This window comes from Salmo salar, chromosome 08, assembly GCF_965601325.2.
Source record: "Salmo salar chromosome 08, fSalSal1, whole genome shotgun sequence".
Classification (NCBI taxonomy): Eukaryota; Metazoa; Chordata; class Actinopteri; order Salmoniformes; family Salmonidae; genus Salmo; species Salmo salar.
In genome coordinates this window covers 11,030,264-11,102,352 of record NC_138298.1, presented here as the reverse complement: position 1 = coordinate 11,102,352, position 72,089 = coordinate 11,030,264, and the positions used below count along the sequence as shown (strand labels likewise).

The 72,089-nt window shown below is 42.7% G+C and overlaps 2 protein-coding genes across 2 annotated transcripts in view; one reads left to right on the top strand and one right to left on the bottom strand.

The window, feature by feature from the left end:
* The first annotated feature begins 28,033 nt into the window (after window positions 1–28,033).
* On the top strand, window positions 28,034–58,572 carry LOC106609980 (alpha-1A adrenergic receptor). Its single transcript, XM_014209065.3, has 2 exons — window positions 28,034–29,159; window positions 57,823–58,572. Exons 1-2 carry the CDS (start codon window positions 28,208–28,210, stop codon window positions 58,431–58,433), a joined length of 1,563 nt encoding a protein of 520 aa, XP_014064540.1. The 5' UTR covers window positions 28,034–28,207; the 3' UTR covers window positions 58,434–58,572.
* Window positions 58,573–70,978: 12,406 nt separating this feature from the next.
* LOC106609933 (5-hydroxytryptamine receptor 4-like) overlaps window positions 70,979–72,089 on the bottom strand; it is a 1,319-nt gene continuing 208 nt past the window's right edge. Inside the window, exon 1 of the mRNA XM_045722607.2 lies at window positions 70,979–72,089. This exon is cut by the window's right edge and continues 208 nt beyond it. Within this exon, the coding sequence (XP_045578563.1) occupies window positions 71,203–72,089 (887 nt within the window). The 3' untranslated portion in view covers window positions 70,979–71,202.

The following is a 72,089-nucleotide window of genomic DNA, read 5'->3' as shown; positions in this document are numbered from 1 at the left end:
GTGTTCTAATAAACAGTGTGTTCTAATAAACAGTGTGTTCTAATAAAGAGCGTGTTCTATTAAACACTGTGTTAAAAAACTGTGTTCTTTTAAACACTGTGTTCTAATAAACAGTGTGTTCTAGTAAAGAGTGTGTTCCAACATACACTGCGTTCTAATAAACAGTGTGTTCTAATAAAGAGTGTGTTCTAATAAAAACTGTGTTCTCAAATAAATTCAAATCAAATTATTTATAAAGCCCTTCTTACATCAGCTGATATATCAAAGTGCTGTACAGAAACCCAGCCTAAAACCCCAAACAGCAAGCAATGCAGGTGCTGAGGCGCAGTGGCTAGGAAAAACTCCCTAGAAAGGCCAGAACCTAGGAAGAAACCTAGAGAGGAACCACACTATGAGGGGTGGACAGTCCTCTTCTGGCTGTGCTGGGTGGAGATTATAACAAACACGGCCAAGATGTTCAAATATTCATAAATAACCAGCATGGTCAAATAATAGTAATCACAGTGAACAGGTCAGGGTTCCATAGCCGCAGGGAAAACAGTTGAAATTAGAGAAGCAGCACGACCAGGTGGACTGGGGACAACAAGGAGTCATCATGCCAGGTAGTCCTGAGGCATGGTGTTCTAATAAACAATGTGTTCTAATAAACATTGTTTTCTGATAAACACTGTGTTCTAATAAACAGTGTGTTCTAATAAACCGTGTGTTCTAATAAACACTGTGTTCTAATAAACAGTGTGTTGTAATAAACAGTGTGTTCTAATAAACTGTGTGTTCTAATAAACACTGTGTTCTAATAAAGAGTGTGTTCTAATAAAGAGTGTGTTCTAATAAACAGTGTGTTCTAATAAAGAGTGTGTTCTATTGAAGAGTGTGTTGTAATAAACACTGTGTTCCAATTAATAGTGTGTTCTAATAAACAGTGTGTTCTAATAAACACTGTGTTCTAATAAACAGTGTGCTCTAATAAAGAGTGTGTTTTAATAAACGGTGTGTTCTAATAAACACTGTGTTCTAATAAACAGTGTGTTCTAAGAAACACTGTTTTCTAATAAACAGTGTGTTCTAATAATGAGTGTGTTCTAATAAACACTGTGTTCTAATAAACAATGTGTTCTAATAAACGCTGTTTTCTAATAAACACTGTGTTCTAATAAACAGTGTGTTCTAATAAACAGTGTGTTCTAATAAACAATGTGTTCTAATAAACAATGTGTTCTAATAAACACTGTCTTCTAATAAACAGTGTGTTCTAATAAACAGTGTGTTCTACTAAACACTGTGTTCTAATAAACACTGTGTTCTATAAACATTGTGTTCTAATAAACATTGTTTTCTAATAATGAGTGTGTTCTAATAATGAGTGTGTTCTAATAAACACTGTGTTCTAATAAACAATGTGTTCTAATAAACGCTGTTTTCTAATAAACACTGTGTTCTAATAAACAGTGTGTTCTAATAAACCGTGTGTTCTAATAAACTGTGTGTTCTAATAAACACTGTGGTCTAATAAAGAGTGTGTTCTAATAAACAGTGTGTTCTAATAAAGAGTGTGTTCTAATAAAGAGTGTGTTGTAATAAACAGTGTGTTCTAATAAACACGGTGTTCTAATAAAGAGTGTGTTCTAATAAACAGTGTGTTCGAATAAACACTGTGTTCTAAAAAACACTGTGTTGTAATAAACGCTGTGTTCTAATAAACTGTATATTCTAATAAACAGTGTGTTCGAATAAACACTGTGTTCTAAAAAAACACTGTGTTCTAGTAAACACTGTGTTCTAATAACACTGTTTTGTAATAAACGCTGTGTTCTAATAAACACTCTGTTCTAATAAACAGTGTGTTGTAATAAACAGTGTGTTGTAATAAACAGTGTGTTATAATAAACACTGTGTGTTCTAATAAACACTGCGTTCTAATAAAAAGTGTGTTCTAATAAAGAGTGTGTTCTAATAAATAGTGTGTTCTAATAAACACTGTGTTCTAATAAACAGTGTGTTCTAATGAAGAGTGTGTTCTAATAAACACTGTGTTCTCAAATAAATTCAAATCAAATGTATTTATAAAGACCTTCTTACATCAGCTGAAATATCAAAGTGCTGTACAGAAACCCAGCCTAAAACCCCAAATAGCAAGCAATGCAGGTGTCTAGGTGCGGTGGCTAGGAAAAACTCCCTAGGAAAAACTCCCTAGAAAGGCCAGAACCTAGGAAGAAACCTAGAGAGGAACCAGGCTATGAGGGGTGGCCAGTCCTCTTCTGGCTGTGCCGGGTGGAGATTATAACAGAACATGGACAAGATGTTCAAATATTCATAAATGACCAGCATGGTCAAATAATAGTAATCACAGTGAACAGGTCAGGGTTTTAAAAGCTGCAGGGAAAACAGTTGAAATTAGAGCAGCAGCACGGCCAGGTGGACTGGGGACAACAAGGAGTCATCATGCCAGGTAGTCCTGAGGCATGGTGTTCTAATAAACAGTGTGTTCTAATAAATGCTGTGTTCTAATAAACACTGTGTTCTAATAAACACTGTGTTCTAATAAACTGTGTGTTCGAATAAACGGTGTGTTCTAATAAACTGTGTGTTCTAATAAACTGTGTTCTAATAAACAGTGTGTTCTAATAAACAGTGAATTCTAATAAACTTTGTGTTCTAATAAAGATTGTGTTACAACATACACTGCGTTCTAATAAACACTGTGTTCTAGTAAACCGTGTGTTCTAAAAAAAATGGTGTTCTAATAAACAGTGTGTTCTAATAAACAGTGAATTCTAATAAACTTTGTGTTCTAATAAAGATTGTGTTACAACATACACTGCGTTCTAATAAACAGTGTGTTCTAATAAACTGTGTGTTCGAATAAACTGGGTGTTCTAATAAACAGTGTGTTCTAATAAACAGTGTGTTCTAATAAACAGTGTGTTCTAATAAACTGTGTGTTCTAATAAACAGTGTGTTCTAATAAACAGTATGTTCTAATAAACAGTGTGTTCTAATAAACAGTGTGTTCTAATAAACATTGTGTTATAATAAACACTGTGTTCTAATAAACAGTGTGTTCTAATAAACAGTGTGATCTAATAAACAGTGCGTTCTAATAAACAGTGTGTTCTAATAAACGCTGTGTTCTAATAAACAGTGTGCTCTAATAAACACTGTTTTCTAATAAACAGTGTGTTCTAATAAACACTGTGTTCTAATAAAGAGTGTGTTCTATTAAAAACTGTGTTCTAATAAACACTATGTTCTAATAAACGCTGTGTTCTAATAAACAATGTGTTCTAATAAACTGTGGGTTCTAATGAAGAGTGTGTTCTAATAAACATTGTGTTCTAATAAACTGTGCGTTCTAATAAACACTGTGTTCTAATAAACTGTGTGTTCTAATAAACGCTGTGCTCTAATGAACACTGTGTTCTAATAAACACTGTGTTCTAATAAACTGTGTGTTCTAATAAACTGTGTGTTCTAATAAACTGTGTGTTCTAATAAACAGTGTGTTGTAATAAACAGTGTGTTATAATAAAAAGTGTGTTCTAATAAAGAGTGTGTGGTAATAAACAGTGTGTTCTAATAAACACTGTGTTCTAATAAAGAGTGTGTTCTATTAAACACTGTGATCTACTGAACACTGTGTTCTAATAAACTCTGTGTTCTAATAAACAATGTGTTCTAATAAACAGTGGGTTCTAATAAAGAGTGTGTTCTAATAAACACTGTGTTCTGTAATAAATTCAAATCAAATGTACTTATAAAACCCTTCTAACATCAGCTGATATATCAAAGTGCTGTACAGAAACCCAGCCTAAAGCCCCAAACCGCAAGCAATGCAGGTGTTGAGGCGCGGTGGCTAGGAAAAACTCCCTAGAAAGGCCAGAACGTAGGAAGAAACCTAGAGAGGAACCAGGCTATGAGGGGTGGCCAGTCCTCTTCTGGCTGTGCCGGGTGGAGATTATAACAGAACACGGCCAAGATGTTCAAATATTCATAAATAACCAGCATGGTCAAATAGTAGTAATCACAGTGAACAGGTCAGGGTTCCATAGCCGCAGGGAAAACATTTGAAATTAGAGCAGCAGCACGGCCAGGTGGACTGGGGACAACAAGGAGTCATCATGCCAGGTAGTCCTGAGGCATGGTGTTCTAATAAACAATGTGTTCTAATAAACGCTGTTTTCTAATAAACACTGTGTTCTAATAAACACTGTGTTCTAATAAACTGTGTGTTCTAATAAACAGTGTGTTCTAATAAACAGTGTGTTGTAATAAACAGTGTGTTCTAATAAATTGTGTGTTCTAATAAACACTGTGGTCTAATAAAGAGTGTGTTCTAATAAACAGTGTGTTCTAATAAAGAGTGTGTTCTAATAAAGAGTGTGTTGTAATAAACAGTGTGTTCTAATAAACACGGTGTTCTAATAAAGAGTGTGTTCTAATAAACAGTTTGTTCGAATAAACACTGTGTTCTAAAAAACACTGTGTTGTAATAAACGCTGTGTTCTAATAAACAATCTGTTCTAATAAACAGTGTGTTCTAATAAACAGTGTGTTCTAATAAACACTGTGTTATAATAAACAGTTTGTTCTAATAAACACAATGTTCTAATAATGAGTGTGTTCTAATAAACACTGTTTTCTAATAAAAGTGTGTTCTAATAAACACTGTGTTCTAGTAAACAGTGTGTTCTAAAAAAATGGTGTTCTAATAAACAGTGTGTTCTAATAAACATTGTGTTCTAATAAACTTTGTGTTCTAATAAACAGTGTGTTCTAATAAACAGTGTGTTCTAATAAACAGTGTGTTCTAATTAACAGTGGGTTCTAATAAACAGTGTGTTGTATTAAACAGTGTGTTATAATAAACACTGTGTTCTAATAAACAGTGTGTTCTAATAAACAGTGTGTTCTAATAAACAGTGTGTTCTAATAATCACTGTGTTCTAATAAACAGTGTGTTCTAATAAACACTGTGTTCTAATAAAGAGTGTGTTCTAATAAACAGTGTGTTCTAATAAACACTGTTTTCTAATAAACAGTGTGTTCTAATAAACTCTGTGTTCTAATAAACAGTGTGTTCTAAGAAACACTGTTTTCTAATAAAAGTGTGCTCTAATAAACACTGTGTTCTAATAAACAGTGTGTTCTAACAAACAGTGTATTCTAATAAACTTTGTGTTCTAATAAAGATTGTGTTACAACATACATTGCGTTCTAATAAACACTGTGTTCTAGTAAACAGTGTGTTCTAAAAAAAATGGTGTTCTAATAAACAGTGTGTTCTAATAAACAGTGTATTCTAATAAACTTTGTGTTCTAATAAAGATTGTGTTACAACATACACTGCGTTCTAATAAACAGTGTGTTCTAATAAAGAGTGTGTTCTAATAAATAGTGTGTTCTAATAAACACTGTGTTCTAATAAACAGTGTGTTCTAATGAAGAGTGTGTTCTAATAAACACTGTGTTCTGTAATAAATTCAAATCAAATGTATTTATAAAGCCCTTCTTACATCAGCTGAAATATCAAAGTGCTGTACAGAAACCCAGCCTAAAGCCCCAAAATGCAAGCAATGCAGGTGTTGAGGCGCGGTGGCTAGTAAAAACTCCCTAGAAAGGCCAGAACGTAGGAAGAAACCTAGAGAGGAACCAGGCTATGAGCGGTGGCCAGTCCTCTTCTGGCTGTGCCGGGTGGAGATTATAACAGAACATGGCCAAGATGTTCAAATATTCATAAATGACCAGCATGGTCAAATAATAGTAATCACAGTGAACAGGTCAGGGTTTCATAGCCACAGGGAAAACAGTTGAAATTAGAGCAGCAGCACGGCCAGGTGGACTGGGGACAACAAGGAGTCATCATGCCAGGTAGTCCTGAGGCATGGTGTTCTAATAAACAGTTTGTTCTAATAAACGCTGTGTTCTAATAAACACTGTGTTCTAATAAACTGTGTATTCTAATAAACTGTGTGTTCTAATAAACAGTGTGTTCGAATAAACGCTGTGTTCTAATAAACACTCTGTTCTAATAAACAGTGTGTTCTAATAAACAGTGTGTTCTAATAAACAGTGTGTTGTAATAAACAGTGTGTTATAATAAACACTGTGTGTTCTAATAAACACTGTGTTCTAATAAAGAGTGTGTTCTAATAAACAGTATGTTCTAATAAAGAGTGTGATCTAATAGTGTGTTGTATTAAACAGTGTGTTCTAATAAACACTGTGTTCTAATAAACAGTGTGTTCTATAAAACACTGTGTTCTAATTAACAATGTGTTCTAATAAACAGTGGGTTCTAATAAAGAGTGTGTTCTAATAAACAGTGTGTTCTAATAAACAGTGTGTTCTAATAAAAGTGTGTTCTAATAAACACTGTGTTCTAGTAAACAGTGTGTTCTAAAAAAATGGTGTTCTAATAAACAGTGTGTTCTAATAAACAGTGTGTTCTAATAAACTTTGTGTTCTAAGAAACCGTGTGTTCTAATAAACAATGTGTTCTAATAAACACTGTGTTCTAATTAACAGTGGGTCCTGAGGCATGGTGTTCTAATAAACAGTGTGTTCTAATAAACAGTGTGTTCTAATAAACAGTGTGTTCTAATAAACAATGTGTTCTAATAAACACTGTGTTCTAATAAACAGTGTGTTGTAATAAACAGTGTGTTCTAATAAACACTGTGTTCTAATAAAGAGTGTGTTCTAGTAAACAGTGTGCTCTAATAAACACTGTTTTCTAATAAACAGTGTGTTCTAATAAACACTGTGTTCTAATAAACTGTGTGTTCTAATAAACAGTGTGTTCTAACAAAGTGTATTCTAATAAATGCTGTGTTCTAATAAACAGTGTGTTCTAATGAACACTGTGTTCTAATAAACGCTGTGTTCTAATAAACAGTGTGTTCTAATAAACAGTGTTTTCTAATAAACGCTGTGTTCTAATAAACAGTGTGTTCTAATAAACAGTGTGTTCTAATAAATGCTGTGTTCTAATAAACAGTGCATTCTAATAAACACTGTGTTCTAATAAACGCTGTGTTCTAATAAACAGTGTGTTCTAATAAACAGTGTTTTCTAATAAACGCTGTGTTCTAATAAACATTGTGTTCTAATAAACAGTGTATTCTAATAAATAGTGTGTCTAATAAACACTGTGTTCTAATAAACAGTGTGTTCAAATAAACACTGTGTTCTAATAAACAGTGTGTTCTAATAAACACTGTGCTGTAATTAACAGTGTGTTCTAATAAACAGTGTGTTCTAATAAATGCTGTGTTCTAATAAACACTGTGTTCTAATAAACACTGTGTTCCAATAAACGCTGTGTTCTAATAAACAGTGTGTTCTAATAAACAGTGTGTTCTAATAAACACTGTGTTCTAATAAACAGTGTGTTCTAATAAACATTGTGTTCTAATAAAGAGTGTGTTCTAATAAACGCTGTGTTCTAATAAACAGTGTGTTCTTATAAAAAGTGTGTTCTGATAAAACACTGTGTTCTAATAAACAGTGTGTTCTAATAAACAGTATTTTCAAATAAACATTGTTTTGTCCTAAACACTGTGTTCTAATAAACAGTGTGTTCTAATAAACAGTGTGTTCTAATTAACAGTTTGTTAAAATAAACAGTGTGTTCTAATAAAGATTGTGTTCTAATAAACAGTGTGTTCTAATAATCACTGTGTTCTAGTTAACAGTGTGTTGTAATAAAGATTGTTTTCTAATAAACATTTTGTTCTAATAAACAGTGTGTTCTAATAAAGAGTGTGTTCTAATAAACAGTGTGTTCTAATAAAGAGTGTGTTCTAATAAACAGTGTGTTCTAATAAACAGTCTGTTCTAATAAACAGTGTGTTCTAATAAACACTGTGTTCTAATACACAGTGTGTTCTAATAAACAGTGTGTTCTAATAAACAGTGTGTTCTAATAAACAATGTGTTCTAATAAACACTGTGTTCTAATAAACAGTGTGTTGTAATAAACACTGTGTTCTAATAAACACTGTGTTCTAATAAAGAGTGTGTTCTAATAAACAGTGTGCTCTAATAAACACTGTTTTCTAATAAACAGTGTGTTCTAAGAAACGCTGTGTTCTAATAAACATTGTGTTCTAATAAACAGTATGTTCTAATTAACAGTGTGTTCTAATAAACACTGTGTTGTAATACACAGTGTGTTCTAATAAACAGTGTGTTCTCATAAACACTGTGTTCTAATAAACCCTAATAAACGCATGCTGATTTCCTGGCCACCTGTCTCCATCAGATATCATCTACATCTCAATCGCTCCAAAACAATCAACATCGTCTCAGCTCTGTGTAGTCTCTGTGTGAAAAGGACATTTGCACCCACATCCCCTTACTCTCTATCTCCCTGTTCTCTCCTCTCTCTCCCCAAACCTTCTCTCTCATATCTCCTCCTCACCCCCTCTCCTTCCTCTCTTCATTTTCCCCATTCCTTCCTCTCTACCCCCAAACCTTCTCTCTCCCAACTTCTCATCACCCTCCCAGCCCCTTATCTCTCAGCTCCCACCTGACGGTTACTGTTTGGTCCCTGGGGGGAAAGGTAAGTGTCTGTTCCCACCAGCCTCTGTAGCCATTTTGGCTCAAACATGACTTGTGGCAGGGGCTGCCATCCTATACATACCTCTTCCAATTCTCCACAGTGTCTTATCTATGCAGGTCACCCAGACAGACCAGCAATAAACTAACTCTGGCATGAGTCAAGCCAGCCCTAAACTCCGCAAGCTCCTTACACCAACACAATAATCTAGGAGCGTGCCAATCCAGCCCAAACAACGTCAAAATGGTTTACATTCTTCAGGCTCCATTTTGGGCAAATGCTTATTTTTTGGTTGGTGAGTTTCAAGCCTGCCATAACAAGGCACAAGATACCATAATGAAAAAAACATCTGAATTCCATGAATAGAAGGTTTACAAGAATGTTTACAAGAATGTTTACAAGAATGGGCTATGTGATCGTACTAGTTACTCATGCCAATTCATTATGCATGAAGATGTTATATGCATTTATTAAATGCAGGCACTCCAGGTTTGGAAAAATACTTGAGTGCCAACATTAGGTTTACATTACAATGAGCCTGCATTATAATAGTACTGTACAAACAGTAATGATGTACTGTACTGTACACACACACACCTTTGTTGTCCACTCCACCACTAACTCATTAGCATTAATGGCGCACCAGTGAAACTAGTGATATATGCATTCATTTACACATGTATAAAGCATGGCCAGGGCCGTGAATACAAACAGGTTTTCTCCCTTGATAAGATGGTACTTAGAGTAACGAATGCTCTTGGAGGGAGAAGACGGCCAATCCATAAATCAATGTGTGCATCCCAAATGAAACCTTATTCCCTATATAGTATAGAATTTTGGCTTAAAAGTAGTCTACTATATACAGTGAGGGAAAAAAGTATTTGATCCTCTGCTGATTTTGTACGTTTGCCCACTGACAAAGAAATGATCAGTCTATAATTTTAATGTTAGGTTTATTTGAACAGTGAGAGATAGAATAACAACAAAAAAATCCAGAAAAACCCATGTCAAAAATGTTATAAAATGATTTCCATTTTAATGAGGGAAATAAGTATTTGACCCCTCTGCAAAACATGACTTTGTACTTGGTGGCAAAACCCTTGCTGGCAATCACAGAGGTCAGACGTTTCTTGTAATTGGCCACCAGGTTTGCACATATCTCAGGAGGGATTTTGTCCCACTCCTCTTTGCAGATCTTCTCCAAGTCATTAAGGTTTCGAGGCTGACGTTTGGCAACTCGAACCTTCAGCTCCCTCCACAGATTTTCTATGGCATTAAGGTCTGGAGACTGGCTAGGCCACTCCAGGACCTTAATGTGCTTCTTCTTGAGCCACTCGTTTGTTGCCTTGACCGTGTGTTTTGGGTCATTGTCATGCTGGAATACCCATCCACGACCCATTTTCAATGCCCTGGTTGAGGGAAGGAGGTTCTCACCCAAGATTTGACGGTACATGGCCCCGTCCATCGTCCCTTTGATGCGGTGAAGTTGTCCTGTCCCCTTAGCAGAAAAACACCCCCAAAGCATAATGTTTCCATCTCCATGTTTAACGGTGGGGATGGTGTTCTTGGGGTCATAGGCAGCATTCCTCTTCCTCCAAACACGGCAAGTTGAGTTGATGCCAAAGAGCTCCATTTTGGTCTCATCTGACCACAACACTTTCACCCAGTTGTCCTCTGAATCATTCAGATGTTCATTGGCAAACTTCAGACGGGCATGTATATGTGCTTTCTTGAGCAGGGGGACCTTGCGGGCGCTGCAGGATTTCAGTCATTCACGGCGTAGTGTGTTACCAATTGTTTTCTTGGTGACTATGGTCCCAGCTGCCTTGAGATCATTGACAAGATCCTCCCATGTAGTTCTGGGCTGATTCCTCACCGTTCTCATGATCATTGAAACTCCACGAGGTGAGATCTTGCATGGAGCCCCAGGCCGAGGGAGATTGACAGTTCTTTTGTGTTTCTTCCATTTGCAAATAATCGCACCAACTGTTGTCACCTTCTCACCAAGCTGCTTGGTGATGGTCTTGTAGCCCATTCCAGCCTTGTGTAGGTCTACAATCTTGTCCCTGACATCCTTGGAGAGCTCTTTGGTCTTGGCCATGGTGGAGAGTTTGGAATCTGATTGATTGAAATGCTTCTGTGGACAGGTGTCTTTTATACAGGCAACAAACTGAGATTAGGAGCACTCCCTTTAAGAGTGTGCTCCTAATCTCAGCTCGTTACCTGTATAAAAGACACCTGGGAGCCAGAAATCTTTCTGATTGAGAGGGGGTCAAATACTTATACATTCCCTCATTAAAATGCAAATCAATTTATTACATTTTTGACATGCGTTTTTCTGGATTTTTGTTGTTGTTATTCTTTCTCTCACTGTTCAAATAAACCTACCATTAAAATTATAGACTGATCATTTCTTTGTCAGTGGGCAAACGTACAAAATCAGCAGGGGATCAAATACTTTTTTCCCTCACTGTATGCATTAGTTGCCATTTGGATTAAAAACATGCTTTCACAATGTTGATGATGCTGCCTCTAACACCTTCCCTTAAGACTGAAGGTCAAATAAAAATGTGCATTAAATAATCAACAAGCGTACTTTACTTTCCCCAGTTTTCTGCTTCCAAGCGAGCTAACCTTTCCTTACAGGGGATATGCTCTTCTTGCAGAAGTGTCTGGAATATATGTAAATGATAACAAGAATGACACAGCATGTATGAATAGGCTTTGGAGTCTGCGTACATGTCATCAGGTGTGTCTGTCTGTCTGTCTGTCTGTCTGTCTGTCTGTCTGTCTGTCTGTCTGTCTGTCTGTCTGTGTGTGTGTGTGTGTGTGTGTGTGTGTGTGTGTGTGTGTGTGTGTGTGTGTGTGTGTGTGTGTGTGTGTGTGTGTGTGTGTGTGTGTGTGTGTGTGTGTGTGTGTGTGTGTGTGTGTGTGTGTGTGTTTGTAACCAGTGTAAAACGGCTAGCTATTTAGCGCTGCGCACTGGTAGCGTTTCAATCAGTGACCTCAGTTGCTCACTGATAGTCGCTGGTTTGAGTGCAGGTTGGGGCGAAGAGAGGAAGGGACGGAAGCAACAGTGGTGTGTGTGTGTGTGTGTGTGTGTGTGTGTGTGTGTGTGTGTGTGTGTGTGTGTGTGTGTGTGTGTGTGTGTGTGTGTGTGCGCGTGTGTGATTTGAAGTGTGAAGCCCAACTTCGCCCCTAACCCGTGCAAACAAACATGCTGCAGACCAGCGGATGTGATAGGCCAGAGGCTGATCTGTGAAAAGCCTGACTCTGTGGACCACAACATCCTATGGAGAGCTTCCCCACCAACCCCCTGAGAGACAGGACACAGCCAGCTGCATATCTGAAGAGAAGACCACAACCCTGCCGGTTGATGTCATTGCAATGCAATGCAATGCAATGCAATGCAAGCACACACACACACACACACACACACACACACACACACACACACACACACACACACACACACACACACACACACACACACACACACACACACACACACACACACACACACACACGTGATGGGTGTCCAGCGGAAGCCCTAACCTGCATCCTGCAGAGAAGCTGATAAGACTGCAGACACTCAAACTGGACAGGAGCAGAGAAAGGAGACTGGAGGCTGGAGCAGAGAAAGCCATGATGAGAGACAGTCTGAGAGTGTGTGCATGCTGTAAAGTACTAATTAAGTCGTTTTGGGGTATCTGTACTTTACTATTTATATTTTTGACATATCTTTTACTTTTACTTTTACTTCACAATATTCCTAAAGAAAATCATGTACTTTTTACTCCATACATTTTCCCTGACATCCAAAAGTACTTCTTACATTTCAAATGCTTAACAGGACAGGAAAAGAGTGCAATTCACACACTTATCAAGAGAACACCCTTACTGCCTCTGATCTGGCCGACTCACAAAACACACATGCTTCGTTTGTAAATGATCTCTGAGTGTTGCCCCGAGTGTGCCCCTGGCTATCCATGAATTAAAAAAAAACAAAAATCGTGCTGTCTGGCTTACTAAATATACTGGATGTGAAATGATTTTTAATAGGCTAATTGCTTTGTCTTATTACGAATCACATGTGAGGTATTTATCATACATTATAAATATTATGCACACTACAATACTGTCGCTGTAAGATCACAACATACGACTCTATGTAAAACTGTCATATGCTGTAGCATAAGATATCAAAGAGACTTGACGGGTGATCCACACTAGTGACAATATTTACTTGAAGAGTTATGTCTGTGCCTCATTACAATCCCTCTCAGATGCCTCTGTTGCCATAATGAACACATGACATTGTGTAAAAAGAAACATTGTATGGTGTGTAAATGTTGTGTTACGCCACAGTCATTCATATCGAGTGGCATTGGTTTAGTATTAACTCATTATCTGTGAGAATCAGACCTGGGTTCCAAAGGTAATAGGAATGTAAGCGTTAGATTGAGCCTGCCTGGAGTGCGAGATGTGCTCGATTTGAAAATGTGGAACTATTCCCTTGGTTCCAAGGCGCCAGGCAAGTTCAATCAACCCCAGCTAAATGTGAACCCAGTTCTGATATGGAGTGTGGTGCTTGTTTAACCAGACTATTGTTTCAGATGAACTGTGGCACAGACAGGTGCACTGTGCTGATATTGATATCTTCATGGCAGGCTGACAAAATTAGTGTTTTCACACGAAGAGGACAGGGTTGCGGTTAACGGACCACTTCGTCCCAAGTGTCACCCTCTTCCCTATATAGTGCACTACTTTTGACAAGGGCCCAAAGGGGGGAATAGGGTTCCATTTGGGACGCAAGCCCATGAGTGGGTCCTTTCCTCTTAACACCAGAGTTATGGTAACAGCATCAAATCCAGTTGCCAGTAAGAGTGTGCCGTTTCAATTGTCTTTGTAATAGCTGTGAGAAATAGGAAACATCAATCGTGGCGCGAGGTGCTTTGAAAAGTAAACAGCGCTTCCGATCTTCTTTATCTGCCTGCGCTAGTCCGGCCTGCAACACGTCCTTACCCCTAGAATAGATCAATACAAAAATAAAACAGCCGACATTTTTCAAATGACTATCAAAGCATAACAACAAAAATATCTGTCAAGTTTTTCCGTTGTCTGACCGACATATATCAGACCACTAGGACACATTGTCTGTAATCGAATACAACGGCCAGAGCTCCACAGGGCAGGCAGGTAGAGGGCTCTTCATACACAGCAATGAAATCCAAATTGCTGAGATTCTTCTTTCCGTGGGTGTATGTCAAAGCAGATTATCAAAGGAAATACCAGACATTTCTTACAGAGCACAAAGAGGACAGACCAGAGTTCACCTTATAAAGGGCTGGCGAAACACAGCCAGCCAACACAGGAAATGTCACGTGATGTTACTCATTTACATGTCAGTCAATAGCAAGGACACTTCATAACTTAATTCTGCATGCCTGTCCTATTATCTGGATATTATGAGTCCGAAAAGGACCAAACCAGATGCATCAAAGTCATGCCTATAGCAATGGTTCCCTGGTCTCTACAATACTATGTATGGCAGTATGTTGTCATTGTAATGTGAACATGACTGAGAACCAGAGGTGGAAAAAGTACCCAATTGTCATACTTGAGATGGCACCAGAGAAGAAGGCAAATGTGTGGGTTTTTTTTGTTCGTTTATTTGCATTGTTTGTAACTTATTTTTTTACTTATTTTGTACATAATGTTGCCGCTACCGTCTCTTATGACCGAAAATAACTTCTAGACATCAGGACTGTGATTACTCACCACGGACTAGCAGAATCCTTTTTCTTCTTTCACGACTCTAACAAGCCAGACAAAAAATAATATACTGCTTCCTCGGGAACAGGCCCTGATCAACATGATCTGCATGAAGAGGAGGCGGAGAAAGAGGGATCGAAGGGCGGGCTGCCTTCTGACAATTCGTAGGCGATCGAATAAACCCCCACTTCCCTCCATTCTGCTAGCAAACGTGCAATCCTTGCAGAATAAAATTGCAGAGTTACGCGGAATATTAAACTACCAACGGGACATTCAAAACTGTAGTATCTTATGCTTCACGGAATCAATCAATCAATCAAATGTATTTATAAAGCCCTTTTTACATCAGCAGATGTCACAAAGTGCTATACAGAAACCCAGCCTAAAACCCCAAACAGCAAGCAATGCAGATGTAGAAGCACGGTGGCTAGGAAAAACTCCCTAGAAGGGAAGGAACCTAGGAAGAAACCTAGAGAGGACCCAGGCGCTGAGGAATGTCCAGTCCTCCTCTGATTGTGCCGGGTGGAGATTATAACAGTACATGGCCAAGATGTTCAAATGTTCATAGATGATCAGCAGGGTCAAATAATAATAATCACAGTGGTTGTAGAGGGTGCAACAGGTCAGCACCTCAGGAGTAAATGACAGTTGGCTTTTCATAACCGATCATTCAGAGTTAGAGACTGCAGGTGCGGTAGAGAGAGAGAGTCCGGGACAAGGTAGCACATCCAGTGAACAACAATTTTGGACCCCCTTGTGGCACCCCTAAATGTGGAGTATGAATTAATTTTAACATAAATAATTTTGCTATCGTTCTTTTTTTACATCCATTGTTAGACAGTGGCAACGATGATGATTATGAACATGGTCTTTTGCCTGCTAAAGCCTGCAATGTAGTGAAGAAAACGATATGACAACAATAACGTCTAATGTAACTGGCCCCTCTAACGGTACAACTGGCCCCAGCTTGGTACCCCCAGTTGAAATGGTCGAGCTGCTGAGGCATGGTCCTAGGGCTCAGGTCCTCCGGGAATGGAGACAGAGAAAGAGAAAGAGAAAGAGAGAAAGAAAGAGAATTAGAGGGAGCATACTTAAATTCACACAGGACACTGGATAAGACAGGAGAAATACTCCAGATATAACAGACTGACCCTAGCCCCCCCGACACATAAACTATTGCAGCTTAATTACTGGAGGCTAAGACAGGAGGGGTCGGGAGACACTGTGGCCCCGTCCGACTATACCCCCGGACAGGGCCAACCAGGCAGGATATAACCCCACCCACTTTGCCAAAGCACAGCCCCCACACAACTAGAGGGATAATTCAACCACCAACTTACTACTATGAGACAAGGCCGAGTATAGCCCACAAAGATCTCCCCCAAGGCACGAACCTGAGGGGGGCACCAACCCGGACAGGAAGATCACATCAGAGACTCAACCCACTCAAGTGACGCACCCCTACTAGGGACGGCATGGAAGAGCACTAGTATGCCAGTGACTCAGCCCCCATAATAGGGTTAGAGGCAGAGAATCCCAATGGAGAGAGGGGAACCGGCCAGGCAGAGACAGTAAGGGTGGTTCATTGCTCCAGTGCCTTTCTGTTCACCTTCACACCCCTGGGCCAGACTACACTCGATCACAGGACCTACTGAAGAGATGAGTCTTCAATAAAGACTTAAAGGTCGAGACTGAGTCTGCACCTCTCACATGGATAGACAGACCATTCCATAAAAATGGAGCTCTATAGGAGAAAGCCCTGCCTCCAGCTGTTTGCTTAGAAATTCTAGGGACAATAAGGAGGCCTGCGTCTTGTGACTGTAGCGTACGTGTAGATATGTACGGCAGGACCAAATCGGAGAGATAGGTAGGAGCAAGTCTACGTAATGCTTTGTAGGTTAGCAGTAAAACCTTGAAATCAGCCCTAGCCTTAAAACTTCTTACATGGGATAGCAGCCAATGGGATAGCAGGGCATGAAATACAAAACATAAAAAATCTAATAATTCAAATTTCTCAAACATATGACTATTTTACACCATTTGAAAGATACACTTCTCCTGAATCCAACCACGTTGTCCGATTTCAAAAAGGCTTTACGGTGAAAGCAAAACATTAGATTATGTTAGGATACCACCCCAGCAAAAAACAACAACACAGCCATTTTCCAAACACGGATATCCGTCCAAAAGCAGAAAACCAGCTAAAATGATGCACTAACCTTTGACGATCTTCATCAGATGACACTCCTAGGACATTATGTTAGACAATACATGCATTTTTTGTTCTATCAAGTTCATATTTATATTAAAAAAAAAACATTTTACATTGGCGTGTGACGTTCAGAAAATGTATTCACCCCAAAATTTCCGGTGAATGGGCACATCAATTTACAGAAATACTCATCATAAACGTTGACAAAATATATAACAATTAATTAAAGAATTATAGATAAACTACTCCTTTATGCAACTGCTTTGTCAGATTTCAAAATAACTTTACAGAGAAAGCACATTGTTCAATATTCTGAGTACTGAGCCCCACCATCAATGCAAGCTATACAGTTAGCCGTCCAGCCACGACGTCCACAAAAGTCTGAAATATGTTAAAAATATTTTCTTACCTTTGCTGATCTTCGGCAGAATGCACTCGGAAGGACTCCCACTTCCACAAGAAATGTTCATTTGTTCGATAAAGTCCATCATTTATGTTGAAATAAATCAGTTTTGTTGGCGCGTCCAGATCACCATTCCAAAATGCATGAAGCGCGTCTATCCACCGTCGACGAAAAGTTATAAAGTTCCCTCAGCATTTGTAGAAACATGTCAAACCATGTTCACAATCAATCTATAGGGTGTTTTTAACGTAAAATGTCGATAATATTCCAGCCGGACAATAGCAGATTCATTACAGAAGAAAAAGAAAAATGGCTAACCCTTCGTGACTGCGTGCGAGGTAAGTCAGTGACCCCAGCCAGACCACTTACTGTTCCGGGTGTTATTCAATCAAATTGCATAGTAGAAGCCTCAAACAAGGTTCTAATGGCTGTTGACATCTAGTGGAAGCCTTAGGAAGAGCAATATGACATCACAGACACTGTAGTTTGGATAGAACATAATTTGAAATGACTACAACCCTCAGAGTTCCCACTTCCTGGTTGGATACCTCTCAGGTTTTTGCCTGCCATATGAGTTCTGTTATACTCACAGACATCATTCAAACAGTTTTAGAAACTTCAGAGTGTTTTCTATCCAAATATACTAATAATATGCAAATGTTTGACTCTGGGCCCGAGTAGTAGGCCGTTTAATTTGGGTATGTTTTTTATCCAGCTGTGAAAATACTGCCCACTATAGCGAAGAGGTTAACGGGAAGCCAGTGTAGAGAGGCTAGCACGGAGTAATATGATCCAATTTTTTGGTTCTAGTCAAGATTCTAGCAGCCGTGTTTAGCACTAACTGAAGTTTATTTAGTGCTTTATCCGGGCAACCGGAAAGTCTAGTCTAATCTAGAAGTGACAAAAGCATGGATACATTTTTCTGCATCCTTTTTGGACAGAAAGTTTTCTGATTTTTGCAATGTTACATAGATGGAAAAAAGCTGTCCTTGAAACAGTCTTGATATGTTCGTCAAAAGAGAGATCAGGGTCCAGAGTAATGCCGAGGTAATTCTCAGTTTTATTTGAGACAACTGTACAACCATCAAGATTAATTGTCAGATCCGACAGAAGATCTCTTTGTTTCTTGGGACCTAGAACTAGCATTTATGTTTTGTCAAAGTTTAAAAGTCCAAAATTTGCCGCCATCCACGTCCTTATGTCTGAAACACAGGCTTCCAGGGAGGGCAATTTTGGGCCTTCCCCATGTTTCATCGAAATGTACAGTTGTGTATCGTCTGCATAGCAGTGAAAGTAAACATTATGTTTTCTAATGACATCACCAAGAAGTAAAATATAGAATGAAAACAATAGAGGTCCTAAAACAGAACCTTGAGGAACACCAAAATGTACAGTTGATTTGTCAGAGTACAAACCATCCAGAGACAAACTGAAATCTTTCCGACAGATAAGATCTAAACCAGGCCAGAACTTGTCCGTGTAGAACAATTTGGGTTTCCAATCTCTCCAAAAGGATGTGGTGATCGATGGTATCAAAAGCAGCACTAAGGTCTTGGAGCACGAGGACAGATGCAGCGCCTTGGTCTGACACCATTAAAAGGTAATTTACCACCTTCACAAGTGCAATATCAGTGCTATGATGGGGTTTAAAACCAGACCGAAGCATTTAGTGTATTTTGTTAGTCTTCAGGTAGGCAGTGAGTTGCTGAGCAGCAGCTTTTTCAAAAACTTTTGAGAGGAATGGGAGATTTGATATAGGCCGATTGTTTTTTATATTTTCTGGGTCAACGTTTGGCTTTTTCAAGAGAGGCTTTATTACTGCCACTTTTAGTGAGTTTGGTACATCCTGTGGATAGGGAGCCGTTTATTATGTTCAACATAGGAGGGCCAAGCACAGGAAGCAGCTCTTTCAGTAGTTTACCGTAAATTCCGGACTATAAGCCGCAACTTTTTTCCCAGGCTTTGAACCTCGCGGCTGTCATAAATGTTGAAGCCGTGTTGAAGAGACCAAACTGCATGCGGAATGTGGATACTCATCTTTTAATATAATTAAGTAAAGTATACACAGAAAACAATAAACACTCACGACAGGCTAACAGGCTACTTACGAACAAAACGAAACGAATAGCAGTGTTAACTCAACCACCCACAACCCCAAGTGACAAACATACTCCTAATTATATGACTCCCAATCAGGAACAACGATAACCAGCTGTCCCTGATCGGGAGCCACACAGACCCACATAGAAATACAACACCCAGAACACACATACACAGACATACTCTGCCACGTCCTGACCAAAACTACACAACAACACCCTCTGCTGGTCAGGACGTGACAGCGGCTTAAACAATGACACGGCTAATATATGGATTTTTCCCGCTTCCATTTTTTTTTTTCCAAAAAAACACATTCTGTGACATGCTCAGTTTTTTGGCAGCATGAAGCTTTCATTAGACCAATGAAATTGCCGAACGGGTTAAGGTCAAACAACTTTTTTTTTTTACTTTTTAGATTAAATCAAGCGCTCTCAAACTTCCCATCATTCTGATTACGGTAGTCATTGTGTCACCCTCATCATGGCAAAGACACGGAGAAATGCATGATGCAGCTTTCAAGTTGAAGGCGATTGATCTGGCTGTTGGAAAAGGAAATAGAGCTGCTGCACGGGAGCTTGGTCTTAATGAGTTGATGATAAGACGTTGGAAACAGCAGCGTAAGGAATTGACTCAGTGCAAAAAGAAAACCAAAGCTTACTGCTAATTTTAGATTTTTTGTTACAAGCCGTGTTTCGTTAAAGCCTATTTATTTTTGTTACAAGCCGTGTTTCGTTAAAGCCTATTTATTTTTGTTACAAGCCGTGTTTCATTAAAGCCTGTGTAAAGTTAATTTGTTTCAATGTACCGGTAGGCACCTGCGGCTTATAGACATGTGCGGTTCAAAATAATATATATTTTTTAAATTCAGTGGGTGCAGCTTATATTCAGGTGCGCTTAATAGTCGGGAAATTACGGTAGTTGGAATAGGGTCTAGTATGCAGCTTGAAGGTTTGGATGCCATGACTATTTTCATCAATGTGTCAAGAGATTAAAAACTTGAGTGTCTCCCTTGATCCTAGGTCCTGGCAGTGTTTTGCAGACTCAGAACAACTGAGCTTTGGAGAAATATGCAGATTTTAAAGAGGAGTCCGTAATTTGCTTTCTAATGATCATGATCTTTCCGTCAAAGAAGTTCATGAATTTATCACTGCTGAAGTGAAAGTCATGCTCTCTTGGGGAATGCTGCTTTTTAGTTAGCTTTGCGACAGTGTCAAAAAGAAATTTAGGATTATTCTTATTCTCCTCAATTAAGTTGAAAAAATAGGATGTTCGAGCAGCAGTAATGGCTCTTCGATACTGCACGGTACTGTCTTTCTAAGCTAATCAGAAGACTTCCAGTTTGGTGTAGCGCCATTTCCAGTCCAATTTTCTGGAAGCTCTCTTCAGGGCTCGTGTATTTTCTGTATACCAGGGAGCTAGTTCTTATGACAAATGTTTCTTGTTTTTAGGGGTGTAACTGCGTCTCGGGTATTAAGCAAGGTTAAATTAAGTTCCTCTGTTAGGTCGTTAATCGATTTTTGTACTTCGACTTCCTTGGGTAGGTGGAGAGAGTCTGGAACGGCATCTAGGAATCTTTGGGCTGTCTGAGAATTTATAGCACGGCTTTTGATGATCCTTGGTTGGGGTCTGAGCATATTATTTGTTGCGATTGAAAACGTAATAAAATGGTGGTCCGATAGTCCAGGATTATGAGAAAATCATTAACATCCACAATATTTATTCCATGGGACAAAACTAGGTCCAGAGTATGACTGTGGCAGTGAATAGGTCTTGAGACATGTTGGACAAAACCCACTGAGTCGATGATGACTCCGAAAGCCTTTTGGAGTGGGTCTGTGGACTTTTCCGTGTGAATATTAAAGTCACCAAAAATGTGAATATTAACTGCCATGACTACAAGGTCCGATAGGAATTTAGGGAACTCAGTGAGGAATGCTTTATACGGCCCAGGAGGCCTGTAAACAGTTGCTATAAAAAGTGATTGAGTAGGCTGCATAGATTTCATGACTAGAAGCTCAAAAGACGAAAACACAGTAATTTATTTTTTGTAAATTGAAATTTGCTTTCGTAAATGTTAGCAACACCTCCGCCTTTGCGGGATGCGCGGGGGATATGGTCACTAGTGTAACCAGGAGGAGAGGCCTCATTTAACACAGTAAATTCATCAGTCTTAAGCCATGTTTCAGTCAGGCCAATCACATCAAGATTATGATCAGTGATTAGTTCATTGACTATACCTGCCTTGGAAGTGAGGGATCTAACATTAAGTAGCACTATTTTGAGATGTGAGATATCACAATCTCTTTCAATAATGACAAGAATAGAGGAGGTCTTTATTCCAGTGAGATTGTTAAGGCGAACACCGCAATGTTAGTTTTGCCCAACCTAGAGCGAGGCGCAGACACAGTCTCAATGAGGATAGCTGAGCTGACTACACTGTCTGTGCTAGTGGCAAACTCCACTAAGCTGGCAGGCTGGCCTGCACCCTATCTCATTGTCGTCGTGGCTGAACGACGACAATATCAACATACAGCTGGCTAGTAATACAATGTACCAGCAGGATAGAACAGCGGCGTCTGGTAAGACAACGGGCGGCGGACAATGTATTTTTGTAAATAACAGCTGGTGCACGATATCTAAGAAAGTCTCGAGCTATTGCTCGCCTGAGGAAACGTATCTCTTGATAAGCTGTGGACCACACTACCTACCGAGAGAGTTTTCATCTTTATTCTTCGAAGCAGTTTACATACCACCACAGTCAGAGGTTGGCACAGCATTGAATGAGCTGTATCTCGCCATAAGCAAACAAGAAAATGCTCACCCAGAGGTGGCACCCCTAGTAGCCAGGGACTTTAATGCAGGGAAACTTAAATCCGTTTTAACTCATTTCTATCAGCATGTTAAATGTGCAACTAGAGGAAAAATAACTGGACCGCCTTTACTCCACAAACAGAGATGCATACAAAGCTCTCCCTCACCTTCCATTTGGCAAAGCTGACCATAATTATATCCTCCTGATTCCTGCTTACAAGCAACAATTAAAGCAGGAAGCACCAATGACTAGATAAATAAATAAAAAAGTGGTCAGATGAAGCAGATGCTAAGCTACGGGACTGTTTTGCTAGCACAGACTGGAATATGTTCCGGGATTCCTCTGATGGCATTGAGGATTACACCACATCAGTCATTGGCTTCATCAATAAGTGCATCGATGACGTCGTCCCCACAGTGATCGTACGTACATACCCCAACCAGAAGCCATGGATTACAGGAAACATCCGCACTAAGCTAAAGGCTAGAGCTGCTGCTTTCAAGGAGCGGGACTCTAACCCAGAAGCTTATAAGAAATCCCGCTATGCCCTCCGACGAACCATGAAACAGGCAAAGCGTCAAATCAGGCCTAAGATTGAATCGTAACACACTGGCTCTGATGCTCGGCTTGCAAACCATTACAGACTACAAAGGGAAGCACGGCCGAGAGCTGCCCAGTGACACTAGCCTACCAGATGAGCTAAACTATTTCTATGCTCGCTTCGAGGAAAATAACATAGAAACATGCATGAGAGCACCAGCTGTTCCAGAAGACTGTGTGATCACGCTCTCCGCAGCCGATGTGAGTAAGACCTTTAAACAGGTTAACATTCACAAGGCCGCAGGGCCACAGGGATTACCAGGACGTGTACTGCGAACATGCTCTGACCAACTGGCAAGTGTCTTCACTGACATTTTCAACCTCTCCCTGTCCGAGTCTGTAATATCAACATGTTTCAAGCAGACCACAGGCCTGCACCAAGAACACTAAGGTAACATACCTAAATGACTACCGACCCGTAGCACTCACGTCTGTAGCCATGAAGTGCTTTGAAAGGCTGGTCATGGCTCACATCAACACCATCATCCCAGAAACCCTAGACCCACTCCAATTTGCATACCGCTATAACAGATCCACAGATGATGCAATCTCTATTGCACTCCACACTGCCTTTTCCCACCTGGATAAAAGGAACACCTATGTGAGAATGCTTTTCATTGACTACAGCTCAGCGTTCAACACCATAGTGCCCTCAAAGCTCATCACTAAGCTAAGGACCCTGGGACTAAATACCTCCCTCTGCAACTGGATCCTGGACTTCTTGACGGGTCGCCCCCAGGTGGTCGCACACATCCGCCACGCTGATCCTCATCACAGGGGCCCATCAGGGGTGTGTGTTCAGTCCCCTCTTGTACTCCTTGTTCACTCATGACTGCATGGCCAGGCACGACTCCGATACTATCATTCAATTTGCCGATGACACAACATTGGTAGCCTGATCACCGACAACGGTGAGACACCCTATAGGGAGGAGGTCAGAGACCTGGCCATGTGGTGCCAGGACAACAACCTCTCCCTCAATGTGATCAAGACAAAGGAGATGATTGTGGACTAGAGGAAAAAGAGGACAGAGCATGCCCCCATTCTCATTGAATGGGGCTGCAGTGGAGCAGGTTGAGAGCTTCAAGTTCCTTGGTGTCCACATCACCAACAAACTAACATGGTCCAAGCACACCAAGACAGTCGTGAAGAGGGCATGACAAAACCTATTCCCCCTCAGGAGACTGAAAAGATTTGGCATAGGTCCTCAGATCCTCAAAAGGTTCTACAGCTGCACCATCAAGAGCATCCTGACTGGTTGCATCACTGCCTGATATGGCAACTGCTCGGCCTCTGGCCGCAAGGCACTACAGAGGGTCGTCTAAATGGCCCAGTACATCACTGGGGCCAAGCTTCCTGCCATCCAGGACCTCTATACCAGGCGGTGTCAGAGAAAGGCCTAAAAATTGTCAAAGACTCCAGCCACCCTAGTCATAGACTGTTCTCTCTGCTACCGCATGGCAAGCAGTACCGGAGCGCCAAGTCTAAGTCCAAGAGGCTTCTAAACAGCTTCTACCCCCGAGCCATAAGACTCCTGAACATCTAGTCAAATGGCTACCCAGACTATTTGTATTGCCCCCCTCTCTCTTTCTTCACACCACTGCTACTCTCTGTTGTCATCTATGCATAGTCACTTTAACAACTCTACCTACATGTACATACTACATCAACTAACCGGTGCCCCCGCACATTGACTCTGTACCGGTACCCCCTGTATATAGTCTCGCTATTGTTTTTTTTTACTGCTGCTCTTTAATTACTTGTTACTTTTATCTCTTATTCTTATCCATATTTTTTGGAAACTGCATTGTTGGTTAGGGGCTCGTAAGTAAGCATTTCACTGTAAGGTCTACACCTGTTGTATTCGGCGCATGTGACAAATACAATTTGATTTGATTTGATGTGATTTGACTAAAAGTAAAGATACCTTAATAGAAAATGCTCAGACATCATTTACAAACGAAGCATGTGTGTTTAGTGAATCGGTCAGATCAGATGCATTAAGGATGACCAGGATTGTTCTCTTGATAAATGCATGAATAGGAGGGGGGATATCCACTATCCAGCGTGTATTTAAAATCTAAAAAGTAATAACAGTTGATTTAGCAACAGGAGGAAAACAGATGCAGGGGAAAATATACCTCAACTGTTTTCCATTCCTCTTTTCCATGTTTTAGACGTAGTGCAGCGTTCAGAAATACCGAAGTGAGTCGGCTGGATAATTGGATTTGGATATGAACTGTACTACTGTGCGCTTGAGGCAAGAAGTTCTCCTAAATAGCATTAGTCTATTTCCTCCTTAATGGATAACATGTCAAATATCAACTTTGTAAGTCACCTTGTATGGTCAAGGGTGTCTGCTACAAGAAGCAGAACAACGATAGAGGTTGGTTTCACCTAGACATATCAATTGCACAACAGCCACATCACAGACCATGTTTATTTAATTTCCTCATTTTAAAGTCGCTTGTTACCGGAGGACACTAGATTCATTATTCCTTAAAGAACTTCACAGAAAAGTTACACGTTTGTCCGTAGAAGTTAATACATTCAAAGGACAACAAGAAAATAAAATGTCTGCTTCCGTCTGGTGTCCAAAAGTGGAATAATAAACTTGAGAAAAAAGTATGTTGGATTGGATAACACTAGTGTTCTGCTGACACAACACACTAAGTAAATACATTCCCTCACATGTTCTGTAGTCATGTCCAGAGCCTACAAATGGACAGATTTAGAAACCATTATGATTATTTTTTTTAAATGATGTGCACTTGGTGCTTTAAGGACATGATGAAAAATGTAGATGATTGACAGGTGGCCATCTTGGAAGGACATTTCTGTAAGAGTTATTTTGCAGCCCCTCCAGGCTCCAGTTATCCGTAATCATGGTCCATGGGAGGTGTGCTGCATTGCATTGTTCCGAGGAGCTGCCTCTAGCCTGCAGACTGGCTGTTGAGGTTCAGGGTGACTGACATTGTGTTGTTAGTTATTGCATTATTCTGCATGAGCAGAAAAGCATCCAGCATCAAGACCCCTGACAGACATCATTAAGTCATTTCATACCCCCTTCTCACCCATATGCCACATTGAATCAGAAAAAAAAGAAAATATTTTTGACTTGTTTTGAGGACTAACCCTTGATGTGTAGCCTAAGGAGTGATCGTTTTGAATCAGATATTAGCAAACTATTACCAGTGATATAAAACTTAGATGTAGGCCTATACTCATTCAGCCCCTGCCTAAATAGCCATACTTCTCATACTTCCCATGCAATATGCATAGAAATATATCATTCAGTCCTCTTTCTAAGGCAATATCACGGCTAGCCTATACTCCTCAGCCAAGCATCTTGCTCTATGCTTTTGTGTGTTTTTCTCCACTTAGGTATCTTTTGAAATGCAACTGCAAAAAAAAAGGAGTGCAGATTGAAGCACAGCATGTGTGTTGTCCCTTGTGAGTCCGGCAGCGACTCTGCATTCTGCCTCGCACTATTTTCCCAGAGCTTGTGTCCCCTCCGCTGCTCTCCCCCGGAGCTCCCTGGTGGCTCATAACGACCCCCCCCCCCCCCCTTGGGGGACAGCAGCAGCTGCACAGAGTCACTGGGGACTTACAACTTTACAGCTAGGACCCAGAAGGCCATTTTCACTCAAACCTACATCTCTGGGTTGGGGCCATGACTGACAGTGTTTTTGTTGCAGTGGTCATTTCAACTCACTTGTGGTTTTGGATTTGTTATGTTTCAAATATCTCTGCCAAAAAAATGTCATAATACTAACACATCTAACATTATATACCAGAGCTACAAAATCCACAATTAAGTATCTATTCCATTCTATTCTATTATATTCTAGCTATTATACACTACATGGCCAAAAGAATGTTGAACCCCCTTCAAATTAGTGGATTTGACCATTTCAGCCACACCCGTTGCTGACAGGTGTGAATGAAAACAAGCACACAGCCATGAAATCTCCATAGACAAACATTAGCAGTAGAATGGCCCGTACTGAAGAGCTCAATGACTTTCAATGTGGCACCGTCATAGGATGCCACCTTTCCAACAAGTCAGTTCGTCAAATTTCTGCCCTGCTAAAGCTGCCCCAGTCATCTGTAAGTGCTGTTATTTTGAAGTGGAAATGTCTAGCATAAAAACCGTCTGTCCTCAGTTGCAACACTCACTACCGAGTTCCAAACTGCCTCTGGAAGCAACGTCAGCACAAGAACTGTTCGTCAGGAGCTTCATGAAATGGGTTTCCATGGCTGAGCAGCCGCACACAAGCCTAAGATCACGATGCGCAATACCAAGCGTCGGCTGGAGTGGTGTAAAGCTTGCAGCCATTGGACTCCAGAGAAGTGGAAACGCGTTCTCTGGAGTGATGAATCGCGCTTCACCACCTGGCAGTCCGGAGGACAAAACTGGGTTTGGCGGATGCCAAGCGAACGCTACCTGCCCAAATGCATAGTACCAACTGTAAAGTTTGGTGGAGGAGGAATAATGGACTGGGGATGTTTTTTGTGGTTCGGGCTAAGTCCCTTAGTTCCAGTGAAGGGAAATCTTAACACTACAGCATGCAATGACTTTCTAGATGATTCTGTGCTTCTAACTTTGTGGCAACAGTTTGGGGAAGGCCCTTTCCTGTTTCAGAATGACAAAGACCCCATGCACAAAGCGAGGTCCATACAGAAATGGTTTGTTGAGATCGGTGTGGAATAACTTGACTGGCAAGCACAGAGCCCTGACTTCAACCCCATCGAAGACCTTTGGGATAAATTGGAACGCCAACTGCAAGCCAGGCCTAATCTCCCAACATCATTGCCCGACATCACTAATGCTGTTGTGGTTGAATGGAAGCAAGTCCCCGCAGCAATGTTCAAAAATCTAGTGGAAAGCATTCCAGAAGAGTGAAGGCTGTTATAGCAGCAAAGGCCGCACCAACTCCATATTAATGCCCATGATTTTTGAATGAGATGTTCGACGAGCAGGTGTCCACATACTTTTGGCCATGTAGTGTATTATATTCTACTGAAGGGTTTAGTTTGCATGTAGACTGGCTTCAGGTTGCATATGTCAGCGATGTAATACTGAAGTAGTCTAAACATCAACTGAATATTAGGCTATGGGTAAAATATATACACTCGCGGCGACACTGGCATGCGTGTTGAGTGTGTGGAAACGAGCGCGACTCCCTCTCGTGGCATCGCAGTTATTAGGCGACGCGTCACTTAATCCACTTGCTAGGGAAGAGCGCAGAGCTCAGATGCTGGGGTCCTAGGCAGGCTGAGACTCTGTCGTTCGGGTTGGACTTCTTACTAAAAGAATACCACCAGTGGACTAGAATCGGACCATCCGGGGCTATGGAGCTACAAAAATATACTTACTGATACTTCATTTGAGATTTTCTGACATTTCTACTACCTCAAAGAACTCAAAGAAAATCCCTGGCTGGAGCAGACTTCAGTTTTTTAAATAAGGAATAGTTGATCCTGCATTTTCAGACAGAGGGATGGTGCTGTTATTGCGCATCGGTTTTATTTTTGTTGTGAGGGGGGAAATACGCATTTAACAGATGAAACAATCTAGATAACACTGGAGATGTTTATAAATTCAAGACAATTCACATATGTGAGAAGAATGTCCCATTTCATCTCGTTTTCTTTTCATATTGGAAACACACAAAACATTATGAAAACCACTTTGTTCTCCCTTGGAATCAAACTATAACGTTTTCTTTATGGAGTTTCAAAATGACATATTCTAATTTGATGAACGAAAGCAATGATGGAATATATTTTGAAAAAGCTCTCAACGAATCTTTCCTGGACCAAATCTTATTCACAGACAACAGCACCAACTCCACCAGCTGCACGAACATCACCCTGGACCCCCAGGTCATTGCGGTCGGGGTCTTTCTCTCCGTGTTCATCTTGGTGGCTATCGTTGGGAACATTTTGGTTATCCTCTCGGTGCTATGCAATAGACACTTACAGACCGTCACCAACTTCTTTATAGTCAACCTGGCCATAGCGGACTTGCTACTGAGCATTATTGTGCTGCCTTTCTCCGCGTCTTTGGAAGTGCTGGGATGCTGGGTGTTCGGCCGGGTCTTCTGCAACATCTGGGCAGCGGTGGATGTTCTCTGCTGCACCGCGTCCATCCTCAGCCTCTGTATCATCTCCATAGACAGGTACATCGGGGTCAAACACTGCCTCAAATACCCCACCATCATGACGGAGAAGAAAGCCGCTGTCATTCTGGTGGTGGTCTGGGTATCCTCCATGGTCATCTCCATAGGACCGCTGCTGGGATGGAAGGAACCGCCGCCGACCGACGAGAGCGTCTGCAGCATCACCGAAGAACCGGGATATGCCCTCTTCTCCTCGCTCTTTTCCTTCTACCTCCCGCTTATGGTCATCCTAGTGATGTACTTCAGGGTCTACGTGGTGGCCCGGAAGACTACCAAGAGTTTAGAAGCGGGGGTGAAACGGGAGAGAAATAAGTCTATAGAAGTGGTGCTTAGGATACACTGTCGGAGTATGCTGGAGGATACTTCCAAGAGTAAAAACCATCCCTTCCGGAGTTCGCTGTCCGTGCGCTTGATGAAGTTCTCCCGTGAGAAGAAGGCTGCCAAAACCCTGGCTATAGTCGTCGGGATGTTCATCCTGTGTTGGCTACCGTTTTTCTTTGTTTTACCACTGGGTAAGTGTTGGTTTGCATTATTAACATTTAATTAGCAATTGATTGGGGGATAAAGAGGTCCACAATAGAGGCTACAGTCTAATTGCTTCTCTGTTTTAACCATATGTAAAATATGTGTCTCAGAATCTGTACATTTGTGTGTGCGCTCCCTCGTGTGATCAGTAGGATTCGCTGTATTGGTTGACGATTGTGCATTTCACTGCGAGGATGTAGCCTATACCTTGTGTCCATATCACTCAAATACGATTAAATTACGTTTAAGTTATATCTTGTTCACTGTGCTTATGTTTACATATTGAAGTGCACTATTTAGAACGTGAAACATTAATTAAGCAAGGATGTTTGAAATTCATCCAAGTGCATAATTATTATGAAAAGGTTGCGCGCAGCGTGCAAACTCCCAATACAATACACTCTTTTAATATCTGAAATTGTGAGGTATTGGTTTTTCATTTTTTTCTTCTCTAGAAGATAAACGTAGCATACTGAGAAAATCCACAATTACGCACAATTACGCACGACATATACTCGGTAACAATGTACTAAAACCTATCATGAAGAGTTGTACTTGTGGCATCCGGCATCATTACACATAACTATAAGTCCGATTTTTCATATGCCTATACACATGTGCAATTCATCGATGTATTGTTTGCAGTCCATAGACATAAAATATCCTTCAAAGGCGTCATCAATTGTGCTTAAAGCCTTACTGTTTTGTAGCACTATGTTGAAGAGCAAAAACAAGCCATTCCTATTCCTTTCCTGACATAAAAGTACACTCAAGAAAAACCATTTTATTTGTCATAGTGATTAAGGAGTCACATTAAAATATATAATATTCCCCTCCAACATTAGACAACTATACAGAACATTTGAATTGCTAAAATAAGTACATGAAATCAATGACGAGAGAATAGTCAGATGAATTGATAACTGACACAGACATGGTGGTGTAGCAGGAAGATTGGCATGCCATGAACCAAGAGGTTGTGAGTTCAAATCCAGGTGAGGACATGTTGAATCATAATTACTGTATAAATGAACATGCACAATGTAATCATGTGTCAACTATGTAAGTAAAAAAAAAATGGTATGTTAAAAGCTTTGTGTAATCAGTTGCACAGCTGTTTTTAGTTTTAAGATTCCCAAATAATAGTTTCTACTTCAATGAACGTATGAGTTTAGAAAACATCGTTTTAAATGGACAGAATTTTTTTTGACACAGTTTTCTCAAGTTGGAGCTTAGTTTGGGCCAACTAAATGTTTTTAGTTCAGGTTAACATTTACATTTACATTTAAGTCATTTAGCGGACGCTCTTATCCAGAGTGACTTACAAATTGGTGCATTCACCTTATGATATCCAGTGGAACAACCACTTTACAATAGAGCATCTAAATCCTTTAAGGGGGGGGGGGGGGGGGGGGGGGTAGAAGGATTACTTTATCCTATCCTAGGTATTCCTTAAAGAGGTGGGGTTTCAGGTGTCTCCAGAAGGTGGTGATTGACTCCGCTGTCCTGGCGTCGTGAGGGAGCTTGTTCCACCATTGGGGTGCCAGAGCAGCAAACAGTTTTGACTGGGCTGAGCGGGAACTGTGCTTCCTCAGAGGTAGGGAGGCGAGCAGGCCAGAGGTGGATGAACGCAGTGCCCTTGTTTGGGTGTAGGGCCTGATCAGAGCCTGAAGGTTCGGAGGTGCCGTTCCCCTCACAGCTCCGTAGGCAAGCACCATGGTCTTGTAGCGGATGCGAGCTTCAACTGGAAGCCATTGGAGAGAGCGGAGGATCGGCGTGACGTGAGAGAACTTGGGAAGGTTGAACACCAGACGGGCTGCGGCGTTCTGGATGAGTTGTAGGGGTTTAATGGCACAGGCAGGGAGCCCAGCCAACAGCGAGTTGCAGTAATCCAGACGGGAGATGACAAGTGCCTGGATTATGACCTGCGCCGCTTCCTGTGTGAGGCAGGGTCGTACTCTGCAAATGTTGTAGAGCATGAACCTACAGGATCGGGTCACCGCCTTGATGTTTGTGGAGAACGACAGGGTGTTGTCCAGGGTCACGCCAAGGTTCTTAGCACTCTGGGAGGAGGACACAATGGAGTTGTCAACCGTGATGGCGAGATCATGGAACGGGCAGTCCTTCCCCGGGAGGAAGAGCAGCTCCGTCTTGCCGAGGTTCAGCTTGAAGTGGTGATCCGTCATCCACACTGATATGTCTGCCAGACATGCAGAGATGCGATTCGCCACCTGGTTATCAGAAGGGGGAAAGGAGAAGATTAATTGTGTGTCGTCTGCATAGCAATGATAGGAGAGACCATGTGAGGATATGACAGAGCCAAGTGACTTGGTGTATAGCGAGAATAGCAGAGGGCCTAGAACAGAGCCCTGGGGGACACCAGTGGTGAGAGCACGTGGTGCGGAGACAGATTCTCGCCACGCCACCTGGTAGGAGCGACCTGTCAGGTAGGACGCAATCCAAGCGTGGGCCGCGCCGGAGATGCCCAACTCGGAGAGGGTGGAGAGGAGGATCTGATGGTTCACAGTATCAAAGGCAGCCGATAGGTCTAGAAGGATGAGAGCAGAGAAGAGAGAGTTAGCTTTAGCAGTGCGGAGCGCCTCTGTGACAGAGAGAAGAGCAGTCTCAGTTGAATGACCAGTCTTGAAACCTGACTGATTTGGATCAAGAAGGTAATGCTGAGAGAGATAGCAGGAGAGCTGGCCAAGGACAGCACGTTCAAGAGTTTTGGAGAGAAAAGAAAGAAGGGATACTGGTCTGTAGTTGTTGACATCGGAGGGATCGAGTGTAGGTTTTTTCAGAAGGGGTGCAACTCTCGCTCTCTTGAAGACGGAAGGGACGTAGCCAGCGGTCAAGGATGAGTTGATGAGCGAGGTGAGGTAAGGGAAAAGGTCTCCGGAAATGGTCTGGAGAAGAGAGGAGGGGATAGGGTCAAGCGGGCAGGTTGTTGGGCGGCCGGCCGTCACAAGACGCGAGATTTCATCTGGAGAGAGAGGGGAGAAAGAGGTCAAAGCACAGGGTAGGGCAGTGTGAGCAGGACCTGCGGTGTCGTTTGACTTAGCAAACGAGGATCGGATGTCGTCGACCTTCTTTTCAAAATGGTTGACGAAGTCATCCGCAGAGAGGGAGGAGGGGGGGAGGGGGAGGAGGATTCAGGAGGGAGGAGAAGGTGGCAAAGAGCTTCCTAGGGTTAGAGGCAGATGCTTGGAATTTAGAGTGGTAGAAAGTGGCTTTAGCAGCAGAGACAGAAGAGGAAAATGTAGAGAGGAGGGAGTGAAAGGATGCCAGGTCCGCAGGGAGGCGAGTTTTCCTCCATTTCCGCTCGGCTGCCCGGAGCCCTGTTCTGTGAGCTCGCAATGAGTCGTCGAGCCACGGAGCAGGAGGGGAGGACCGAGCCGGCCTGGAGGATAGGGGACATAGAGAGTCAAAGGATGCAGAAAGGGAGGAGAGGAGGGTTGAGGAGGCAGAATCAGGAGATAGGTTGGAGAAGGTTTGAGCAGAGGGAAGAGATGATAGGATGGAAGAGGAGAGAGTAGCGGGGGAGAGAGAGCGAAAGTCGGGACGGCGCAATACCAGGTACAAGGTAGTGGTCGGAGACTTGGAGGGGAGTTGCAATGAGATTAGTGGAGGAACAGCATCTAGTAAAGATGAGGTCAAGCGTAATGCCTGCCTTGTGAGTAGGGGGGAAGGTGAGAGGGTGAGGTCAAGAGAGGAGAGGAGTGGAAAGAAGGAGGCAGAGTGGAATGAGTCAAAGGTAGACGTGGGGAGGTTAAAGTCACCCAGAACTATGAGAGGTGAGCCATCCTCAGGAAAGGAACTTATCAAGGCGTCAAGCTCATTGATGAACTCTCCAAGGGAACCTGGAGGGCGATAAATGATAAGGATGTTAAGCTTGAAAGGGCTGGTAACTGTGACAGCATGGAATTCAAAGTAGGCGATAGACAGATGGGTCAGGGGAGAAAGAGAGAATGTCCACTTGGGAGAGATGAGGATCCCAGTGCTACCACCCCGCTGGCTTGATGCTCTAGGGGTATGCGAGAACACGTGGGCAGACGAAGAGAGAGCAGTAGGAGTAGCAGTGTTATCTGTGGTAATCCATGTTTCCGTCAGCGCCAAGAAGTCGAGGGACTGGAGGGTAGCATAGGCTGAGATGAACTCTGCCTTGTTGGCCGCAGACCGGCAGTTCCAGAGGCTGCCGGAGACCTGGAACTCCACGTGGGTCGTGCGCGCTGGGACCACCAGGTTAGAGTGGCAGCGGCCACGCGGTGTGAAGCGTTTGTATGGCCTGTGCAGAGGGGAGAGAACAGGGATAGACAGACACATAGTTGACAGGCTACAGAAGAGGCTACGCTAATGCAAAGGAGATTGGAATGACAAGTGGACGACACGTCTCGAATGTTCAGAAAGTTAACCTGTTATGGATAGGGGGCAGTATTTTCACGGCCGGATAAAAAATTTACCCGATTTTATCTGATTATTACTCCTGCCCAGAAACTAGAATATGCATATAATTATTCGCTTTGGATAGAAAACACTCCAAAGTTTCTAAAACTGTTTGAATGGTGTCTGTGAGTATAACAGAACTCATTTGGCAGGCCAAAACCTGAGAAGATTCCTTACAGGAAGTGCCCTCTCTGACCATTCCTTGGCCTTCTACACTCTCTTTATTGAAAACTGAGGATCTCTGCTGTAACGTGACACTTCCTACGGCTCCCATAGGCTCTCAGAAGGCGGCAAAACGTTGAATGATGCCTTTGTAGGCCATGGCTGAAAAAACAGTAGCACATTTGGATAGTGGTCGATCTGAGAACAATGAGACTGAGGCGCGTGCACGAGCCGACACTATGTTTTTATTTTCAGTCTTTGAACGAAAACAACGACTCCCGGTCGGAATATTATCGATTTTTTACGAGAAAAATCGCATAAAAATTGATTTTAAACAGCGTTTGACATGCTTCGAAGTACGGTAATGGAATATTTTCAATTTTTTTGTCACGAAACGCGTCGGGCGCGTCACCCTTCTTTACCCTTTGGATAGTGTCTTGAACGCACAACAAAACGCCGCTATTTTGATATAACTATGGATTATTTGGAACCAAACCAACATTTGTTATTGAAGTAGAAGTCCCGGGAGTGCATTCTGACGAAGAACAGCAAAGGTAATCAAATTTTTCTTATAGTAAATCTGAGTTTGGTGAGGGCTAAACTTGGTGGGTGTCAAAATAGCTAGCCCGTGATGGTGAGCTATCTACTCAGAATAATGCTAAATGTGCTTTCACCGAAAAGCTATTTTAAAATCGGACATAGCGATTGCATAAAGGAGTTCTGTATCTATAATTCTTAAAATAATTGTTATGTTTTTTGTGAACGTTTATTGTGAGTAATTTAGTAAATTCACCGGAAGTTTCGGTGGGTATGCTAGTTCTGAACGTCACATGCTAATGTAAAAAGCTGTTTTTTATATAAATATGAACTTGATTGAAGAAAGCATGCATGTATTGTATAACATAATGTCCTAGGAGTGTCGTCTGATGAAGATCATCAAAGGTTAGTGCTGCATTTAGCTGTGGTTTTCTTTTTTGTGACGTTATATGCTAGCTTGAAAAATGGGTGTCTGATTATTTCTGGCTGGGTACTCTGCTGACATAATCTAATGTTTTGCTTTCGCTGTAAATCCTTTTTGAAATCGGACAGTGTGGTTAGATAAAGGAGAGTCTTGTCTTTAAAATGGTGTAAAATAGTCATATGTTTGAAAAATTGAAGTTTTCGGATTTTTGAGGAATTTGTATTTCGCGCCACGCCCATCATTGGATATTGGAGCAGGTGTTCCGCTAGCGGAACTTCTAGATGTAAGAGTTAAGCTTACGTTGCAAAAATCTTATTGACTAAAATGATTAAAATGATACAGTACTGCTGGCTGGTGAAGTAGGCTAGCTAGCAGTGGCTGCGTTGTTGACTTTGTTTGAAAGTGTAGCTGGCTAGGTAACCTCGATAGTTTCAGTACTACACCATTATCATGATACAAAGACAACTATGTAGCTAGCTAACACTACAGTAATCAAATCATTCCGTTGTAATGTATTCGTTTCTACAGTGCTGCTAGTCGGTAGAAGTTGGCTAGCTAGCTAGCAGTGTTGACTAAGTAGGAGAACGGTGGCGCGGCGCAGCGGACAAAAATAGCTGGCTAGCTAACCTCGATAATTACTCTAAACTACACAATTATCTTAGATACAAAGACAGCAAAGACAACTATGTAGCTAGCTAACACTACACTAATCAAATCGTTCCGTTGTAATGTATTAGTTTCTACAGTGCTGCTCGTCGGTAGAAGTTGGCTAGCTAGCTAGCAGTTGTTGACTAAGTAGGAGAACGGTGGCGCGGCGCGGCGGACGAAAATAGCTGGCTAGCTAACCTCGATAATTACTCTAAACTACACAATTATCTTTGATACAAAGACAGCTAAGTAGCTAGCTAAAAAATTGCTCAGATCAAACAAATCAAACCGTTGTAATGTAATGAGATGTAATATTACCTGCGGAGCGGAGTGCAGCACGACGCGGAGCGGAGTGCAGCACTTGGACAGAAAAGTTGAGTAAACATAAAAAAAACTGTGTAACCGGTTACTTAATAATAATTAGTTGAAATAACTAGAGTTGTGGGTGTTTGTTTTACAGTGAATTTCTCTGCAACAACAGGTCAATAGAAAAAAAGGAGTTGAAAGGGAGTAGAAGGTGTTCAAACACAACACATAGATACACAGCACAATGTACTATGCAGATCATCAAACAGCATTGAACACAATGTGTAAGAGTAAGTGCTAGAACCTTTGGCTGATGGTGATTTGAGAAACGAACAGGTGACTTGCTCACAGAGCAGCAGACAGTCAATAAAATGCTAATGAGTTGAAAGGTGCTTTAACGGTGAAATGGGGTCAGATGTAGAGACGAGAGGCATGACAGGAGGTAATCAAATGCCACCCTAATTATGTCAAGTAATAGGTTTTATATGGAGCATCAATGAGAAAGACTGGGGCATAGCGGAGCCATTTATGATAACATCCTACTGGGCAAATCTGGTTGAATCAATGTTGTTTCCACATAATTTCAACCCTCAAAAATGATGTGATGACATTGAATCAACATGGAAAACTGATTGGATCAATGTAAAGGGCATTTCATATATTTTTCACCCAGATTTTAACCGAAGTCCAATGACATGGTGACATTTTTTGGTTGATTTCACGTTGAATTCACGTTAGTTGACAACTCAAATTAAAACTAGATGTTGAACTGACGTCTCTGCTCACTGTGATGTCAAATAAGAAAGACACACACAATGGCGGTCAGTGCCATTTAAGATGAGGGAGGACACACCTTTCTTTTCATGAGCATGGCCTCTTACCATTGGATGGCTGTCATTCATATTCCATTCACCCAGTTCAATGTAAGAGCGATAGGTTAATACTGATACTGACGTTTTCCCTATACCCATCATGAGGTTGCTACAACCTAGCCTATGAATGAAAGTTTACAACGTAGGTGCACACAGGTCGAGGGACCATTTTGAGGTGACAGAAAGTGTCATATGGACAGACAGTGACATATTCAATACTGCCTTGCACACTCTTGCCTGTATCTAGCTGATCTAGGGTGTAATCATTAGTCGAACAGTTGCAAACAGAGAGTTTCTATTGCACAAATTCAGGAAAGTTTATCCCCGTTTCATTCTGATTACTTCCATTTAAGAAACGTTTTTCAACAGAATTTGGCTAAATGAATACACCCCTGATCACACGTAAACACAGTTCACTTTCATAGCAGCCACGTTGTAGTCCTTCTCGCATCTATGCGTTCTCCTCTTACCTTTTCACTTCGCTTGTGGACTTCGATCCACAACACACTGGCTAAGTCTATGACATTAAAATACCTATTTATTCTGTTCCGTCTGACTGTGCAATCCACTGTTTCATCAGATTAGCCAAGAAATGTATAAACTTGATCTCCACTGTAAAAAACATCCAGACATTTTCTCACATTTCTTTTAGACTAACATTTAGTTTTCAATGGCGGAAATGTGTATAAACCTTGCTGTCTGTCTCTATGACATTTACAACATTGTTTCAATATTCAAATTCTATCTCCAGCTGACCCATAGTAATGAACGTGTCGGGAGTCGGAACGAGACAGACAGGCAGGCAGCGTTTCCCAGCCAGTCGAAATCATGAATCAGCTGGCATAATTTTTATGGATATACAGTGCATTTGCAAAGTATTCAGAACCCACTTTCTCTACATTTTGTTATGATACAGCCTTATTCTGAAATTGATTAAATTGTCACCCCCCCCCCCCCCCCCCCCCATCAATCTACACACAATAGTATTCAGACCCTTTACTCAGCACTTTGTTCAAGCACCTTTGGCAGCAATTACAGCCTCAAGTCTTCTTGGGTAGGACGTTACAAGCTTGCCAAACCTGTATTTGGGGAGTTTCTCCTATTCTTCTAAGCAGATCCTCTCAAAATCTGTCAGGTTGGATGGAGAGAGTTGCTACACAGCTATTTTCAAGTCTCTCCAGAGATGTTTGATCGAGTTCAAGTCTGGACTGTGGCACTCAAGGAAATTTAGTGACTTGTCCTGAAGCAACTCCTGTGTTGTCTTGGCTGTGTGCTTAGGGTCATTGTCCTGTTGGAAAGTGAACCTTCACCCTAGTCTGAGGTCCTGAGCGCTCTGGAGCAGGTTTTCATCAAGGATCTCTTGGTACTTTCCTCCGTTCATCTTTCCCTCGATCCTGACTAGTCTCCCAGTCCCTGCCACTGAATAACATACCCACAGCATGATGCTACCACCACCATGCTTCACCGTAAGGATGTGCCAGGTTTCCTCCAGATGTGACGCTTGGCATTCAGGCCAAAAAGTTCAATCTTGGTTTTTTCAAACCAGAGAATCTTGTTTCTCATGGCCTGAGAGTCTTTAGGTTCCTTTTGGCAAACTCCAAGCGGCCTGTCATGTGCGTAGTGGCTTCCATCTGGCCACTCTACCATGAAGGCCTGATTGGTGAAGTGCTGCAGAGATGGTTGTCTTTCTGGAAAGTTCTCCCATCTCCACAGAAGAACTCTGGAGCTCTGTCAGAGTGGCCATCAGGTTCTTGGTCACCTCCGTGAACAAGGCCCTTCTCCCCCGATTGCTCAGTTTGGTTGGGCGGCCAGCTCTAGGAAGAGTCTTGGTGGATCCAAACGTTTTCCATTTAAGAAAGATGGAGACCATTGTGTTCTTGGGGACCTTCAATGCTGCAGAAATGTTTTGGTACCCTTCCCCAGATCTGTGCCACACAATCCTGTCTCTGAATTTTATGGACAATTCCTTCGACCTCATGGCTTGGTTTTTGCTCAGACATGCACTGTCAACTGTGGGACCTTCTATAGACAGGTGTGTGTCTTTCCAAATCATGTCCAATCAGTTGAATTTCACACAGGTGGACTCCAATCAAGTTGAAGAAACATCTCAAGGATGATCAATTGAAACAGGATGCACCGGAGCTCAATTTCGAGTCTCATAACAAAGGGTCTGAATACTTATGTAAATAAGGTATTTCAGTTTTTATTTTATTATAAATTAGCAAAAAAATCTAAAAACATGTTTTCGCTTTGTCATTATGGGGTATTGTGTGTTGATTGGTGAGGACATTTTTTTATTTAATATTTTTTTATATATAAGGCTGTAACGTAACAAAATGTGGAAAAAGTCAAGGGTCTGAATACTTTTCGAATGCACTGTATACAAAGAAATGTCAATTGAAAAAAGGTAAAATGAAATGAAGTGCAGCTAGTTTACAGTCCTTCCAGCTTCAGTTGGAAGTGATTGTTTTATCTGTGTTGTTGGCTAGCTCCTCGGAACAACAGTGTCCTAACAAGTGAGCACATTTTCTATGCCAGGCGAAATCGCACCTCATAAGCTCATTTTTATGGATGCATCCAAATAAATGTCTCTAGAAAACAGCTTAAACAAATGCAAATGCAGCTACTGTTGCTGTTGTTCTGACTACACTTTTTGAAGTGACTGAAAGTTAGTCATAGTTGGCTAGCTAGCAAACAAGGGATAAGAACGTTGCCAGCCAGTATGGCAATGGAACATTTAGAAGGAACGACTGGGTTTGCTAGCTAAGTAATTGAAATTGAAAGTGAAAAAGATGACATCTCTCTATCTCTCTCTTGCTTTTCCTTTGTGTTGGAAGAAATGTATTTGTTCAAAACTGTTCAACTATTGTCTTTCTCTCTCTTTGAGTCAACTACTCACCACATTCTATGCACTGCAGTGCTAGCTAACTGTAGCTTATGCTTTCAGTACTAGATTCATTATCTGATCCTTTGATTTGGTGGACAACATGTCAGTTCATGCTGCAAGATCTCTGATAGGTTGGAGGATGTCCTCTTGAAGTTGTCATAATTACTCTGTAAGTCTATGGAAGGGGGTGAGAACCATGAGCCTCCTAGATTTTGTATTGAAGTCAATGTACCCAGAAGAGAACAGAAGCTAGCTGTTCTCCGGCTACACCATGGTGATACCCTACAGAGTGCTGTTGAGGCTACTGTAGACCTTCATTGCAAAACAGTGTATTTTAATCAATTATTTGATGACGTGAATATATTTAGTCTAGTTTAATCTAAAAAGGATAACTTTTAAAATGTTTTAACATTTACATTTTTATGAAATTCACTGATGTCACGTTCTGACCTGTAAGGTGTTATTTGTTAGTGTTTAGTTTGGTCAGGACGTGGCAGGGGGTATTTGTTTTATGTGGTTCAGGGTGGTTGTGTGTATATGTCCATGTAGAGAGGGGTATTTGATTTATTAGTCCAGGGTTTTGGTTATTGTTCTATGTTAGTTTATTTCTATGTTCTGTCTAGTCATTTGTATTTCTATGTTTAGTTAATTGGTGTTGGGGCCTTCAGTTGGAGGCAGCTGTCTATCGTTGCCTCTGATTGAAGGTCCTATAATTAGGGGTGTGTTTGTATTGTGGATTGTGGGTAGTTGTATTCTGTTTTGTGTTCTTCACCTGACAGAACTGTTAGTGTCATTTTCGTAATTGTATACGTGTTTCATTTTGTTTCACCTTCTTCAATATTAAAAAAGAAGATGAGTATACACTTCCCTGTTGCGTCTTGGTCCTCCACACACGACAATCGTTACAGAACTACCCACCACAACCAGACCAAGCAACAGAAGAGGGAGCAGCCAAGGAAGCAGGATGACTACAGGGAATCGTGGTCATGGGAGGAAATCCTGGCGGGAGAAGGTCCGTGGCGAAGGAACGGTGAGGACCGGGAGAAGTACGTTGGGACGAGGCTAGCAAGGAAGCCTGAGAGGCAGCCCCAATAAAAACAAATGGGGGGGCACACGGGGTGGGTGGCTGGGCAAAGGATGCCCCTGAAGCCAACACCTCGTGCTTATTATGGGGAGCACATGGAGTGGAGAGCGCCGAAGTACGAAGAGGTATGCAAGATCTCGCCCATGCGCACGCACAGTCCGGTGCGTGTGATCTCAGCCCCAAGCAAAGGCCGTGCTAGAGTGGGCATCCAGCCTGGAAGGAGGATGCCAGCCCAATACGTCTGGCCACCGGTACGCCTCCAAAGTCCAGGCTACAGGACACCTCCTCTACGCACGGCGACCATCAGGCCCCTGCATAGCCCAGTCCGCCCTGTACCAGCACCGCAAACGTACAGGGCTACTACTGCCATCCAGCCAGGATGGGTTGTGCAGGAGGTGAGCTCGAGACTTCCAGTACTTACCCAAGGCCCGGTGTATCCTACTCCTGCTCCTTGTAGAAGCCCACAGGTGCGTGTCTCCAGTCTGGCTCCTCCGAAGCCAGCACCGCGCACCAGGCTTCCCGATCGGCAGCCTAGTACAGCTCGACCTATCCCTGCTCCCCGCACAAGCCTACAGGTGTGTCCCTAGTCTGACTCCCCCGAAGCCAGCACCATGCACCAGGCTCCCAGTGCGGCACACCACCCCAACTCGTCCTACTCTTGCCCCTAGCACTAGCCTTGAGGTACATGGGCCTAGTCCGGCGTCCCCTACGCCAGTCCCACGTACCAGGCCTTCAGTGCACACGTCTCGCCCAGATGGCACAGCGACAGCGTCTCGCACAGAGTGCCCAGCGACAGCGCCTAACCCAGGGTGCCCAACGACAGTGCCTCAGCCCGACTGTCCGGCACCTACGCCCGAGAGAGTCGCCCTCCAGTCCGATGCAGCCAGAGTCGCCCGTAGCGAGGATCCCAAGTCCGAGGTCGACAGAGGGACCTCGCCCCAGAGTCTGCAAAGAAGAGGGGTGAGCAAGTGGTGGAGCAAGGGATACGTCCCGCTCCAGAGCCACCTCCGTAGGGACTAGTATGCGGGAAGGGGGGAGCGTTGCAGAAGCATCGTCGGTGACGGTGGCCGCCCTCCCTTCCCTCCTTTTGGGGGGGGGGGGGGGGGGGTTATTTTTGTATTTTCTTTTTGTTAGGTGCATCCGGGGTTTGCACCTTTGGGGGGGGTACTGTCACGTTCTGACCTGTAAGGTGTTATTTGTTAGTGTTTAGTTTGGTCAGGATGTGACAGGGGGTATTTGTTTTGTGGTTCAGGGTGGTTGTGTGTATGTGTCCATGTAGAGAGGGGTATTTGATTTATTAGTCCAGGATTTTGGTTATTGTTCTATGTTAGTTTATTTCTATGTTCTGTCTAGTCATTTGTATTTCTATGTTTAGTTAATTGGTGTTGAGGCCTTCAGTTGGAGGCAGCTGTCTATCGTTGCCTCTGATTGAAGGTCCTATAATTAGGGGTGTGTTTGTATTGTGGATTGTGGGTAGTTGTATTCTGTTTTGTGTTCTTCACCTGACAGAACTGGTAGTGTCGTTTTCGTAACTGTATACGTGTTTCATTTTGTTTCACCTTCTTCAATATTAAAGAAGATGAGTATACACATCCCTGTTGCGTCTTGGTCCTCCACACACAACAATTGTTACAACTGAGGAGTACAGTCCTCCCCATCCTCTTCTGAGGAGCCTCCCCTGGTACACACACACGCGCTCTATACCTCGTTCTTTCTATTGCATTATTTACAGTATGTATCAGGAAAATCATTCAAAAGATGGCCAGCACCACTTCATTAGTTCCACCCAGTGCTCAAATTGTTGGCTGCAGTTATGTACTCTTACAACAGAACAAATGGACTGTGCCCCCCAAGATAGACAAAAGATTTTAGAGATGGGTAATTCTAAAAGAGGTATTCTGGCAAACATTGCTTTTGGAACAATGCGGGAGTTTAGTCAGGCACCATAGAGTTTAGAGAGGGAGGCATCTTTTAGAAGTTGTACTCTACCTCTGAGAGTAAACAACAACTAACTTTGCGATAGTGCTTTCTATAATGGGAAATCCTATTCGCACCACAGGTGTTACGTTAAAGGAAAGTGTGTTTAAAACCATTGGGGATTTCCATCTCATTGGACCACTGTTTGTAACATTGTTGCAAGCCAACACAGCCTCGTTGTTTTGTATAAGCCTACACATAACATACTATGCCTACTAATCAAGTTGAGTTCCTTAGATTTCATTTCCTACAATCCCCCGGAATGTTATTGTGCATACTTGGCTGTTGGTTGGCTGATAGCGTCTCCTGGCTCGGCCCCAACCAGCACGCTCTGCTACTTGTGCCAGGCTAGCTGAGGCCCCCCAGCCCAAGCCTTCCAACCTCCCAGCCTCTCAGTCCTCCAGCCCTCCAACCTACAGTCCCTCAGTCCCCAGCTCCCCAACCTCAATTCAATTACTTTTAAGTTATATATCTCTTTCACTGTGCTTACGTTTACATATTCCAAGTGCACTATTAAGAAAGTGAAATATTAAACGAGGATATTTAAATTTCATCGACACGAAAGAGTCTATTATGAGATGGGTAATTCTAATTGCAGTATTCAGGCCGCTGACCCCAGGAACCCAACGGTCCACTGCCCTTATGACAGCTGTAATTGAATTCCTCCCATAGTCTCAACAACACACGCCCAACAGCCAGGATGAGGGGAAGAAAAAGGAGGAGGGGGAAGGGAGGAGGTAAAGATGGCACCATTCCACACGTACAATACCCCTCTCGTTCTTTTGTTCTCCCCCCTCTCAAATCTTCTCTGCCTTTCCGCTTCATGTCTCTGAGTTAGCCTTTGCATGCAATGGCTTGGTAGAACGAAGTGAGAAACATGGCTTGGTAACCTCATGATAATGCACAGAGCGAGGAAGTCAACTACCAAGACACTACATTCAGGGCGCAACAATAAATCCACAATAAGCAACCACTGAAGGCATTGTCATTATCTTAGGCTAAAGAAATGTGGCTCTGATGATGCTCGTGACTCAATTTCTGTGGCTCCAGTCCCCATGACACATCTATTTGTGTTGGAACACAAGCTTTTAGCATTTGTCCGAACACACAAACGTAAACGTAAACGCACCCGTACACAAACACACACGTACACACATACAAACACACACACACACACACGGCCTTAAATAGTTACCAAAATCTTTCCAACGTCATCACCTCACCACTCAAATGTAGAGCGACTCTCCAATTCTATGAATGCAGAGCAGTTCAAAAGAGATAATGTTTAACACTTCTTCTACGAGCCTTATCGCTGTAGGAATGTCCGTGTTAATGTGGTGGCGGAACTGCGACAGACTGACAGCAAGAGAAAATAATGTAATACAGTCAGCCCAACGTTTCACTTTTTCCAATAAACAAAATGTCAGTGCTGTCCATAGGTCTAATCCGAAAAAACTGAGAAAAATATAAACTTTGTGCTGTTAAAGCTGAGGAACAAAACAAAAACTACATTTTGAGGCCGTAATGTCTCTGCCTTAAGGAGATAAACTAGTCATATATTATATGCAGTAGGCAATGTGTATAGTAATGTGACAGAGACCTTGATAAAGGATACACAGGAAGGCATAGCACGCTCTGAGGCATTACAGACATTAGTAATGCAACTCTAACCATATACAGTACCAGTCAAAAGTTTGGACACACCTACTCATTCAAGGGTTTCTCTTTATTTTTACTATTTTCTACATTGTAGAATAATAGTGAAGACATCAAAACTATGAAATAACACATATGGAATCATGTAGAAACCAAAAAAGTGTTAAACAAATCAAAATATATGATGAAAGCTTTGCACACTCTTGGCATTCTCTCAACCAGCTTCACCTGGAATGCTTTTCCAACAGTCTTGAAGGAGTTCCCACATATTCTGAGCACTTGTTGGCTGTGTTTCCTTCACTCTGCGGTCCAACTCATCCCAAACCATCTCAATTGGGTTGAGGTCTTCACGATTATTCTACAATGTAGAAAATAGTAAAATAAAGAAAAACCCTTGAATGAGTAGGTGTCCAAACTGTTGGCTGGTACTGTAGATATCCGAACTCCGTACTTTTACAAACAGAACAGACACGTTGTACGTAACCTGAAACTGTAGTTACGTATCGCTTCTGATTGTTACAAAGGCATCTGGTGATGGCCTCGGCACCAGTATCAAAATGTTATTGAAGACACTGATGTTGTAAGGAAGGAGGCCTTTGACTCGAAGCAAAACGAGACTACTGTATGGATTTGTCCCAAAATGGGCTCCCGAGTGGCACAGCAGTCTAAGGCACTGCATCTCAGTGCTAGGGGCAACAGACCCTGGTTTGATTCCAGGCTGTATCACAACCGGTGATTGGGAGTCCCATAGGGCAACGCACAATTGGCCCTGCGTCGTTAGGGTTTGGTTGGGGTATGCCGTCATTGTAAATAAGAATTTGTTCTTAACTGACTTGCCTAGATAAATAAAGGTTGCACCATCTCCTACATAGTTCATTACTTTGACCAGAGCCATATGGGTCAAAAGTAGTACGCTATATAGGGAATAGGGTGCCATTTTGGACATACCACATGACTAATATGTTGTTGCGCTTTTTTCGCGTGATACCATTATGAATATCCCCATATCCGTGGCGGGGGAGAGGTGGGAGGGGGAAAGGGGAGCTCTGCCTTGCCAAAGGAAATAATTAGCTCAGGAAAAACAGGCCTGCACGATGTTATCTTTGAGGATTTTTTTTTTCATTTCACATTCTTGATAGGTTCTGAGAATACTTTGGCCAATAACGAGAGGGGCTTTGCCATTTGTTTCTCTCATCATCTATTTGAAAGAAGACAAATTGTGAGGGCTTGTCAAATTTAGCATCTGTAAGCATAGCCTTCCCCCTTGGCTATATATATATATATATATATATATATATATAGTGATCAATGTTGGTCTAATTTTCCATGGGTTTGCCTTTTCCCCAATGTTGGTCCAATATTCCACCTGCTGTAGGCCTATCAGACGCAATAATAATTATTCTTCCATACTTTTTTTGTACAGCCAAATGGGTGTTACACTTAGAGAATATCTGTCCAACTCCTTTCTCCGTGGCACTCATCTATTCACTCTGATTCATAATGGACCACTATTCCCATAAACCAAACCAGTAAAAACAGAAGGTTGAATCAGAGTGTGTCCTACTATGTCATCTTGTGCTTTTCTCAGCCACATCTCTAAAGGACATCCAACATAACTAGTCTGGACCAAGCATTTTACTACTCACCTTCAACACGCCATAAAACAGATTTAAAGGGATACTTTATCCAAATGACAAAATTACACATTGGTTTCCCTACCCCGGTCTATGGACATGGAGTGCGGTGTTACCTTGTTCATAGACTACTTACAGGAATAAGAAAAACTGTCATTTTTTTATTTGGTTGAACTATACCTGTAATACTCTCTTGAATGGGGCAGCAGGTAGCCTAGTGGTTAGAGCATTGGATTAGTAACCAAAAAGTTGCAAGATCAAATCCCCGAACTGACAAGGTAAAAATCAGTCGTTCTGCCCCTGAACAAGGCAGTTAACCCACTGTTCCTAGGCCTTCATTGAAAATAAGAATTTGTTCTTAATTGATTTGCCTAGTTAAATAAAGGTTCAAAAAATAAATACATAAAATAAATTAAAATAAACTCTCTTGAAAACGGATACCCTATAAAGGCTTACAGAAAGTGTAAGTAAAAACCGCAAGTTAGTATTCAAAGTATCTAAGTATCATATGGCCCAGCCAGATCCATCAGCCAGACCTGTACGTGACTCACTCCAAGTGAGTGGCATCTGTCAAAGCTTGTGCAGCACTCATTACACTGTTGCATGGTCCTTTGTAGCCCTCTCCACTCAAGGTTTCAATTACAAAGCATTGATTCATAAGAATAGTGACCTTTGAGTGTCGTCTTCAATTAAGTAATCCTCTCCCCCAACACTACACCGCAGTTGATTGACAGGTAGGTCATTTGCTTATTATAAATGGCTGACATACTGAATAGTTTCCCGGTAACACTTAACTTAAAACCTGCCGTTATAATACTTTAGAACTTTTTGTAAGCATGTATCAGCCATTATAACTGTGTCACAATGTATTATATCTGCTGGTTCTAAGTATTACAGAGTTTCTCCTGGAATTGGGAATATTACAGCTGAGACGTCACCAGCTCGTCATGCACTCAAAAGTTTACAAACCTGCATTTTTCAAAGCATTCAATTTATAGCTTAAATTGATGTATATAGTGCCTTCAGAAAGTATTCACACCCCTTGGCTTTTTCTGCATTTTGTTGTGTTACAGGCTGAATTTAAAATGGATTCAGTTGAGATGTGTTGGTCACTGGCCTACACACAATACCCCATAATGTCCAAGTGGAATTATGTTTTTAGAAATGTCTTGAGTCAATAATTATTCAACCCCTTTGTTATGGCAAGCTTAAACAAGTTCAGGAGTAAACATTTGCATAAGAAGTCACATAAGTTGGATGGACTCACTCTGTGTGCAATAACAGTTTAACATAATTTTTGAATGACTACCTCATCTCTGTACCCCACACATACAATGATATGTAAGGTCTATCAGTTGAGCAGTGAATTTCAAACACAGATTCAACCACAAAGACCAAGGATGTTATCCAATGCCTAGCAAAGCAAGGCACCTATTGATAGATGGGTAAAAATAAAACAACCAGACATTGAATATCCCTTTTTGATCATGGTGAAGTTATTAATTACACTTTGGATGGTGGATAGATCAACAACATTGTAGTTACTCCACAATACTAACCTAAATGACAGATTGAAAAGAAGGAAGCCTGTACAGAATACAATTATTCCAAAACATGCATCCTGTTTGCAATAAGGCACTAAAGTAAATTCTAATTCACCTTTCAGCAGGACCATAACCATGCTTACCAAGAAGACAGTGAATGTTCCCGAGTGGCCTAATTACAGTTTTGACTTAATGCGGCTTGAAAATCTATGTCAAGGCTTGAAAATGGCTGTCTAGCATGATCAACAACCAACTTGACATAGCTTTAAGAATTGTAAAAATAATTTACAAATGACAGAGTCATCCATGATTCACCAACTATATTTTGAAAGAGGAAGCAACATACTTTAAGCATTTGTTTTAATTTCAGTCTCCTCCAAATCCACTAACGGAAGTTACTTGAAAGGATTTTAAAAAAAATAATAGTGTAAAATTAACAGCTATACAGAAAGACTCATTGGACGCCTAATTACAGAGGAGGAACTTCTAGATGCAATTAAAGCCTTCAAGTCCGGGAAAACTCCAGGGCTGGATGGCATACCAGTTGAGGTACAGTACCAGTCAAAAGTTTGGACTCACCTAGAAAGAATTTACAAATATTGCACAATCCAGGTGTGCAGCTGGTCTGTATTTCATTTTCAATACATTTTCTAACATTTCAAAAACCTGTTTTCACTTTGTTATTATGGGGTATTGTGTGTAGATGGGCGAAATAATTATCATATTTAATCCATTTTGAATTCAGATTGTAAGACAACAAAATGTGCAATAAGTCAAGGAGTATGACTACTTTCTGAAAGCACTGTAAGGCTGGGACTCTGGCAACTCTGTTAAACTGTCACGACTGAACTTTCCAAAACCATATCCTCACAAAATACTAAAACAAAACATCTTCTCGATAGAGAAGCTCCACATAAAAGAGACTCCGTAATCTCCTAAAAGCAGCTTAAGTACTATAAAGTAGTTATTCATCTCCGGCTGCTGATGTGGTCATGGCAACAGCGGCGATGTGTCAAGGCAACAAGCCAAATCAATTCAGGCACTTCCTCAGTAGCATATGACTCGTGACTACAATCAGAATTCATCGCTCAAAGTTGATGTCATTTTGCCAATTAGAATCAATACACAACTACTTTTTCCGTGATGCCTTGTGTCTGATAGTTCATTTTAATGCTGTGTTGTGTTGAACCAGTCAGCAGTGAAGCCTCTGGGAAGAACAGGACCAAAGGGACATAAATCTCTCCTTCTGGCAGAAGTAAATTGGCATGACTCATTCTTGAAACACGATTCCTAGCTCCGCACCAGATGAAAGCCAATCTCAAACTGGACAGATGAGGGCAGACTAGGGGAAGGAGGGTATAGAGTTGTTTATATGACACATACCCCCTGTGGCAAAGTTAGAAGTGTGTGCATGTGAGTGTGAATAATTAGTCTGTGTGTACTGTATACACAACAGACCTGGGTTTGAAATCTTTTCAAATACTGTGAACGTTCCCTTGAGTCAGCCTGGATTGCCGGATGGGCACACTTTAGGCACTACTTCATTGGTTACATTGCAATAGGCAAGCTCAATCACAGCAAACAGCAAACTATTGTATTGTAGTTCCCCAAAACTGGCAGAAAAGAGCATGTACTGTATACAACACACTGATAGTTGTATCTTTGTTTCATCATCAGCCTTCTACACAAAGTACACAACACTAATAACGAGAGATAACAAAGCAAGCCTCAAACAATGAACCACCAGTTAGTTTCACTCTGTCTACATCACCCACCTAATGGTACCGAGTCTTCCTGTGGGGCCCCTGTGGGGCCTCTCTAACAACAGTACAGTAGTAGCCTAATGGGCCACATACATCCAACAACAGTACAGTAGTCTATAATGGTGTCATCAGTCAGATCCCACACAGGGGGTCACAAGGGGTTGTCTGGTTCTTTAAAGGGATAGTTATGTACGGTAATGCCCCAAGAATCCGGCTTGGTGGTGGTGGGTTCCTCAGAGCAACACTAGCACACCAATTACCCATTACACACAAGCACACACAGACACACCAATTACCCATTACCCACAAGCACACGCAGACACACCAATTACCCATTGCACACACACACGTATGCACACACACACCAATCTAGTCCAAAGGAATACGCTTTCATCTCAGAGACCTGACTACCACCCAAATTACCGCCATACTGGCCAGTAGAGGAGGCCTGTTGTGAACCTATGTCAGGTTGTTAAAGCCACTCCAGTGGGTGATGATGGCTGATGATAACCTCTCCTCCCCTCCGTCACTACGCTGCCTCCCTTCCTCTCTACTTCCAAGTGTCCCTCTCTTTTGCTATTTACATCTTTGCTACTGGTATAGTGCCTGTGAAGCCGGTGCAACACTAACACTTGCAAGTAGTGTGTGTGTGTGTGTGTGTGTGTGTGTGTGTGTGTGTGTGTGTGTGTGTGTGTGTGTGTGTGTGTGTGTGTGTGTGTGTGTGTGTGTGTGTGTTTTCCTCACAAACATAATAAAACAAGGAACATTTGGACAAGTGGGGACATTTCACCTGTCCCCACAAGGAAAAAGGCTATTTTACGCTTAAGGGTTAGGTTTAGGGTTAGGGTTACAATTAGGGTTAGGGTTAGGGGTAAAAGTAAGGTGGTACGGTCCGGTAAATAAATAGTGTGGGTACGTTGTAGCAGTAAAACATGAGCCAATCACAATAATTAAATCAAAATGTCAAGAAAACTGTAGGATTTTACACCAATTGGCTATTGCACCAATACACCGACAACGAGGAGACAGCCTACAGGAAGGAGGTCAGAGACCTGGTCGTGTGGTGCCAGGACAACAACCTCTCCCACAACGTGATCAAGACAAAGGAGATGATTGAGGACTACAGGAAAAGGAGGACCGAGCACGCCCCCATTCTCATTGACGGGGCTGTAGTAGAACAGTTTGAGAGCTTCAAGTTCCTTGGTGTCCACATCACCAACAAACTATCATGGTCCAAACACACCAAGATAGTTGTGAAGAGGGCACGACAAAACCTATTCCCCCTCAGGAGACTGAAAATATTTGGCATGGGTCCTCAGATCCTCAAAAGGTTCTACAGCTGCACCATCGAGATCATCCTGACTAGTTGCATCACTGCCTGGTATGGCAACTGCTCGGCCTCCGACTGCAAGGCACTACAGAGGGTAGTGCGTACGGCCCAGTACATCACTGGGGCCAAGCTTCCTGCCATCCAGGTCCTCTATATCAGGCGGTGTCAGAGGAAGGCCCTGAAAATTGTCAAAGACTCCAGCCACCCTAGTCATAGACTGTTCTTTCTGCTACCGCACGGCAAGCAGTACCTGAGCGCCAAGTCTAGGTCCAAAAGGCTTCTTAACAGCTTCTACCCCCAAGCCAAGACTCCTGAACATCTAGTCAAATGGCTACCCAGACCCCTCTTTTACGCAGCTGCTACTCTCTGTTTATAATCTATGCATAGTCAGTTTTTATTATTATTATTATTATTATTATTTTTATTTTTTATTTAACTAGGTAGGCTAGTTGAGAACACATTCTCATTTACAACTGCGACCTGGCCAAGATAAAGCAAAGCAGTGCGACAGAAACAACAACACAGAGTTACACATGGAATAAACAAGCGTACAGTCAATAACACAATAGGAAAGAAAGAAAGTCTATATACAGTGTGTGCAAATGGCATGAGGCGGTAAGGCAATAAATAGGCCATAGTAGCAAAGTAATTACAATTTAGCAGATTAACACTGGAGTGATAGATGAGCAGATGATGATGAGCAAGTAGAGATACAAGTGTGCAAAAGAGCAGAAAAGTAAATAAAAACAATATGGGGATGAGGTAGGTAGATTGGGTGGTGTAACGCTCCTCTTCGTCTGAAGATATAGAGAAATCGCTGTCGGAGAAAGTGGACCAATACGCAGCGGGTTGCGTGCTCATCATATTTTATTTAAATGTGAACACCAAGAAAAAACAAGAAACAAAGACCGACAGGAAGAGTTTTGCAGGCTATACACAACGCAATGCAAAAACAACAACCCACAAACCCCAGGTGAAAAACACACTCCTAATATATGACTCCCAATCAGGAACAACGAAATAGAGCTGTTCCTGATCGGGAGCCACACAGACTAACAAAGAAATAGAATACCTAGAAAACACATACAACACAAACCTTCTGCCACGTCCTGACCAAAACTAATACAATACTCCCTCTGCTGGTCAGGACGTGACAGTACCCCCCCTAAAGCTGCAGACCCCGGATGCACCTCAAAAGAAAACAAAAATTCCCCTTAAACTAAAGGGAGGGAAGGGGGGGTGGCTGCCGTCAACGACGGCACCTGTGCAACACCCCCCCTCCCCAACCCACCTATACTGGAGGTGGCTCAGGTTCTGGCCTACTATCCTCCAGACTATAGACAGAGTCTCTTAGCTCCGGGCCGTAGGCAGACTCACTCAGTTCCAGGTCGTAGGCAGACTCATTCGGTTCCAAGCTGTAGACAGACTCACACAGTTCACAGTTAATTTCACCCTCATTCTGTTCCGGGTCACAGGCAGACTCACCCAGTTCCGGGTCACAGGCAGACTCACCCGGTTCCAGGTCGCAGGCAGACTCACCCGGTTCCGGGTCGCAGGCCATCTCCCCTAGTTCCGGACAGTGGGCCGTCTCCCCTGGTTCCGGACAGTGGGCCGTCTCACCTGGTTCCGTACACTTTGGACGAGGCACTGTTGCCGGATACTCTGGACGAGGCACTGTTGCCGGACACTCTGGACGAGGCACTGTTGCCGGACACTCTGGACGAGGCACTGTTGCCGGACACTCTGGACGAGGCACTGTTGCTGGACACTCTGGACGAGGCACTGTTGCCGGACACTCTGGACGAGGCACTGTTGCCGGATACTCGGGCCTGGTCTGACGCACTGGAAGCCTGATGCGTGGGGCTGGTAGTGGAGGTACCAGCCTGGGGACACGCACCTCAGGGCTAGTGCGAGGAGCGGGAACAGGCTGAGTTGGACTAGGCTGACTCACTGGAAGCTTCATGCGTGGTGCTGGTACTGGACGTGCCAGACTAGAGGTTCGCACTTACGGGTCAGCACAAAAGGCGGGAACTGGAAAAACTGGGCCCTGGAGGCGCACAGGTGGTCTTGATCGCACCTCCTGCACAACCCGTCCTGGCTGGCTGGAACTAGCAGCCCTGTACGAACTGGGTGCTAGTACAGGGCGAACTGGGCTGTGCAGGGGCTTCATGGTTACCATTCGTCGAACGGGCGTAGGGTAGCCTAGTCCTAGGAGGCGTACCGGCGACCAGACGCGCTGCGCAGGCATCCTCCTACCATGCTGGATGCCCACTCTAGCATGGCATCTGCGATGGGCTGGAATAGCTCACACCGGACTGTGCGAGCGTATGGGCGAGATCGTGCGCACTTCTTCAAAGTTCGGCGCCCTCCACTCCATACGTTTCTTCCTATAAGCATGGGTAGCTGGCTTAGGGCTCATCCTTGACCCAGCCAAACTACCCGTGTGCCCCACAATTTTTTTTTATTGGGGGTGCCTCTCGTGCTTCTCCCTCAGCGCGTACATGGCCTCATATCGACGCCTCTCTGCCTTGGCCTCCTCTATCTCTTCCCTTGGGCGACAGTATTCCCCAGCCTGGTGCCAAGGTCCTGCCCCATCCAGAATCTCCTCCCACGTCCATTTCTCTCGATTGTCCAACTCAAAGTCCCTTTTCTCCTTCCTCTGCTGCTTGGTCTCTTTATGGTGGGTTGTTCTGTAACGCTCCTCTTCGTCTGAAGATATAGAGAAATCGCTGTCGGAGAAAGTGGACCAATACGCAGCGGGTTGCGTGCTCATCATATTTTATTTAAATGTGAACACCAAGAAAAAACAAGAAACAAAGACCGACAGGAACAGTTTTGCAGGCTATACACAACGCAATGCAAAAACAACAACCTACAAACCCCAGGTGAAAAACACACTCCTAATATATGACTCCCAATCAGGAACAACGAAATACAGCTGTTCCTGATAGGGAGCCACACAGACTAACAAAGAAATAGAATACCTAGAAAACACATACAACACAAACCTTCTGCCACGTCCTGACCAAAACTAATACATTACTCCCTCTGCTGGTCAGGACGTGACAGGTGGGCTATTTACAGATGGACTATGTACAGCTGCAGCGATCGGTTAGCTTCTCAGATAGCTGATGTGTAAAGTTAGTGAGGGAAATGTAAGTCTCCAGCTTCAGCGATTTTTGCAATTCGTTCCAGTCACTGGCAGCAGAGAACTGGAAGGAAAGGTGGCCAAAGTAGGTGTTGGCTTTGGGGATGACCAGTGAGATGTACCTGCTGGGTCGTGTGCTACGGGTGGATGTTGTTATCGTGACCAGTAAGCTGAGATAAGGCAGAGCTTTTCCTAGCATAGACTTATAGATGACCTGGAGCCAGTGGGTCTGGCGACGAATATGTAGCGAGGGCCAGCCGACTAGAGCATACAGGTCGCAGTGGTGGGTGGTAAAAGGCGCTTTGGTAACAAAACGGATGGCACTGTGATAGACTACATCCAATTTGCTGAGTAGAGTATTGGAAGCTATATTGTAGATGACATCGCCGAAGTCGAAGATCGGTAGGATAGTCAGTTTTACTAGGGTAAGTTTGGCGGCGTGAATGAAGGAGGCTTTGTTGCGAAATAGAAAGCCGATTCTAGATTTGATTTTGGATTGGAGTTGTTTGATATGAGTCTGGAAGGAGAGTTTACAGTCTAGCCAGGTATTTGTAGTTGTCCACGTATTCTAGGTCAGAAACGTCCAGAGTAGTGATGCTAGTCGGGCGGGCGGGTGCAGGCAGCGAACGTTTGAAATGCATGCATTTGATTTTACTAGCGTTTAAGGCCACTGAAGGAGTGTTGTATGGCATTGAAGCTTGTTTGGAGGTTAGTTAACACAGTGTCCAAAGAAGGGCCAGATGTATACAGAATTGTGTCGTCTGCGTAGAGGTGGATCAGGGAATCACCAGCAGCAAGAGCAACATCGTTGATATATACAGAGAAAAGAGTGGGCCCGAGAATTGAACACTGTGGTACCCCCATAGAGACGGCCAGAGGTCCGGACTTTAACTCTACCTACATGTACATATTACCTCAATTACCTCGACTAACCGATGCCCCCGCACATTGACTCTGTACCGGTACCCCTGTATATAGCCTCGCTTGTTATTTTACTGCTGCTGTTTAATTATTTGTTACTTTTATTTTTATTTTTCTATTTTTCACTTATCTATATAAAAATTATTTTTAACACAAACGTTGTTGGTTAAGGGCTTGTAAGTAAGCATTTTGCTCTAAGGTCTACCTACACCTGTTGTATTCAGTACATGATTTGATTTGGTTTGTACTTGGAAATGGGTGCTATAGCCTACGCTCCAAAATGCGTTGTGGTTCGACGAGAACACTGACATTTTGCCAAGGCAGAGACGAGTGGCCGACACCGAGGCGTGCACGGACAGCAGTGGACATGTAAATTCTGGCCTAATGACAACTGTCAAATGTCATTACACTTTTTGGTTGTTTTGTGAAAAGGATGTCTCTTTCCATTGACCACTGTTTGGAGGCTGGAAATATGTTGCGAGTGGATGAACGTACAAAGGTAGCTTAGTAAAGGATCCCTTTGAAAGTGATTGTTTGACAATCAGATGAAAACATGACTGGTGAGTTTATGCCACAATAAAAGGTAATACATTTTGAATACACAGATATCTTATTGAATTAATAGGGATTCTATATGTAATTCTATGATTAGGAGCATAAACAAAACGTGCAAGTGTGTTCACATATAGGAGGTCCCATTCCGGGAACATATCAATTCTACTTTCATCCCTGGTTAGGGTTAGAATTATGGTTAGGGGTTAGGTTTAGGGTTAGGAGTTAAGGTTAGGGGTTTGGGGTTAAGGTTAGTTTCAAAGGATTCGTTTTTTTAATGTTAAACTTAATATTCATCATCTCCAGCACCACCCCAACATCAACATATGTTAAAATGGGGTGTTTCTATGTTTGTAGTAAAAAAGTTAATAGGAAGACAAGTCTTTCCAGCAACATTGGTGTGCCTTACGTGATTTTAACCACTTATGAGTAGGCATTACCTACTAATTAATTGCCTACTAATTGGTTGAGGATGTCATTGCAAAGTTTTTTTTGGTACAAAACATAGAAAAGCGCCATTTTCACATAGGTTGATGTTGGGGTGGTGCTGGAGATGATGAAGTTAAAAATGTAGAAATGTCCAATTAAGGCTAGGTTAAGGGCTAGAGATTTAGGGTTAGGGATTAAGGAAAATTGGATTTTGAATAGGAATCAGTTTTTTGGTCCCCACAAGGATAGTGTGCGTGTGTGCCACGTCAGCTCCCATCTAAACTAAACAGACTTCATGTCTGTAGCCATGAAGTGCTTTGAAAGGCTGGTCATGCGTCACATCAACACCACTCGGAAACCATAGACCCACTCCAATTCACATACCGGCCCAACAGATCCACAGATGACGCAATATCAATTGCACTCCACACTGCCCTTTCCAGACGAATGTTAACCTGTTTAAAGGTCTTACTCACATCGGCTACGGAGAGCGAGATCACACAGTTGTCCGGAACAGCTGGTGCTCTTAGGTATGGTTCACTGTTGCTTGTCTCGATGCGAGCATAGAAGGAATTTAGCTCGTCTGGTAGGCTTGCGTCACTGAGCAACTCGCGGCTGGGTTTCCCTTTGTGATCCTTGATAGTTTGCAAGCCCTGCCACATCTGACAAGCATTAGAGCCGGCATAGTAGGATTCGATCTTAGTTCTATATTGACGTTATGACTTTTTGATGGCTTGCCGGAGGTTGTAGTGGGATTTCTTATAAGCATACAGATTAGTGTCCCATTCCTTTAAAGTGGCAGCTCTAGCCTTCAGCTCAGTGTGAATGTTCCCTGTAATCCATGGCTTCTGCTTGGGATATGTACATACGGTCACTATGGGGGACGACGTCGTCGATGCACTTATTAATGAAGCCAGTAACTTATGTGGTAAACTCCTCAATGTTATCAGATGAATCCAGGAACATATTCCAGTCTGTGCTAGCGAAACAGTCTTCTACCTTAGTATCCGCTTCATTGTACCACTTCCATACTGAGCGTGTCACTAGTACTTCCTGTTTGTAAGCAGGAATCAGGAGGATAGAGTTATGGTCAGATCTGCCAAATGCAGGACGAGGGGGAGCTTTGTATAGATTTCTGTTTGTGGAATAAAGGTAATCTAGAGTTTTTCCCCTCTAGTTGCACAGGTGATATGCTGGAAAACATTTGGTAAGACAGTTTTTCAGATTTCCTGCATTAAAATCACTGGCCCTATATAGCTGTTTATGGCACTATACTGTACATCTCGTTGAGTGCAGTCTTAGTGCCAGTATCGGTTTGTGGTGGTAAATACACAGCTATGAAAAATATAGATGAAAACTCTCTAGCTAAATAGTATGGTCTGCAGCTTATCAAGAGGTATTCTAACTCAAGTGAGCAAAACCTAGAGACTTCCAGAGATCGCGCACCAGCTGTTGTTTACAAAGAAACACACACCTCCCGCCTTAACCTTACCCGAAGAAGCTGCCGTTCGCTCTTGACGATGCATAGAAAAAACAGCTAGATGTATCTCATTTGAAGCCAATTCTTGTCTTACACACAAAATGTCAAAGTTTAAAAATGAAGAGAGATGAAAACAAAATCCTTATCAATTATTTTGAAGAACAACATTAAAGCTGAAACACAAAACAATATCTAGATACTGGTAAATAATGCAATGACTCCAAAAGCAAGCTTGCGCACAATAAAAATGTTTTTAAAAAAGTGTGTGCGAGGCAGCCGTGGAACATCTTGCTGCTAACTTTATTCAGTGGCACAGAAAAATATATTTGAGAGGAAGAGAGACTCCAAAGGTTTGCGAGGGATAATTCTAAACAAAAAACTGTTTAGCAGTGGTCTTGGCTTCCTTCTAGTTTCTCTCTGTTCTAAGTTAATACAAGTTCATTCCAAACTCCTCACGAGTACATTGCCAGAAAGAAAAGAAAAAGGAAAAGCAAACATTTTGTGAAAAAACAATATAGTATGGCCTCAACAGCCCTTAATATGGTACATATGATTAAAATAGCTATGGCCTCAACAGCCCTTAATATGGTACATATGATTAAAATAGCTAGAAATGCATTTGTCTTCATGTCCTTTGTAATCAAGATCAAGTAAAGTCTGATCACCGATGAGACAGCCTACTCACAAGCTGTGAGTTTAGGATTCAGTGTTGTGAGGAATCCTCTATTTTGTGATTTTACTACCACAGTCCTCTCTTTCAGAACACTTGAATGGATTTTAAATGTCTTTAAAACATAAGTTATCTTAAAGATTATCACAGATCCTAACACCTCTCTCCTCTGTTTCCTCCCAGGCTCCTTCTTCCCGGCACTGAAGCCATCTGACATGGTCTTTAAGGTCATCTTCTGGCTGGGCTACTTCAACAGCTGCATTAACCCTGTCATCTACCCGTGCTCTAGCAAAGAGTTCCAGCGCGCCTTCACCCGTCTCCTCCGCTGCCAGTGCCACCGCCGCCGCCGAGTCCTGCGGCGCTTCTACGACCAGCGCTGGCGCACGGCCATCAAGGGCCATCACCAGCAGGGCATAGGTGACAGGGAAATGGGTACTATGGGTATTGGCAATGCCAGTTTGACAGACTACCGGCCGGGGTACGCCATCAACCATGAGTCGTGCGGTAGCTCGCACTACTACAAGGGTACTCAAGGACGTTCACTGAGTTTTAAAGGGTGGAGCCTGTTCCCGCCACTACAGAAGTCATCGTTCCAGCTCAAGGAGAAGATGAACAATCTGTCCAATAAGATTAAGGGAGGTCCGGGCGGGAAGGGAGGCGTCACGGCCCCCTCCCTTGCGAGGACAGAGATTGACACGGTTTCCATGGGGATTTACAACGATGTCACAGAGCAGAGCTGCTATCAGATCTATGACCTCACAGAGTGCTACGGCCTGAAGGAGACAGACATCTAGATTCTAGAGGGACATACTAAGGGAGGGGAAAATTTGGATGGCTACTGTCATTCAATTGCTTAACATTCTTCAATGACATTTGCAGTGACGCTGCAAGTGAAAGCGCTTGATTAGTTGCCATTGGAGTATCAACATGGGGAATGAGCAATATAATTCCTTCCTTAAATCACCTAGATGGGGTTTGCCGGTGCAAAGCAGAAAGAGGTAAAAGTCAAAGGAAAGTGCTCTTTTTCACTTGCACCATGGAATGGAATGCGGAAATTCCACAAAATGTAAGATCGGAACTTGGGGTTATCATGGGACTATTTGACCAGCAAATAAACAAGACTGAAGGAACATTTGTCTGTAGAGAGTTGTTTGGACATCGATCAAAGGCTTGAGTTCACTTTGTCTGGAAATGGCCCAATTTGATCCAAGCACGAATTGCTCCAAAATATGATATCAAACCTTAATGATTGTATCGTGTTTGTTTCATTTTGTTGGATGGAGATTGAAGTGAAGTGGAATGGAACGTTATTTATTTGAGCTGCGTTAAAAAGACAAACGCAGAACAATAAGTGGGTATGGAAAAGGCACTTTCTGGACAGGTGGCAAGATGTCAAACTGACTTCTCATTGATCGGCTGGGATCATCAGCAGCCCGTCGCTATGTCCTTTGAGCATTCTCACTCTCAAGTCCAAACAGCTCAACCCCTACAACCAGCAGCAACATGGAGACCCAATGTCATAACTCACAACCCCCATTTTACCATAACTTACAGACAAACACTCCTTTTCTAGGGTATCAGATCATCCAGCTCAATTTAACACAATCCAGCTGGGCATAGACGTGTGTTCTCTTAGAGCAAACACATATCACAAAGTGAAAGCCACTGACTTGAATGACGAAAGCATTGCACAGGACAATTTCGGGGTGATATGAGTAAACGTAGGGTAATGTATGGGTAACAATAATTGCATCTGATTATTTTGCTAAGTGAATGAGTGAAGTGAACTGTGATGAACTGACATTAGCAGACCTCTGTGAAATTGCATTATACATTCAGACTGGAAACAATGTATGGAGCAGTTGAATAAGTATCATGGTGTATTTACCTTAACTGCAATCAGAGCCAGAGAGAAGAGAGGTCATTTATCTTTTGAAAGGACAAGGCTTGACAGAATCAAATCCTTGAACACATTGATTACAGTATTTGTCTGTTCTTTGCATTGCCAAAAATACGCTTTTGTTTCGTTTGTATTTGCTGATGGTTCAATGATGTCTGTCAATGTTAAGCAAAATAAAATTGGGAAAAAAAAGATTTTTTAAAATGTTATTTTTATGTCAGTCCTGGAGGGCCTTGGTCGGTGCAGACTTTGTTCCAGCCTAGCACTAAAACGCTAGGCTGAAACGATTCAACTGAGCAACTGGTGAAACCTTAACTGGCTGTATCAGGTACATATTACGGTGGCTAGGTTTGGACAAAATACCCACACAAACTACACACCATATATGCATTGTAACTACATATTGTACTGTACCTGTCATTCCCAGCAGGTGTCACTATTGGCAGCTGCTATTTACCATTTACTGTAATGCCCTACAAGCTGCATTCCCTCACAATCACGATTCACTTAAAATGTCCATGATCACATCAAAGATGTCTTCTCTGACACCATTTGAGTAATAGTAGCACTACCAGAGTAGTATAACTACTGTAACACAGATGAGGGCTTAAAAAAATGGTTCCTTTTCTCTGTGTGTTACACACTGTGTTTACAGAACATTAAGAACACCTTCCTAATATTGAGTTGGTGGTCTAGGTGTTAATTGAAAGGAAAAAACTAAAACCTGCAGACACTAGGGCCTGCATGAATGAGTTTCACAGACTTGATCTACACCGATTGAAGTGGATTTAATAAGTGACATCAATAAGGGATCATATCTTCCATCTGTACTAACCTGGTCAGTCTATGTCACAGAAAGAGCAGGTGTTCCTGATGTTTTGTCAACTCGGTGAATATCCCCCCATAACTTTTGAGACAAAGGAAAGCACTAGACATAAATCATAGTCCTCTGTGTCCCAAACGGCACCCTATTCCTTATAGAGTGCACTACTTTTGACCAGAGCCCTATGGGGCTTAATGGGGGATGGAGTGCCATTTGGGACGTCGCCTTAAGTACTGTATGAGTCAGCCGCTGCGTGAGGGGCCCAGCCAAAATCTCTGCCAAGCTGACAATAACAAAATGGCCATACAAGCAATTACTCCAGACAGAGAATTCAGCTAAGAGGACTGAGAGAGGGAGAAAGAGAGACAGAGAGAGAAGAGAGTGAGAGAGAGTTTCAAGTTGTTTTGTCATGTGCACAAGAACAGTGAAATGCCTTCCTTGCTTTCCCAACAATGACGTAATCAATATCAGTAGTAATACAGTTGAAGTCAGAAATTTACATACACTTAAGTTGGAGTCATTAAAACTCGTTTTTCAACCACAAAACTATAGTTTTGGCAAGTCAGTTAGGACATCGTGGGAAAATCAAAAAGAAAATCAACCAAGACCTCAGAAAAAAAATTGTAGACCTCCACAAGTCTGGTTCATCCTTGGGAGCAAGTTTAAACACCATGGGACCACGCAGCCGTCATACCGCTCAGGAAGGAGACACGTTCTGTCTCCTGAAGAGGAACGTACTTTGGTGCGAAAAGTGCAAATCAATCCCAGAACAACAGCAAAGGACCTTGTGAAGATGCTGGAGGAAACAGGTACAAAAGTATCTATATCCACAGTAAAACGAGTCCTATATCAACATAACCTGAAAGGCCGCTCAGCAAGGAAGAAGCCACTGCTCCAAATCCACCATAAAAAAGCCAGACTACGGTTTGCAACTGCACATTGGGACGAAGATCGTACGTTTTGGAGAAATGTCCTCCGGTCTGATGAAACAAATATAGAACTGTTTGGCCATAATGACCATCGTTATGTTTGGAGAAAAAAAGGGGGAGGCTTGCAAGCCGAAGAACACCATCCCAACAATGAAGCACAGGGCTGGCAGCATCATGTTGTGGGGGTGCATTGCTGCAGGAGGGACTGGTGCATTTCACAAAATACATGGCATCATGAGGGAGGAAAATTATGTGGATATATTGAAGCAACATCTCAAGACATCAGTCAGGAAGTTAAAGCTTGGTCGCAAATGGGTCTTCCAAATTGAAAATGACCCCAAGCATACTTCCAAAGTTGTGGCAAAATGGCTTAAGGACAACAAAGTCAAGGTATTGGAGTGGCCATCACAAAGCTCTGACCTCATTCCTATAGAAAATCTGTGGGCAGAACTGAAAAAGCATGTGTGAGCAAGGAGGCCTACAAACCTGACTCAGTTATACTAGGATTTTACTAGGATTAAATGTCAGGAATTGTGAAAAACTGAGTTTAAATGTACTTGGCTAAGGTGTACAGTATGTAAACTTCTGACTTCAACTGTACAAATAGTAAAGAAGAACAAAGAAGAACACAAGAAAGTAAGTGAGCTATATAAAGGGTCAGTTCCAGGGTCAGTGCCAATACCATATTTACAATGTGCAGGAATACTGGAATGGTAGGGGCAGATAAGTATAGGGGTAAGGTGTGACTAGTCATCAGGATACTGTACATGATAAACAGAGCAGCATACAGTATATGATGATTGGATGTGTGTGTGTGTGTGTGTGTGTGTGTGTAGAGTCAGTATGAATGTGTTACAGTGCCTTCGGAAACTATTCACATCCCTTGACTTTTTACACATTTTGTTACGTTACAGCCTTATTCCAAAATAGATTAATTACAAAAAAAATCCTCAGAAATCTCCACACAGTATCCCATAATGCAAAAGTGAAAAAAAGGTTTTTGAAACGTTTGCAAATGTAAAAACAAAAGTATTTACATAAGTAGTCAGACCCATTGCTATGAGAGTCGAAACTGAGCTCAGGTGCATCCTGTTTCCATTGATCATCCTTCAGAACTTTCTACAACTTCATTGGAGTCCACCTGGTATAAATTCAATTGATTGGATATGGTTTGGAAAGGCACACACCTGTCTATTTAAAGTCCCACAGTTGACAGTGCAGGTCAGAGGAAAAACCAAGCCATGAAGGACTTTTCCGTAAATCTACGAGACAGGATTGTGTTCAGGCACAGATCTGGAGAATGGTACCAAAACATTGCTGCCACTACCATGTTTCACCGTAGGGATGGTGCCATGTTTCACCGTAGGGATGGTGGCATGTGTAAGAAATGCGTAATTTCCTAAATCGGAATCGGGCCCTTAGAGACTTACCCAAGAAGACTCATAGCTGCCAAAGGTGTTTCTAACTTATATAGACTCAGGGGGTTGAATACGTATCAAATCAAGCTATATTATTGTTTGTTTATTATTTCTTTTTTGGGAGTGATTTTTCTTCGACTTTTGTATTTTGTGTAGACCAATGACCAAAAAATCCGGATTACATTCATTTTAATCCCACTTTGTAGTGCAACAAAATGTGAAAAAAATTCAAGAGGGGTGAATACTTATGACACACACTGTAGTAGAATACACAACATGGAGGTCCAACGAATTCTTGGTTATCTCGCCCAAAACACTGCATATGTGATAAAATGGTAACTTTGCCCCAAGTTGAACCCATCAGAGTCTCTAAGCCCTATCTAAGCCATTCAGGTTCTTCTATATGGAATTGTTTTAAGAATGTCATACCAAGGATTATTTTGCTATTTGATTTTGACCCTTTGAAGTATAAAAAAAAATATCAACAAATTATTTGATGAAAAAGTATTTTTGACCTTACTACTATTAGCCCATACAAACACATTGAATAACATATTCTCTACATGGAACAACAGATATTCCAAAAATATATCAAAAGGAAGTCTGGGGAAGGGTACCAAAACATTTCCACAAGAACACAGTGGCAACCATTATTCTTATATAAAAGAAGTTTAGAACCACCAAGTATCTTCCTAGAGCTGGCCGCCCGGCCAAACTGAGCAATCGGGGGAGAAGGGCCTTGGTCAGGGAGGTGACAAAGAATATGATGGTCACTCTGACAGAGCTCCAGAGTTCCTCTGTGGAGATGGGAGAACCTTCCAGAAGGACAACCATCTCTGCAGCACTCCACCAATCAGGCCAGACGGAAGCCACTCCTCAGTAAAATGCACGTCACGTCTGTAAGCGTCACGTCTAGAGGAAACCTGTCACCATCCCTACGGTGAAGCATTATGGTGGCAGCATCATGCTGTGGGGGATGTTTTTCAGCGGCAGGGACTGGGAGACTAGTCAGTACCGAGGGAAAGATGAACGGAGGAAAGTACAGAGAAATCCTTGATGAAACCTGCTCCAGAGCACTCAGGACCGCAGACTTGGGTGAAGGTTCACCTTCCAACAGGACAATGACCCTAAGCACACAGGCAAGACAACGCAGGAGTGGCTTCGGGACAAGTCTCTGAATGTCCTTGAGTGGCCCAGCCAAAGCCTGGACTTGAACCCGATCGAACATCTCTGGAGAAACCTGAAAATAGCTGTGCAGCAACGCTCCCCATCCAACCTGACAGAGCTTGAGAGGATCTGCAGAGAAGAATGGGAGAAACTCCCTAAATACAGGTGTGCCAAGATTTTAGCGTCATCCCAAGAAGACTCAAGACTGTAATCACTGCCAAAGGTGCTTCAACAAAGTGCTGAGTAAAGGGTCTGAATACTTATGTAAATGTCGTATTTCTGTATTTATTTTTTATAAATGAGCTAACATTTCTAAAAACCAGTATTTGCATTGTCATTATGGGGTATTGTGTGTAGATTGATGAGGGGGAAAAAGCAACTTGATCCATTTTAGAAAAAGGCTGTAACATTACAGAAATGTGGAAAGTCAAGGGGTCTGAGTACGTTCCAAAAGCACTGTACATGTCCATGGTGCAATCAAATTTAGAAAACCCCCTCATTATAATGCCTAAGGATTTAGTAATGCCTACGGATTTAGTAAGACTTTACACATGACTTTACTGACAAACTGAACTGGTGCAACACAACTGCGGTGTAGGATGGTAACCTACAGTGTTATAACATAAACTATTACCCAGCCTATGAGGTTCATCCCCCATCAGAGCTTGTTTTGATGTTTCTCGCAGACTAAAACAGCCAAAACAAGTGATGCTCTATGAGCTGTGAGAACATATCTGCCGTACTCATCAAACAGCCTATATAACCTTTTGCAGGGTGAGAAGTTGATTTTTCCTTTTCCTCTTCCAAATCACCAATCCCATGCTGGGTGGACTGTTGTTATGACGATAATCATCCAAGCAAGGGCAGATTGGGAAGTCCAGGAGGACACGTGTTTTAACGCCTCTCAAAGGCTTCCCGTTGTGATGAAACAGGGTAGGGTTCTTTTACGCCAAGTAATAGGAACAAACGTTCGAATAACGGAACTGTTTGATAATTTTCTAGTGAGAAGGTATACCGTATGGAGTTACACATCAGATTCTGTATAGGTAAACATGGGAAATGTGTATTCCTCTTCTTCTCCTTTTCTCATCTCCCTCACACAAACCAGATCTCAAGAGTCTTTGCCTCAGATGAAGGATTCTGAAACACGTGTGTGTGCATGTGTGTGTGTGTGTGTGTGTTCCTGTTTGCGTGCATGTGTTCTTCCTGTTGCACCTCCAGATGACTAATCCACCTGAGGTGTGTGTGAGCGGTGAATCTCTCTGGGCGTAAACACAAAGCACTCAGCATGACAAAGCTATGCTTCAAGTCACACTCTGTTACCGTATCTGTCTCTCCACTCCCTTGGTCCTGCCATAAATAAACTCAGCAAAAAAAGAAACGTCCACTCACTGTCAACTGTGTTTATTTTCAGCAAACTTAACATGTGTAAATATTTGTATGAACATAACAAGATTCAACAACTGAGACATAAACTGAACAAGTTCCACAGACATGTGACTAACAGAAATGAAATAATGTGTCCCTGAACAAACGGGGGTCAAAATCAAAAGTAACAGTCAGTATCTGGTGTGGCCACCAACTGCATTAAGTACTGCAGTGCATCTCCTCCTCATGGACTGCACCAGATTTGACAGTTCTTGCTGTGAGATGTCACCCCACTCTTCCACCAAGACACCTGCAAGTTCCCATTTCTGGGGGGAATGGCCCTAAGGCACGTTCACGCAGATGAGCAGGGATCCTGGGCATCTTTCTTTTGGTGTTTTGCAGAGTCAGTAGGAAGGCCTCTTTAGTGTCCTAAGTTTTCATAACTGTGACCTTAATTGCCTACCGTCTGTAAGCTGTTTGTGTCTTAACGACCGTTCCACAGGTGCATGTTCATTAACTGTTTATGGTTCATTGAACAAGCATGGGAAACAGTGTTTAAACCCTTTACAATGTAGATCTGTGAAGTTATTTAGATTTTTACGAATGATCTTTTCTTGCTGAGTTTATATGTCTCGTAAAATTCAAATAATTGTTCACAAAATGATATAATTCGGTAACCTGTTTGAAGGATATTTTTTGTCTTGACTGTTTTCAATGTTGGTCAGGTTCTGATTTAGTTGTGGTTCATTTGGTCTCTAAAAGAAAGTGGAGACTCACTTTGTTAGAATAGAGAGTGGAGAGAACATTTCAGAGATGTGTTACCTTTTTTCACAAAGTACATAGAAGTACACAGGTGGAATTTCCTTTCTCATCTAGTGCCATTCCCTCTTTTCCTTCTTCACATTGTTATTCACTGACACCCTCTCCTTCTCTTACTTAATCTCTCCTTTTCCCCTCTCCTCTCTCTCTCTCTTTCTCTCATCTCTTCCGCTCTCTCCTTGGCACGAACCTAAAGCCCATTCTCTCCTTTATTATTCTTACTTGGCATGGCCGGACATGCTGGTGCCAGTGCTTGACCCTGTCTGTCCAGTCACAGGCAGTAATCATTTCATAAGCACCATTTAATCAAAACATAACCATATTTCAAATTCTATTTTCGCCCCGGCTATTTCCTCTAACAAATATGTCCTGAGAGGCAATCTAAACCCAAGTGTTTATACCGTGTGTGTGTTTATGTGTGTGTGCATGTTTGCGTGCATGTGTGTGTGTGTGTGCATACTGCTTTATTACAGCAATCAGTTTGAAACTAGTTTGTAATGGGTCCACACTTGGCAGGGGACACATTGCACATTCATGGCAAAGTCATACAGAGACCATCCTCTTATTATAAACAAGTTGAGCCCAATTACTTCTGTGTGCTCCTCTACATTTACATTTAACATTTAAGTCATTTAGCAGACGCTCTTATCCAGAGCGACTTACAAATTGGTGCATTCACCTTATAATATCCAGTGGAACAACCACTTTACAATAGTGCATCTACATCTTTTAGGGGGGGGGGGGGGGTTAGAAGGATTACTTTATCCTATCCCAGGTATTCCTTGAAGAGGTGGGGTTTCAGGTGTCTCCGGAAGGTGGTGATTGACTCCACTGTCCTGGCGTCGTGAGGGAGCTTGTTCCACCATTGGGGTGCCAGAGCAGCGAACAGTTTTGACTGGGCTGAGCGGGAACTGTGCTTCCTCAGAGGTAGGGAGGCGAGCAGGCCAGAGGTGGATGAACGGAGTGCCCTTGTTTGGGTGTAGGGCCTGATCAGAGCCTGAAGGTACGGAGGTGCCGTTCCCCTCACAGCTCCGTAGGCAAGCACCATGGTCTTGTAGCGGATGCGAGCTTCGACTGGAAGCCAGTGGAGAGAGCGGAGGAGCGGGGTGACGTGAGAGAACTTGGGAAGGTTGAACACCAGACGGGCTGCGGCGTTCTGGATGAGTTGTAGGGGTTTAATGGCACAGGCAGGGAGCCCAGCCAACAGCGAGTTGCAATAATCCAGACGGGAGATGACAAGTGCCTGGATTAGGACCTGCGCCGCTTCCTGTGTGAGGCAGGGTCGTACTCTGCGAATGTTGTAGAGCATGAACCTACAGGATCGGGTCACCGCCTTGATGTTGGTGGAGAACGACAGGGTGTTGTCCAGGGTCACGCCAAGGCTCTTAGCACTCTGGGAGGAGGACACAAGGGAGTTGTCAACCGTGATGGCGAGATCATGGAACGGGCAGTCCTTCCCCGGGAGGAAGAGCAGCTCCATCTTGCCGAGGTTCAGCTTGAGGTGGTGATCCGTCATCCACACTGATATGTCTGCCAGACATGCAGAGATGCGATTCGCCACCTGGTTGTCAGAAGGGGGAAAGGAGAAGATTAATTGTGTGTCATCTGCATAGCAATGATATGAGAGACCATGTGAGGATATGACAGAGCCAAGTGACTTGGTGTATAGCGAGAATAGGAGTGGGCCAAGAACAGAGCCCTGGGGGACACCAGTGGTGAGAGCACGTGGTGCGGAGACAGATTCTCGCCACGCCACCTGGTAGGAGCGACCTGTCAGGTAGGACGCAATCCAAGCGTGGGCGGCGCCGGAGATGCCCAGCTCGGAGAGGGTGGAGAGGAGGATCTGATGGTTCACGGTATCAAAGGCAGCAGATAGGTCTAGAAGGATGAGAGCAGAGGAGAGAGAGTTAGCTTTAGCAGTGCGGAGAGCCACCGTGACACAGAGAAGAGCAGTCTCAGTTGAATGCCCAGTCTTGAAACCTGACTGATTAGGATCAAGAAGGTCATTCTGAGAGAGATAGCAAGAGAGCTGGCCAAGGACGGCACGTTCAAGAGTTTTGGAGAGAAAGGAAAGAAGGGATACTGGTCTGTAGTTGTTGACATCGGAGGGATCGAGTGTAGGTTTTTTCAGAAGGGGTGCAACTCTCGCTCTCTTGAAGACGGAAGGGACGTAGCCAGCGGTCAAGGATGAGTTGATGAGCGAGGTGAGGTAGGGGAGAAGGTCTCCGGAAATGGTCTGGAGAAGAGAGGAGGGGATAGGGTTAAGTGGGCAGGTTGTTGGGCGGCCGGCCGTCACAAGACGCGAGATTTCATCTGGAGAGAGGGGAGAAAGAGGTCAAAGCACAGGGTAGGGCAGTGTGAGCAGGACCAGCAGTGTCGTTTGACTTAGCAAACGAGGATCGGATGTCGTCAACCTTCTTTTCAAAATGTTCGACAAAGTCATCCGCAGAGAGGGAGGTGGGGGGGGGGGGGGGCGAAGGATTCAGGAGGGAGGAGAAGGTAGCAAAGAGCTTCCTAGGGTTAGAGGCAGATGCTTGGAGTTTAGAGTGGTAGAAAGTGGCTTTAGCAGCAGAGACAGAAGAGGAAAATGTAGAGAGGAGGGAGTGAAAGGATGCCAGGTCCGCAGGGAGGCGAGTTTTCCTCCATTTCCGCTTGGCTGCCCGGAGCCCTGTTCTGTGAGCTCGCAGTGAGTCGTCGAGCCACGGAGCAGGAGGGGAGGACCGAGCCGGCCTGGAGGATAGGGGACAGAGGAAATCAAAGGATGCAGAGAGGGAGGAGAGGAGGGTTGAGGAGGCAGAATCAGGAGATAGGTTGGAGAAGGTTTGAGCAGAGGGAAGAGATGATAGGATGGAAGAGGAGAGAGTAGCGGGAGAGAGAGAGCGAAGGTTGGGACGGCGCAATACCATCCGAGTAGGGGCAGAGTGAGAAGTGTTGGATGAGAGCGAGAGGGAAAAGGATACAAGGTAGTGGTCGGAGACTTGGAGGGGAGTTGCAATGAGATTAGTGGAAGAACAGCATCTAGTAAAGATGAGGTCAAGCGTATTGCCTGCCTTGTGAGTAGGGGGGGAAGGTGAGAGGGTGAGGTCGAAAGAGGAGAGGAGTGGAAAGAAGGAGGCAGAGAGGAACCTTTTGTCTTCTCTAATCTAATTGTCTCCTCTCTTCTCTAATCAACACGATAGCCGGTAGTCAGAAGCACTCTATGCAAACAGAGTGTGGACAGTATCCTCATTTTAAGGTGACTATGTAAGATGATTACAACTTTCATCAGAGTTGTGTACAAGGTTATTATTGTAAACTAAAAATGAAACAAAAACAATAAATAATTAACAAACCCATTGTCTATGACTCCAAAACAAAATAAAAAATAAAATAAAAATCATCATGAATTATGTTTAGCTTACTTTGGCCAAAAACCGAATGGGGTTTTCAAGCTTTTGGGGCGTTTTCAAGCAACTGAATCTGGTTGGTTAATGCGGCCAGGAGATGGCGATGTTTCAAAAAAAGCCTAGCTTGTGTATCACTATCACTTGCTAAAATGTAAAAAAAAAATATATAAAAAAAAAAAATAAACATCTAGGAGACTAACTTAATTCTTCTTACATAAAAAGCATTGGATTGGTGAAAAAAATGGGTGAGAGAGAGTTTCCTTCCACCATATATTTTTTTGCACCAGCCTCAGCGCTATTCCTTTCAAATCCAAGTCCCATTAAGATGAATCCCAAATGCGCCAAGAGCCAGGTGGACCAACATGTTAAATTTTGCCTTTGTTAGCCAATATAGAAATACCGGGAGAAACTCCTAGTGCATTGGCTTAATCAGCTTAATCTACCAACTACTTTCCCCCTAACCCTCCCCGTTACGCTAGCAGACTACAAGCACAGAGCCACACCTCTTAGTTGTGTGATTTGATGATGACAAATACTTTACTCAAGGTCAATCCCATAGAATCCTCTGGTCAGCCCCACTAAGGCTAACTTTGAATCATTGATGTACCAGGCTTATATGCACTGTGAGCAATTGCCTGAGAACGAGGTTAAAATAATATTCACTTTATAAGGACAGACAGCCATAGGGCTTTCATTTGAACTATTGACCACAGCGGGGCCAACCTGTACAACTGTACAGACGCTGTGCCTACAAGTTGATAATCACTGCGTTCAATACGGAAACCTAAGAAACTCTACTTTCATATCACCCCCCAAAAAATGTACAAATACAAAAGGTACACTTACTGTGTGTCATTTTAACACAGAATTTCACTGATGTTTTTTGATTTGCACTTCCTGAGCTAATGGAAACTTGGGAGGGAACCCCAAAAAAATGTCGGCTCAAAGCTCCAAAAAAAACGGTGGAAATCTGTGGTAAAACTGTAAGTGTATCTTTTTAATTTGTAAAGTTATTTTGGATGATAATCAAGTTGGTGTTGAAGGTTTCCAAAACCGTATCGCAATCAAGGATCAATTGTTTCTAGATAGAGCATTCACACTTGAACAAATCACCTCAGCTAACTGAAACTAAACTGAATTCAAAACAAAATAGAAAAACTAATAGAAATAAAAAACAATTATAAAAACACAACTGTAATAACCAAGGTTGTGTACATTCTTATAACCCATACATCAATCATCCTAGAAAACCCAAACACTTAATCGAGCGACCAATTCAGACAAGCAGACATTACTATTTATTTTGGATCGCTGAGATTTTGGAAATGCAAAAGAAGAACCAGACATTATATTTATTTACACACTAGAACAACATTTGCTGAAGAGTATTCACTTCTTTATTTTTTACATGTATTTTCTTTCTCTCTTTTATTTTTATTTTTAACGACTACCAAAATACAATGTTTATTTGCACCCTGTCATTTGAGGGTTTTGCAGTTCAATCTTGTGTTTATTTCAGTTTTGTCCGTCTCAGAAATGCACAGATTGTTTTAAACGTCAATGTTTTAATCAGTCAGTGACTTAATCCTCTTTAATATAACAATAACAACTTAATCCCTTCAATTGTCCTCTATAGCCGGTAATTGAAGTATTTTAAAAGTCTCCTATTGGTCTGTGTGTCCCGTTGCCCTCTTTCTTGGAGTGTGATAGGTCGATGTCACATCCATGTGTGGAGTGTTGCAATTCTTGTCTCCTATTGGTTGACCTTGCGTTCGTTGCTCTCTTTTGGTAAGTCCAGACCCGGCGCGGAGTTCGACAGCCATATCCGACATCCCATAACCATCATAAACGCTCTACGGAAAGATCTATTGAAGAACCCACACAAGAATGGGTTAAGCGACGAGTTAACGTAACCCAGCCACAGGAAAAACTCCCACACCTCCACCACTATGCTGTAGTCGATGAAGGGATCCACGATGTTGACAATGAAGAAGGGAAGCCAGAAGAGTAGAAAGACCCCCATGATGATCCCCAGGGTCTTAGCCGCCTTCCTCTCCCTCCTCATGGCGTTGCGGTGCCTTTGCTTCTTGCTGGAGTCCTTGCCCACCCCGGCCGAAAACTGGCTCTCCATGGCGCTGATCTGCATGGCTTGCCGCTTGGCCGCCTTGTAGATCTTCCAGTAGGCCGCTAGCATGATGCCCATGGGCAGGTAGAAGGCCACCAGGGAGGCCATGACGGTGTAGACGCGGTTCACCAGGAAGACGCAGGTGTCCTCGGGCGGCATGGGCACCATGTCCACCCCGGCCTTGTGGAGGCCCAGCATGATGGGGCCAAAGGAGATGAGCAACGGGACGGCCCAACAGACCACGATCAGGAAGGCTACCCGGCCCTGGGACATTTTCAGGTGGTAGACCAAGGGGTTACACATGGCGTAGTAGCGGTTGAAGGGGATGCAGCTGAGGTGGAAGATGGATGCGGTGCACAGCATGATGTCCAGGCTGGAGTGGACCTGGCAGAAGAGGGCGCCGAAGAACCAGCAGCCCTCCACGGTGCACACCATGCTGTAGGGCATGATCACCAACCCCACCAGGCAGTCGGCCACCGCCAAGGACATGACGAACGAGTTGGTGGGCGACTGCA

Coding starts and splice junctions, on each gene's coding strand:
- LOC106609980 (XM_014209065.3), top strand. CDS start 28,208: ATGACATATTCTAATTTGATGAACGAAAGCAATGATGGAATATATTTT. Junction 29,160..57,822: donor TTTCTTTGTTTTACCACTGG/GTAAGTGTTGGT, acceptor GTTTCCTCCCAG/GCTCCTTCTTCCCGGCACTG.